This window comes from Scleropages formosus, chromosome 8, assembly GCF_900964775.1.
Source record: "Scleropages formosus chromosome 8, fSclFor1.1, whole genome shotgun sequence".
Classification (NCBI taxonomy): Eukaryota; Metazoa; Chordata; class Actinopteri; order Osteoglossiformes; family Osteoglossidae; genus Scleropages; species Scleropages formosus.
Window position 1 is genome coordinate 23,079,983 of NC_041813.1, and position 54,400 is coordinate 23,134,382.

General features: G+C 42.0%; 3 protein-coding genes across 4 annotated transcripts; 2 read left to right on the top strand and 1 right to left on the bottom strand.

Annotated features, from left to right (window-relative positions):
* Positions 1-845: 845 nt before the first annotated feature.
* Positions 846-22,437, bottom strand: ccdc50a (coiled-coil domain containing 50a). Of its 2 annotated transcripts, XM_018757402.2 has the most exons (12): positions 22,019-22,437; positions 13,208-13,270; positions 10,002-10,131; positions 9,437-9,527; positions 8,919-9,021; positions 4,887-6,161; positions 4,370-4,494; positions 3,778-3,822; positions 3,375-3,476; positions 3,192-3,268; positions 2,321-2,427; positions 846-1,509 (listed from the first exon to the last, which is right to left on the bottom strand). In XM_018757402.2, the coding sequence occupies exons 1-12, from the start codon at positions 22,065-22,067 to the stop codon at positions 1,490-1,492; spliced, it is 2,187 nt and encodes a 728-aa protein (XP_018612918.2). In that variant the 5' UTR covers positions 22,068-22,437; the 3' UTR covers positions 846-1,489. The 2 variants fall into 2 exon arrangements, with proteins under 2 accessions (XP_018612918.2, XP_018612919.2); XM_018757403.2 differs by lacking the exon at positions 4,887-6,161.
* Positions 22,438-27,687: 5,250 nt separating this feature from the next.
* LOC108937410 (leucine-rich repeat-containing protein 15) lies at positions 27,688-30,369 on the top strand. The gene is made up of 2 exons (XM_018757350.1): positions 27,688-27,783; positions 28,450-30,369. The coding sequence occupies exon 2, from the start codon at positions 28,455-28,457 to the stop codon at positions 30,348-30,350; it is 1,896 nt and encodes a 631-aa protein (XP_018612866.1). The 5' UTR covers positions 27,688-27,783; positions 28,450-28,454; the 3' UTR covers positions 30,351-30,369.
* Positions 30,370-34,217: 3,848 nt separating this feature from the next.
* Positions 34,218-38,899, top strand: lrrc15 (leucine rich repeat containing 15). Its single transcript, XM_018757351.2, has 2 exons — positions 34,218-34,485; positions 36,802-38,899. Exon 2 carries the CDS (start codon positions 36,808-36,810, stop codon positions 38,527-38,529), a length of 1,722 nt encoding a protein of 573 aa, XP_018612867.1. The 5' UTR covers positions 34,218-34,485; positions 36,802-36,807; the 3' UTR covers positions 38,530-38,899.
* The last annotated feature ends 15,501 nt before the right edge of the window (positions 38,900-54,400 follow it).

Genomic DNA, 54,400 nt, shown 5'->3' on the forward strand with positions numbered 1-54,400 from the left:
CGCTCTCCCTTCTAAATTTCCTGGAGATACAAAGTGCCCCTGTGCGTTTTTGTTCACACAAGCTGAGCTGTTCCAAAATAATGGCCTACACTTAACATGATTAAAAGGCTACAGACAGATCCGTTTTTTAAATAAAATAAAATAAAAAAAAAAAAAAAAAACCCATAACTAACACTTTAAAATAAAAATATTTTCTTGCACTCTCATGTCATTGGTTTAGGTTCCATAGTTCAAACAGCACAAAGCAGCATTAAACCATCACTCTGAAAGTGGTGCATAACCGACAAAAAGTGGAAATTTTTTTTAAAAAAAAAACCAAACTTCTAAGGTTCACAAGAAAATAAAATAGTTTTACATTTTTCAATATGATGAAAACCTTCTTCTGACTTAGAGCTTAGTGAAACAAACCCGCAGCAGAGTCCGCACTAGGTACCCAAAAACACGATCAACTGTAGTTACTTCTTTTCTCATTGAAGAACCACAAATAAAACTGATCATTTCAGCCTACTAATACATCAAAGTCACACAAAGTGTAAGCATACAGGTCAGCAATAAAGAACTATAAACAAACATTAATGGGCGGACATCATATTTAATTTGCTTGGTTCACTGCCATCACGACACTAAGGCGATCAATCATAAAGAAAGACACTCACAGAGGGAAGCTGAACAGGTGTAGACTCGCACAACCCAGCGCGCTTGGACGGTGAGACCGTTTCCGAAACTTGCTCATCTGACCTCCAGAAGCACAACTCGTGCATAGAGACACAAAGCAGATTCCACTCACAACGCTTCACTCCAGCACAGTGGCACCTGCCTCACAGTATATATAATTAAAAAAAAAAAAAAAAAAAACCGAGGGTTCTGGGTTAATGCCCATCTACTGGGGTCTCCTCAACTCCTTCATTAACATCATCTTGAGTTAAAAACCAAGATTTTGAGACGCAACTACATCCTCTGCAGACACACAATGAATAAAAAGCAGTCATTCGAAACAGAGTGCACGATACAGAGCACAAGTAAGCCAGACCCCCTCGAGTCACGAAACGTGCGTTGCACAGCGGCAGGCTCAAAGACAACATCGGGATACATGCGAAAGGGCAACGCTTGGCATGACGACAGCAAGCATTCACCTTCAGTGATCCAACAAAACACAGCACTGAGACAAAATGAGACATCTTCAGGCAGCGTAAACATCTCTTCAGCTCAAGGGCACAGCTGAAAATAAAATTAAATTACAGTTCCCATATTTCTATGACTTATGAGTTCATATTAGGACTCCTTCATTTGTCATTTTTGGTGTCCAGCCCCAAAAAAACAGCCTTTATCCAATGGTTACTGTAATCCCCATGAAGACGAACTCTGCTGCACAGGCGAGTTACAAAGCATGTGGGGAAACTCCAGGTCTCAAAAATGTCAACAGCTACAGATGGTTTTAAAATTGGAAATAATGTAAAATGATGGATAAATGGCAGCAATGGATCCAAGATCACTGCCTGTTGTAGGAACCTAAAAAAGAGGAAACGAGTTTTTCAGGAGCAGTATTATTCAAATAACATGTGCACTCCCATCGCAACAGTTCCATTTGAAATACTAAAAATGTTACAGAAACAATTCTTTGATTTACCAAATTAAAATGTAAGGTTAGCAGGTGACATAGCAGAACTTTTCTTACATATAGCTTTCAGTTCCTTTCCGAGTTGTGAATTATAAATACGAATTCCACAAATGCAAATTACTGCACAAAAGCAACTCAAACTTAATTAAGGATTTTCAAATACATTTGCCAATTTATTTTCAATTAAACTTTTCCTTGATTTTCTACAAGTTCAATCTGTGGTAAATGCAACTTGTATTCATTTGGCCAGAATGGGAACACTGGACTTGCCTGACTACCAAACTCCAGCTCAGTCCCCTCCCACCACGGTCCGAAGATGTATTTCAGGTGAACTGGTTTGTCTTAAGAGCCTGTAGTTTGTGTACAATAAACAAAATTCCACAGAAACCTCTGGTCTCAATTGTGTTTGTAAGATGAGCACAGCAGTCACCAGTTCACCTGAACCACATTTTTGGACTGCCCGAAATAAGAGCACTGTGGAAGACCCAGAAAAACATGGGGATAACATGCAAACTCTACAAAGACTGAGCTGGATTTGCCCAAACAGTCCCGGCATTGTGAGGCAGCAGTGCTATCTGATGCACCGCCATGCTGCCATATTTTATTTAATTAAATTCAGATTGATGATCTTGCTTAAAGCATCCCATTACAAGCTGGAATATGTCATTATCTTGGCATAAAACTTTCATTTGATGAAATCACCTTTATATGTGGTTTCTGGGCCAGGGGAAGCGCGACTGGGATGGTGAGCAGCTGGATACAGATAGCTAGAGTCTACATTCTCGTAGTCATGACCGCGAGAGGGTGGCCTGAGAGAGTAAAAATACAAGAGGGAATGTGTGAGAGTGAAGAGAACAAAGTCTGCCCTAATTTCAAGGTGTTTTCTGAGACGTGTACACTGGTACAACTTGACAGCAACAGATGAGTCATTTTACTGAATATTTCCCACTTTATTCAGTTTTAATGGCATTTTCTCCACCCTTTTATATTACAAAATTTCTGTTTGATGCAGAATGCAGATAACCTGTATTTCCACTTGCCACCATTAGTTGGCAGCAAATCGCCATCAGATAAAACGGAAACATAATAAGGCTGCAGGACCTCCTTCATTCCATGCACTTCAAACTGTACTTACAGCTTCTATCTGGTATTCCTCAATTTGGTGATCAATAAAATGTGGAGGAACACTACATGCTACACAAGGACTCAAACAAGGCACAAAAACAGCTTTTGCCCCTCAACATCTTCATCAGCCTCTGAGTATAACCCCTATCACTTTTAAATGGACCCTGCAGTTGTGCTGGTTGGTCCAAAACTAACTGTCCATGTTACAATCAATTACCCTATTTACCATATTCTCCTCAAGTTCTGTCAATTCACCACTAAATACTGTGTACTGTCTGTAATGCCCGTTCTTCTTTTGTATTGAATGTGACTTGAATGAGCACCCACCATTTCAAATTTCTTGTATGCCTAACTGGCCAGTAAGGTGATTTATCTTTATCCTGCCTTCTACTTCAAGTGTCTTCTCACACTAAAAAGCGTTCACAGGTGGCAACAAGAGTCATGGTACCTCTCCGCCTTGTGGTTCCGGGGCTTCTGGTAGTACTCATCCCGTGACCTGGGCCTCACGACTTCTTCATACCCTGGCTGAAACAGCATAACACACAGACTGTTACCATGCAGCCTACCCTAAACCTCACAACAGTCTGACTGGCTAAAACAGCATAGAAAGTATAGGACAATTAACAGCCACCTTTCCATCTCCCTCGGGTCTTCTGTCCATGCAAGGCTTTTCTCGATCTCTAGACCTTTTGTAAACCCTCTTCTCTTCTTCCATCAACAAACGGGCAATTTCCTTCAAAACACACACACACAGACACGCAATATGAGCTGATTTCATAGCCCACACCTCCTTTGACTTATCACCTTTTTATTGACTTTAACCAGCAGTGGCTGGAAAAGTGCACACACCTACAAGGTTATGGACAACCCAAGTGTAGCTGCTTTACCAATGTGTACTTTGGGCAACATGGACTGTAAAACTGAGGTAGTGCAACTGAAAAGAAAAGCTATGATATACAAGAAATATTAGAGCTAAATAGCATGATGTATGCATAAGATATAGATAAACATATAAAATTCAAATCTCAACGTACCTCATCTTGGGCAACCTGGGCAGCTCGCTTATCCACCTGACTTGACTAAAATAACAAAAGTTATTTCCCCTTTGTATTTTTGACGCAATGTATGAAAATTTTCTATAAAACATTATGACATGGTTCATCTGACATTCATAACAACAGTACTAGGCATATTCAGAACACTGCACTTGTGACATTCCTCTGACTTGAACAAGAGGTAACCCCCACAATGACCTCTGACGGGAAGTGTCGAGCAGCCAAACCTCACCTGTAACTTAATAGTGCACAGGATGATAAAGTACAGTAGAGTTATTTACTCATTTAGCTGATGCTCTTCTCCACGTGACATACGGTCATTTACCCATTTATAGAATTTTTACTGCACCAATGGAAGCAAGTACCTGTATGTCAAAGCTCCTACAACCGGGGGGGAGTTATAATTTCAAAAATCACTATCCAGAATAACTTTTGAAAATATGACTAATATTATGAAAATTTTGTATGAATACAAGGTTTTGACATGATACTGCAAAAGACAAAAATCTCAACATAAATCTGAACTAAAGTACAGCAGGTAGCAAGACGAACCAGCAAATGATTTGCTTACCTTGAGCTCCTCTTCCTGGAGCTTCCTGGCCACCTCTAGGTCCTTCAGCTCTTGCTCTCGAAGATCCATTCGACTGACCCCTTGGGTGGCTTCCCTCATGCCATATTCACCTCGTACCTTCCTGCCTAAGGAGAGCACCCACAGACAGCCTAAAGTAAACTGAAGTTCTACAGAGTCTGAAGACACCGAGCATGAGAAGCACCACCTTCAGCAACCCCTCACCCAAGTCAGAACAGAAGCAGCGCACGTGCAAAGTTCTTTCTTTATTTTTCTGACAAAATCACACTTGAGAGCTTTGAAAGCATTGGAAGATGCAAGGACCATGTTGATTTTCTCAGTTTCAAGTACAATGTTTTCAAACAACAGAGAAAAAGGAGCAGAAGAACCCACACAAGGACCATGGAAAGAGGGTAAGGAGAAGTCGTCTTAAATGGAGCATGAAGATATCCTGGGCCAGACCCACCACCAACAGCAGCACCAGCAGCAGATACAGGTACACACATGGCCCAGGCTATACCTGGCTCCCTGGGGGAGTGGGGTGGGGGAGAGTCCTCACGAGTGTGTGAACGTGCTCTAGCAAACTCCTCATGACGGTCCCGGTGCCCCCTTCTTTCCCTTCTCCTTTGAGTTTTGGGGCTGAGCTCTTCCAACATCTCATCATCCCACGAGTGTATCCTTGGTCTGTCTGTCCAGCGGTCCTCATCTGTAGGCATGTCCGCCAGCGAGACGTGGCTCGTGCTGGGCACTGCCCTGTCAGTGCCTCTGTTGTGTCCATCCTTGTGTCTTTCCCGGTCTTTAAGCCTTTCTCCACTGTTCCCTCGGTTTCTGTGTCTGTCTCTCGCAGCATCCCTCTCAATGCTGTGGTGTGTTTCTCCATGTCTCTCCCCATCTTTTTCCCTCTCAGTATTTAAACTATAGTCGCGCTCTCTGTCTTTCTTGTTCGTTGCTCTGTCTTTTTCCCTATCCCTTTCCACATTGTAGTCTCTTTCTCTGTTTCTTTCCACATTATAATCCCTTTCTGTGTGTTTTTCCTTGTTCTTCTCCCTTCCTACAATACAGTCTCTTTCTTTATATCTTTCCCTGTCCATCCCCACATTGTGGACCCTGTTTTTGTGCCTTTCTCTGTCCATCTCCACATTATAGTCCCTTTCTTTGCGTCTTTCCCTGTCTTTTGTTCTCTCAATGCTACAGTCTGTTTCTTTGGGTCTCTCTCCACCATTCTGCTTATTATAATTTCTTTCTCTCTGTCTCTCCCTGTCCTTATCCCATTCTGTCCTCATGTTATAGTCTCTTTCCCAGTCCAAGTTATGACCTCTATCTCGTCCACCTTCTCTCTCCCGGTACCTAACCCCATTTGCCTCCCGCTTCCTCTCCTTTTCTCTCTCCCTGCTGACTTGCCTTTCCTTCCTTCGCACCACCATCTCCACGTCTCCGGAACCCTGGGTCCCCCCCAGGTCCCCGCTTACTGCGCACAAGTCCGAGTGAGCCCCCGCAGCCTCTGCTGGCCAGTCCTGAGTGCGGTGCAGTTTATCCCTCCTCTGGCATGAAGGCTCATGCGGGGGGTAAGTGCTCCGGTTGGAGTCTATGGGGAAGCATTCGGAGAAATTGTCCCTCTTGTGTTTTGAATTTTTCTGTTCATAGCATTCACTCTGCTGGCCTTCAGGCAAATCGTACTTGTGGCGTTTGTCCCGGCTACCCTCCGAGGGAGAGTGGCAAGGTCGTTCATTCTGATCGTACTCTGCAGGTTCGCACTCAGGGTAGCGGCCCTTGTTGCGGTCTCGAGGTCGGGAGGCTGGGAAGGGGGTGGGTAGGTCAGATGGGAAGGTGGAGCAGGACAATGAGTAGAAAAGCATGCAAGCTGGGTTAGTAAACATCATGCCTAGACACTATCAACACAATATTATCACTTAGAGTTGATAATTTGTATGGAAACACCAAGACAAGGCAACAAGCATTGTATTTCAGAGGTCAGTTCCTCAGTTTTGTCATTCTCAGTTAATTTTTATGCTATGCAGCTCACTGTTGCAATACCAAGCCAAAGATACTACAAAAAAGGAAATAAATATTAAAATCTTCACTCATCTACTCACACGAGACAATTTTACTTTACCATAATAGTATTGTAGTAGGAAATTAACTGAATACGTCTAAGTAAATGCACCATGATTCCTTGTCATTTCAGTAAGTTGCTGCGAATGCAGAGAAAAAGGCCTTTTGAAAGCTGATATAAAAAAAAGTGACCTTTTGATTTCCTGGTAAATGGGGAGCAAGCAGGTGCTTGAAATTGAGGAAGGAAGCTTTCACCACACAGAGCTCCGACTGACTACGGTACCTCCTCAGCCATCTCGGCTCATGATGCAACACTTCAATGCTAACTTTTTTTGGTATGCTGGTCTCCTGAATAAGGGGGAAGGCATTTTCACATCCTTTTTTTTTTTTTTTTTTTTTAAATTAAAATCACTTGGGACTCATTCAAAAACTACAGCTCTGTACCCATGACCAGGGTAGGCATTTGACTAGGTGGAGCAAACATTGTAGAAAACGCAAGGCATGGCATAGGGGGATAGTCCTACGGTTCAGTGACAAGACTGCAGCAATAATATGGGTAGAAACCTTGTCTCAAAGTTTTAATTAAAAAATAGTTTACCGGTTTTTGATGTGCTTTGTGTCCTACAACACCTGTGCTGCTTGAGGCAGGTTTGCGGAAGGCACGCTGTATGCAGATCTAAGCAATACGTTTAAGTGGTGCATGTCAATCATTATAGAACTCTGGGAGCATTATAATCAAAAGAAAGGAAAGGAACTACATCTTAGGTTAGGAATAGGCTAACTATCCTCTTAGGTTATTAAAGAAAAACAGACAAGATGTTTATGGTGTTTCAATCTGTAGCATCTGTGTATAGGCACTACAAATGCAATATAGGCGGTACTCAGTTTATGACAAGGCTCTTAATCTTAAGAAAGGCTCGTAATTTTAAGCCAAAAACCCCCTCATTTAATGAACCATAAGGATATAAACAATTAACATACACGAAGGCTATATTATATAAAAGGACTAATCATTAATTTCACACAATCATGTTAAAATACTACTAAGAGCATAATATAGACACAGTATTTTTTTTCCCACTTTGATTTACAAATCTATTGTCTCCTGTTTTTTGTTTTTAGCACGGACAGAACATTCACTTTTTCTGCTCACTGGCTATTTTAACGCAAAGAGAACAACAAAGAAGAAGTTGCATAAAGCAAATGCAGGTTCTGTTAGACACCCAAATGCAACATGTTACTGTACAGCAGATGAAGCGGTCACCATTAGACATTGTGAACAAACGTGGGAAGGTGCACGAACAGACTATCGTGGCCATAAGAAGCAAACTTTTGATACCAGAGGGACAAATAAGAATTACTGCATAACTTCAAGCGAAAATAAGACGTAAGAAAAATCAGTCACGCAGACACAAAATAGGTGAAGAACAGAACTGCAAGAATGAGGGGAGGTGTCTGGGATAGGATCAACCACAAAGATGTCGTGAGCCTTGTACAGGACTCTGAAAGGCCATTTCCTCTTTATAATTATCCAACAGAAGGATCCCAGGGTGTAGAGTTCATGACAATCAAGAATATTAGAGCTTCAGTCATACAAGGGATTTATTATTGTTTTGCTTTGGGAGACCTGACACAGGACAAAAGCACGTGTCTCCCTCATTGTCTCATGAACTTTTTACACAGAGTTCCCCAAATGAATGAGGTTAGAAAGAATCCATACCTCAACCAAACTGACCACTTTTCAGTATTAGGCACTGGGCAGTAATAAACAAGCTAGATGGAGTCAGACACGGTAACGCCACCACCTGCTCTACTTTAATTCCACATACTTATTATAAAAAAAAAAAAAAAAAAACACAGCATGACACAGAGGTGTGAACTTGCCAAGATTCAGCCAGAATTAACTAGAAGGTAAACAAGACATGCAAGCCTCAAAGCTTCACTGCCTTCGTATCATGCTGTAATTGTTCAAGACAGCCAAGCACTTCCCCCTTCCCCCGAACTGTCTCCATGTCAGCAAACACTAAAACATAAATAAAAGCACAGTGAATTCAGAGAAAGCCTGTTAAATGTGTAGTCTTTGGTGTTAAAAATACCAGATAAAAATATCTGGACCTTTAACAACTCAAAAACTTTAAAAAAAAGTCAAAAAGGCAGTGCTGCTCACAGTAATGTAATACTCATATATGCAAACCTTTTCCCAGTGACAGAACTTTGTACCATGAGTGAGAGTGGTGATTTGCAACTTCAATGAGACAAAAAAAAAAAAAAAAAAAAAAAAAACTTCTCAAACTTCAAAAAGTCTCCCAAGTTGAAGGTTAGCAAAACCCTCAGGTTAACTTGGCCTCATCTGTAACGTGGCCCAATGTACAACACGGCACTCAAACCTCAATGCAACCAGATTAACAGATCTTGCCAGCACATTGTGCTGAAGTGCTGATCAGAACAATGCCCCTCACAGCACTGAAGCATTACGCTCCCACCGCAAGTGCTCACCCACCTCCTTTCTCCTCATAATAGTCCTCCTCATAGTGGGCCTCCAGCTGCTTCTGTCGTCGCCTTTCTTCCTTCATCTCCTTCTCCTGCAGCATGCGAGCAATAGCCTACAACAGGAAGTGAGAGGCACACAAAACATGCTTTCAGAACACTCCCTAGTAACTATATTGCACAGGACTTTGGGGTACATAAACGTCAGGCAGAATTTGGCAAACGTTTTCTAATGTCAAGAAAGTCCACCCCCACAGAAACAGGACACAGACAAAGTTTCCTTTGCAGAGATCTGATCAGTTTCCTGTAAATATCCTTAGGTCACACTTTCACCGAAATTTTAAGGATTTAATTGGATTTAATTTTAAAGAAAAAAAGAGACATGACAAAGTACAGGAATTCTGACACCGACAATATGAGGCAAAGAGGGGAGCTGTCATGCATTCAGGTGACTCTCGGAGCAGGAAACACTTCTGTGTAGGAGTTGTACAACAGGTGAATCAGCCACGAAAAAATTGTGCTGACGCTCACCTCGTCTTTCTCCTCCTGCTGCCTCTGCTGTTCAGCCTGCCTGACCAGCTGCTCTTGAATCTCTTGGGCGATCTCATTGTCGCTGCGCTCTCTGGGGGGTGCAGAGCACAGGGAAAACATTACGTAATTACTCAAAACTTCAGCAAACACTGCACGCATTCTAACTCAAACACACACCAACACAGCGTCAGTCATGGCTAAGCATCGTTTCTCACAAATTTAACTTCCACTTATATTTCAAATGGAATGGCTGCAAGAGACAGCAAATATCTGACAAAAACATGTGGGCTGGTTATTAACTAGACACAATAGCGAAGTAACTGCCCATTTCCAATTAATAATGTTGACATTTTTTTTTTAACTTTTCCAGTATATAACTGATGGGGAAAATTTACAATAACTAATGTTAGAGATGCACAGCTACAGGATTCAGCCAGGAATGCATTAACCATTGCTTTAGCCACTGATGCTAGGCCCAACGACAACGCGGAGGAGGAAATAGAACCGAAACCATAGCTCTCGGCGATCGACGCCTAAGCAAACCGCTCAAGAGTAGATGGCCTACATGTCTTTGTGTTGTCTCTGAATGTGGGCCTTGGCACGGAGGTCTTCCTCCTCCTGCAGCCTCTTGGCAACCTGCAGATCCTGTTGGACCAAGCGGCTCTTGTGAATGTTGGATGCCAAGTGGTTTTCAACTGTGAGCAGACAAAACAAAAGAATGAATTAACATAGCAAATACAGTTTCAGTCTTCCTCAGTTCAGCAGCAATTCAAGTGTTAATGTAAAAATTAAGTATTTTTAATTACGATGTTGAGTGTTGGATGCACTGCCCTACGGTCATTCCCACATCAATACAACAGAGCACTGTAACAATTGGACAATTAAAAAATCATTTTCGCAATAAGAGCGTCTGATTCCATAAGAATCACATTTCTACGTTGTAACAAAATTCCACAATGTACACTATAACCAGACTGAGGACTCATCCTCAACCTGGAAATTCACAGAGTCTGACGAAAACAAAGAACAGCAGAAGGTGGCTTTAAACAAAGGAAAAGGTTCTTTTATCAATCTGGACCCCGACTGCACAAAGGATGTCACACAGCTGTGCTGTTTCTTTTCTTCTCAATGTAGACTTTGCTGGTCCAAAATTAGTTTTTCCCCCTTTTATTTTTTAAAAGTTGCTGGGCTTCATCACTGTTAGTTTGGGCTCAACTCCAGGTCCACCCACTTGCTTTATTCTACCGGAAGCTTACTGACAAGCCTTAAACACTAGGGACAACATACCCGCAATTTCCCATTTCTGCCCCATCATTCGTCATAAGAATAAAAATAAGCAAGTCATTTCATATGTTTAAAAATAAGGAAGTGCTGGTTTAAATTAAAATGTGACTGAATTGTTAAGCCTGAAACAGACTGGATGCATTTCTATTACATTGAACATAAAACATTAGGTCATACAACCAGAATGAAATGACTACATCCATAAAGGTTATGGGAACCCTAAACATAATAGCCATCTGTCCATGAAGCCATCTGTTACCAAACTGACGAAACGGCTGCTGAGCCTAGAGTCGACAATGACTTTGTGTGTCAGTGACCTCTGACCCTAGAGCCTCTATTAAAGTCTAAATCTGTTGCTGTGCCACTTTTGCTCGACTTCCTCCTTCACACGCACAGTGGCGACACTTCACACTTAGACAGCCCAGCACAAACAATGAAATACAGGACACTCCCGTATCATGATGTGCATTATTTTAAGTGTTCGCAGCATTAACATCAGGGCAGGTTTTGAGTTTTGGTCATGTGCAAATTTTTATTTAATTGGCAGATAAGCTGCCAGTAACATTTGCAATAGATCTATTCTGGGTAGCCAGTATTGTCAGCATCAAAACTGTTTATGATTTTAGAAGAGCTGGCAGATCACATAGTCCAAGTTTCAGAGATGCAAGACAGAATTTAGGATGAAGAGACCAGCAGCAGATTTGTAATATGCAAAACCTAAAACAAACAAAAAGCTACTAATGGTACATCATAATTTCCTTCATGTGGAACATATTTGAATATCACCACTTTATAATTTTGGTCATGTAACTAATGAAGCCAACAACATCTAAATTAGGAAAATGCCGCTTACAGAAATACATGCAGCAGTATTAAAATGACCTGATTAGTTTTTTGGTATTGTGACACTGTGAAGAAAAACCTGATAAAACAACAAAATCTAGTCTCCATTAATACAGTGTATCTAACACAAAATTACCAGTCCCCAGATAAGCAACATTTTAATACAGATATATTAAGGTACACAAACCTTCTATTTAGTCCTTTTAAACTTTTACATTGTAACCTAGTTTTACATGTATAGCAACTGACAACCAGCATTATGTGGTTTCTTTTAACCTCCATCTCCATCTATGCAACTCAAAATGATTGCAGCGTATGAGGATGAAAACACCAATATGATATTTTTACAGTACATCTACACCTGACTAAATGTGAAGCCACAGAAGACAGACAGACATGATCCATCAAGATTTGTATCATACATCTGCCTCGACTACAGACCTTACATACTGCGTCCATGTGAGCATTGAGGGGTTTTAAACCTTGGTTTCACAATGTAACATCAAATATTAGAATGCATTAAGGAGGCTACTTGTACCATGTTAAAATTCAGTTAACTGAATAAGTAATAAGATCCCTTACATAGAGGGCTTCAGATGAAAGTCTGGTGTGCAACAGTACTGGGATTTCAAAGTATCGCACCATATGGACCCAACTGTGCGCGTGCGCGCATGTGCAATGAACGCCTATGCGTGCGCACACAGGCACTCCCAGTGTCACTTAATAACTAAGCAATCCCAGCTAAGCGGATTCTTCTGCCAGACTCCTGCCTTCCGCCTCTTTCAAGGGAGAGGTGTTGAGCCGCAGCAGGATGAGTTTAACACGTCCCAGAGCTGCAGATGCTGCGAAATCAAAATCAGCAGTATAAACACATAGATGGACAAAGCAGTTCTGCAGTTTGCATCTTGCCCCCGAGAGCCTGCTCTGGTACCCCAGCCATGTCCATCATGACCCCTGACAACATTCACAATCCACCTCTTTATAAGCAAAAGGCAGCATTGCTTTGACTCATAGAACACTGTAATACCCCATAACCCCTGGCACCATTGCGCAGACAGCCTTTCTAACCATGTCCCACATACTTTGAACAAAAAAAAAAAAAAAAAAAAAACCAATAAGCAAAAATGCAGAACTGCTGCACTCATAAATGACCACTTGAATTAAAAAAAAAAAAAAAAAAAAAAAAAAAACCAAGTAATTAAAAAAAGGACAGTCCAGAAAAAAATGAACCGAAAAAATACTATTCTAGTGTTTGAGAGGATTTAAAATACAGACCTGCATACTGCATTAAAAATATAAAATTAAGTCAATAAAGTAAAACCAAAATAGGTCCTTCGCCACAGAACCATGAATTTAATACCATAGAAAAGGTAAGAAAACATCGAACAAGTGGAAGCAGCTGAAGCTCATCGCTTAACGTACAGAAATAATGCCAATGGACTATGCAGCTGTGTGCGGGTCTCCCCACCGGGTGCATCCGATGCGCTCGGGCTCTCATTCACGTGCACGAGGAGAACCCAGGGATGCTGGGTGACAATACAGATCCCTGACATACTCGCTCAGAGCCAAATGTGGTAAGAAAAGTGAGCCTTTGGTGGTGAAGTGAAACACAGAGACATGTCCGGAGTGGGGACAGACACCTACTTTCCTGCTCCTGGAGACTGTAGGCCAGTGTGTGGTCCTCCAGCACCGCAAAGTCCCGACACACTGCGAACAGAAGAACAAGGTGATGGCGATGTCAGATCAGCTCCAAAAACGTTCAAACTGCACAAAAAACATTATTTAATCTGTTGCGGTAAACGAACTGCAAGATGACCTCTTGAAGTCAGATCAGAAAGAAGATCTTTGAATCCACAGCAAAAAGTACCATTAACAAATTAGCATGTCAGCAAGATGACAGTCATAAACTTTATCAAAAAGACACCATGAAAAATACTTTCCTTCTACAAAAGCCAATTTTATCTGTGATATCATGTTTTTAAAACACAGCTTTGTGAAAACCTCAAATGTATCTACGTCGTTGACAAATGGGTTTTCCAGATAATGCCCAATTTACAAAAGATGGCAGAGGGATAATTTAGACGTGACTGTAAAATGTATTTTTATGTCCCTAGGCTGCTGTAGAGCTACAGTAAACTATAACACCCATATAGCTGTATTTCTGTGCTTATACAGGCCTGTAGCAGGGGTGAGATTAAACCTGAATTCCAGTTCAGCTTGACATATTTTGAAGTAAATACGTATTAAGAAAACAATCATTGAGGTATCTCAGGTATTTTTCTGATAAGCATGTCTTTCTGTGGCTGTTCTCTCACGACAGCCCAAACCCAAATACAGTTACAAGAACTGAATGGCGGCAACTGCCAGGAAAACATTTCACAGAAGACAAAAAATTTAAAATAAAAAAAAAAAAAAAGCCAGATAACTAAAAAACCAAGTAGTTCATGGGCAAGAGTGTTAAAACTAACACTTACGTCTGAAACAGCCGCAAGCAGCATAACGCACCAAACAATCCAATAGACGCTCGCACGTATTTTTTCAATAAAATTACATTTGTGTCAATGCTGGCTCCTTACGCTGAAACCCAACATTGAAACCCAACGCTGAAACCCAACATGACTTCTCAGTTTCTGGATGACCGTGCCCTTCCCAATTACAAATGTCTCCGAGATAGACCGTTCCAGTTACGAGAATTTGACTTTACGAGGAGCGTCAAGTAATACCGCTGCTTCGTTTTACAAGGCGTTTGCGCAGGACCAAATCTGGATTTAATACCACCCGACATCCAAGCGACGCAAGACACGTATTCATTTAGCCGATGCTTTTCTCTAAAGCAAATTACAATTATGTGCCTGTATTTAGCTACCTTTACTTATAGAGACATTGTGCTAAAGAGATTCTCCACGCCTGGAATATGATGAGGAAGAAAGTGCGCAATACAAACAGAAGGCTTGTACCATGTGTTGAAGGGGACCACACTATAAAAGGCTGGGCCATCAAGTGGCTGCTTGTGGTCAAATGGCACATTCTTTGCAGGCATCTGCAAAGCAAAAAAAACTGGATGCTCCACCAAGACAATAAATAAGATCATGACCTTTGAGGGTTCAGTAACGCAGCGTGTGTCCCACAGTGCGGCGCTTCCGGTGAAAAAAAACATTTCAGAAATAATGCAGCCTTTTTTGAGGAACCCTTCTGCGTATGTGCGCGAGAGAGAGCGTGCGTGCGTGCCTGCGCACAGATAAAGCAGCGAACAGCATTTCATGGTAACAATGGTTCACAGAACATGACAATCTGACATTATCCAGTGACAGAAGAATTCAATCAAAGACGGGCCAGTGACTCATTTCAAACCGTCTCTACTCGACACCACCACAGAAGCATGGATTACCGGTTAAGACGTTATTTGAGCGATTCCATTAGATGAGTTGGTCACTGGAGTTATGGCCACCTCCTTTTTGAAGTGTGCGTTCGGCGTTTTCTTAGCGACTTGTACAACTGGTACACACAATGAGAGGATTTCCCACACGACCCCAAACACAAATGTAATTATCGGTCCGCTTTCAAAACACCGGGGATCAAGGTAGGACTAGTCTTACGTTACTCCAAGACGCTCGCGATCCAGTAAACCAGAGCAGTACTTTACCACGTGTTTTCAGGCCTGGTTTTCGAGGAGCACCGAGTTCGCTGCTGCCACCTCTTCCTCCAGCTCAGCCTTTCCCTTTCTATCAGCTGAGTCAATGAAGGACGCAAGCAAAACCACGGCAAACTAAACAGGTTATCAAACATTTACGTTTATTTGCAACTGGCAGCGTTTAGCTACTTATGATGATTTACTCATTTATACAGCTTGGTAGTTTTTACTGTATCAACTCATGCTAAGTACCTTACTGAGGGGTAGTACAACAGGAGGTGGGATTCAAACCCGGGTCCTTTGAGCGCAAGGCATCAGGTCTAACTGCTGGTCTCGCCAATCCAGTTTCACATTCGCCGATGACTATGGTTCCACATCAACCTGCATAACTACAGTAAAAGTGAATAAATTTGGACTGCACCATATTGAGACTGCTCAATAACAGAGCTGAAACGCTACAATATTAAGTGCGCAACTTCTTAGCTTTTAATTGAAATAAATGATTTTGCTCATATTTCTCATGCAACATTTCCAGTTTATCCAGACTAAAAAACACAATTCAACATTTGAATGTCATGATGCCCTCGATCAACAGCTCTATCAAAAATTGATGACTGATAAATTGGGTGCATGAGGGTACCGGAGCAGAGTCTCACCTTGAGTTTGGACCTACAAACTGTTTGCAGGTCCAAACCCAAGGAGAAATTCTGCTCCAGTAACCTCATGCACCCAAATCCTTTGTGTAAACTTAAGTTTTGTTGAACAGAGGCACGTAAAAGAGCCTCTGCCGACTTGGCTCACCACCTTCTGACTTAAGAACACCTTAAACATGTTCTCACTGGTTTGCTGCACGAACACCTGATGATGCATTCCAGAGACTGCCAGAGTTGGTTACAAGTGGCCGGCAGCAAGTATCGACCCGAGCCGCGAAGCGTACCTTTCTGTACTTTTTCGACTTTACTCTGGTATAAACCCAAGTTCCAAGACAACAGAGAAGTAAAGAGACACAAAGAATACAGTCCTCAAGCTCATAATGGAAAAAGTGAAGAGCTTCAGACGGAGAAGTGCGACTATTTCCCCCCCCAGCATCCCAAGTTATGACTCCAACACAGGAGGCAAAACAGATCACAGCAGCAGAAGGACAATGTGATGAGCAGATGGGGAAAACAGGCCTGGATGAGTCATTTAATCCCTCGAACGGAGGTGGCAACACTTGGTCTGGCTCTGCTGGGCACCCACAGGTCATGTGTTCAAGGGCTCTCCGTGATGCCCTTAAAACCACACAAACATTGTTTTCCTGGCCCAAAACTAATATCATTATTGATATGTGGCAGGTTACCATCCAACGCTGAGGCCTGTCACATTACGCAGCACAAAAAAAAACAATTTAAGAAAACAACTATTAAGCAAAACAAACAAAGCCACGTCACTAAGGCAACAAAGGAGTAATGTTTGGACCTCAATTCCATTAACATGCCATGCAATGAGTATCACACGTATAATAATAGTACTTCATCGTCAGTATTCAGTCTATTTGAAACCCATGTTACCACTGCACACTCTTACCCGCAAAATACATTTATCAGTGATTTTAAGAGGAACAACATTTTTTCCCCCCAAGAGGATTTCTAAACCGCTGTTCCCAACCTTGGATGTATCGAGCGTATTTCACTAAATTCCCATAATCTCCCAAGCAGAAGGGCAGAATTTCACACTGCACTGAACTTGCTTACACATCCAGTTCCAGGACTGTATTCTGGGCAAACATATTCATAGTGTGAATGCAGCTTGCATTGCATTTTTAATACACAATACGGCACTGGCTCAAAAGTGCAGATAAACTGTTTAAAACCCTTCTGTTTGAGCAAAGTCCATCCAAACTGTGAGGGTTTTATTCACAGCAAGCTGCTGCTGGTGATATTTCGGATGATGCACAACACAGTGCAGAACAAGGTCCATTACATTCCTTTATGCATTGTCTATAAACACTTGTCTTGTGCAGAGCTCTGGTGGTCCAGAGGCTGTCCCAGAAACATGGGCTGACAGGCTAGGAAGTGTACGTTGTGGATGGGGCACGCCAAACACATGTCTTTGGAGTTTCAGGGGAAATCCAACTCCTCCAACTCATTCTATCACCATTCCACTCGGCTGAGGAAACAAATCTGTTATCTAAATGACCTAATTTGTTAAAAACGCCTGCTACGCATTGGGTGCTCACAAAGAGAACTCCGCTACATGTCATCTCCAATACTAACATTGGTTGACACTCAAAAACTCTGTCTTTACAAAATAACTGAAAGCACTGTCCTTTTCCACTATAAAAGTAAAGAATACTGAAAGGCCACAAGGCCAGACAATAATCCCCTCTAATAGGAGTACTTAAAGAAATTAAAGTTACTGGGGATTACAGGGGAATTTGTGGTGTATGTGGGCAGTGGGTAATTTCCACTCAACGAACACAAAAACACAAGTCGCGTGTGCGCGCCTCACAAAGAGATCAACGAAAGTCAAGCATACAAAAAGACCGGCTGTCTACACGCGTAATTACGTAAAGGTGAACAGGACCACACTGGACATGTCCCACCCTCTACAGCTTAACCGGGGTGGTCAACGGGGGGGGGGGGCACGGTATCACCACGGCAACGTGGTTATGACACAGCGACAGGTGGAATAACAGTTAGCGAAGTGGACCTGTGACGATAAGGTTGGCAGCTGCAGGTGCAGAAATATATAGAGGTACAAATTAAACATGATCGTGCGCAAACATACTGACATGTACTCATACACTCAAGATATACTATGTCTCCTGCAAAACAAAGCCATGGGCAACACTCAGCAAAGCAAATTCAAGACCTGTTTCAAGTTATCATATAGCACCCTACAGTTCCACATCCTCTAAAGGAACGAAGACATCAGCCGTACACGGCATTCTGAAAATAACATAAGAGCAAAAAGTGAAATGCTTGCTGTAAAAGCAGTTACAGTTCCAAAAACACAGCAAATCAATGTACACAATCAATTCCTAATTTCATTTGACCATGGGGGTGACGCAGGTTTTATGCTGTCATATTTATAATAAAAAAAAAAAAGTTTGGAAATCAGAAATCAAATTTTAATAAGATCGTGTTTGATTCTCCATAAAGGCAAACAACCTCCTGTAACATGATCAAACTGAGGCGTATTTCAGTTACTCAACTAGTTACTCATTTACTAACAACCTTCACAAAATCACCCATAACCAGTCTGTGTACAATATAAACTAGGTTTTAACAGTTTTTTTTTTTTTTTTTTTAAAAACTGATAAAGAAACTCACACTTCCTGTGCAAGACAACAAAAAATAAACCCCTTTCACCGATATTGGTATATGCTTCTAACGACAGAAGGACAAAGAATCGGCGTTGGGGCAGCGGCGCGTCCATCCCTCTAGCTACGTTCAACAGTAATACCAACCTCCCACATTTCTCACACTCCACATGGTGCCACAATGGGAGTAGCTACTCTCTCAATACTAACTCACCCTGCCTTGTTGTTTTGTACAGGTACCGCATGTACTCTACGTATACGGTAAAATTAGACTATTCAAATTCAGTGCCGAAGTCAAGGGCGCAACAGCCTTCACGTTAAGGAAAACAAAACGGTCTGAGATAGTCGAGGTCCTTAACCGACATGCCACTGAGCTGCTCCTCTCTTTCAACCAAAACTGCTGAAACTTTGCCGTTCATTTCCATTCATTTGTGCTCAACATGTGTGGAACGGACAGAAGGTCACACAAGTAGAAACCACACGCCGAGTCTCAACTGAACCAGGAGAAAGAAACAGGTTAAACACTTGAAAAGCTTGCAGAGAGACAAAAGAAACAGACCTTAAAATCAGTATGAATTGCCAATTACTTTTTTGCAGGAAGAAGTTACATTTTATACAGAGAAAAACTATACAAGTTTGAGTGTTTGTTTTATGTCCTCAGAAGTATGAGGAGGCAACGCCCACCTGTTTCGACCAAAGACCAACGGATGACATTTAGCTCATTAGCTGAACCGCAACCAGATATAGGCAATCTGGTTTCCAGCGACTTTCTCGAACCACTCGTCCTATAAAAAGGCCGCGGGAGACAGAAGGTTAGACAGGGACTGGGGAGCTGCTCTGTCCGCTGGCAGATCCGGCGTTTTCATCCCACAGGAAGCTCAGCCGTGCAATTCAGTCAGACCTCCTGCATTATGCATTTCCTGCAAGTAAGTGCTTAATAAAGGGCAAAAAATGTCCAGTCAAACTGTCAACATCACTTGAGTTTCATATATTAGTACTTAACACACAAAATGCAGTTTTTCTAATAAATAATAATTAAGCATAGCTCAATCTCAATGTTACAGTATTCATTTAGCTGACACTTTCCTCTAAAGCGACTTACCATGTTAAGGTTCCAATTATTTACCCATTTAGATAACCGGGTAATGTTAAAATGGTATTCACAAAAGGAGAGCAGAGCAGCCTAACTGAAAATACAGAAACACAAATGCGGATGGAAATGAACAGAAGGCCCGGATTCGGACCTTCAGAAGCTCCTTAACCATCATTATAAGATTACAACTAGGTGACAGCTCAATAACCCCCCCCCAACCACAAAGAGCACTGCTACTATGCAACAACATTCCTCACTTTCAAGTGTTCCAAACATTTTTTTCTGCTCCGATGCATTTGGAAAGATAATTCTGTTTTATTCCAAAAACTGTGAAGCCATACTTAAGGTCATTAACCTAAATGCATTTAGTCCTGCCAATATTCAAGGCTTTTCCCTGTTGCACAATTTTTAATTAATAAACCACGCACATTTTTATAGATGGTTAGGCCTATTTACTTTGTAAGTACTTGCATTGTTTGTTGTGGAGCCCTTTATTTATTTACTTTTTTTAAAATCAAAAAACATGACTTCCCTGCCCAAAAAGTGTCACTTGTCACATGACACATATTGGGGTTAATACTTTAATTTGTCAAAAAACTCCAGAACATCACGTTCTCAAAACCTACACATGCTAATCAGCTTGCATTTCAGTTACTGGATTATTTAACATTGTGAGTATTTCACTAAGCCAACATTTATCTGGCGTTAATAGCATTTACTGAACAGAGGATGTTGGTCAAAAAACGCACCCCGCTGTACAGATGCCAATTCTCACTGTTTATTCACCAACGTCAAGTAAGGAGGAATGTGAAACACTGCCAAATCCCACGTCACGGCCACATAAACAACAAGTACCTTTAGCACTTTTATGAGCTGGAGTAATACAGGCTAAGTACCATACTCACGGATATTACACTGGGAGCGGGGATTCGAAACCAGATCCTTCGGAGTCTAAGGCGAGGGCTCCGTTCACCACAACACCAATCCCGTTATTCTCCACGTGGAGCATTACCCACACAGATGTGACTGGTCTAATAATGAAGGTAGGTAATCTTATTGTACTGAACCTTACAGTTTCATCTGAATATAAAATGTTTAAATAGAAAATGCTTCTAATCAGCCTTCACACCGTGACAATAACCTTCAAAAAAACCTTTCCTACATTACACTAAGTGGGTAGTGTATTGTTTAGGGTCACCACCGTACTTTCTTAAGGTCCCATGTTTGATCAACGCCCTATGCTGAAATGATGCAGTAAGAACACCTGCGGTATAAATGGGAAAATCATGTGGGTTTGCGGGTAAAGCCCGCAATCCAACAGAGCATGCCATCTTGGGTAAAAACATCAACAAGAAGAGTAAGCGCTCACCCGATCCCACCTCCAAACCACACATTCCTGGCCTTGAGCTGCACATTTCAGGACCAGTGCAGGTATCTGTACTATAAAAACGCGTTCAACCCAGCAGGCGCACGAATCTGCCCCCCCCCCCCCAAACGTGAAAGCACCACAATCTGTCCCATGTTCTGTACCAACCCACAGTAGCAGGGGTCTCAATCAGTAGCCTCCCCAATGCAGTTAGACAAGTATCAACAACTGTATCAGAAATACATATTCAACTGGTAAGTACCTGCCTGTTTTTGTAATCATATTAGGCATATTTCTGTAATATCAGTACTGCGCTGACTGTTGGCTGCAATCCCAAACTGTCATCAAGTGGCTGCTGTCTTGAACCCTCACCAGCAGCACTGCTTTGGCTCATATGCACCTATTGTGACCTAACCAGACATGGAAATAACACTGGAGAAGAATGAGAACAACAACAACAACAACAACAACAACATGACAATGAATTATTAGTATTCTCCAGCGTTGCCATGGTTAGACCTTCACTCAGCTTCCTGCTTGGTGCAAAATGTGACGTGTTGCGAAATATAGACAAATAAAAACAGCATGCCATACGTACGGAGCCAAATGAATGAAGTAGTAGAAGAAGAAGCGCATGTCGATTCTGACACACACACACACACACACACACACAGAGCTGTTGTTGGGGCTGCGGAGGGAACGAGAAACGAAGCACGTGCGCGAAGGTTCCACGAGCCTCCCGTGAGCGGCCAGAGCAGCAGCAGCGGAGCCGGACACGCGTGGAAAAGGTCCACGACGTTCGCTGCGCGGTGAAGAAAAAAAAAAAAACAGCAGAAACCGTTCGAGTTGTGCGGAGCCGCACGCACACGATTGACGACGGAAGGAGAGTCTTAGAGAAGTAAGACGCAGAAAAATAAGAATAGACCGCCAGCCAGGTCTCACACACGGCTCGGCTGGTGGCAGGAGGGACTGCGACACTCTGTGAATATATTACGTATGTGTGTAATGTATGTATACAGTGTGTCAATACACACAGGCACACATAAGATAAACACTCTCACCTTCCTTCACGCCCGGCAGGCTGTTCTTGTCGATGCCCAAATCTGCCATGTCGTTGGTGGTTGCGCTTCCACGGCGATTCCGCGAGAGCTCACGCGCCACGGCGCTCGGCTGCGTCCGTCTCCCGACCCGTCACGAGACAACCGTTTAGCACCTACGAGTGTTTCTGTTTGTTCTTATTGTAAGTGTGGTCAACTTGAAGTGGACAAGGCGGCGCCGGTTAATATCGGATTTCTGCGCTGCTCGCGTCCTCCGCCCTCTATGCAGATATGGACTCGATGCGATAGAACAATAAGGAAAACGCGTTTTGGAAAGGAGGCTACGGCAAGCGCGCAGGACCAAACGAGTTCGCGAACAGCGCAGATAATGCTCTATCGTATCGTAAAGTGTTAAGCTGCTTAGAATGATTTAGCCATGTATACTACAGCAGGATAACAGAGGGCGGCTCTAAGCACATTATTATTTATCACGATGGGCTGGTGGTGTCCCATCCAGCGTGTACCTTCCCCAGCCTTGCGCCCAATTTTGAATTATTCCCGAAATTATAGGCTCTGGTCCGGAGCCCCAGAACCCCGAGGACAAACGTTTGAAACGGTTAACGAAAATGGAAGGAATTCTTATTGTTGTTGTTGTTGTTATCTGACACCATTGTTCAGAATAAACTTTAGCAGTTATTTATCCATACCTCCAGGGTTCTCTTACTGTACAGTGTAGAAAAAGGGTAAGTGGCTTAAGTTAAGGCATTCATTCAAGTTTACTACGGCAGAGCGATTCGAACCAACAACCTTCGACTGTACAACGACAATGTTAACCTCATCGCGTTGCACTTAAAAACATTATGCACACAACAGCCGGCTGGTTCCTTACATGACTTTACAGTACAGTATCCAGAAAATGTGTATGCCAGGAAATATGACGCACGCCTTTAGCAAATATGTTCAATCTGATGAGCTCATCCAATCACAACCATTCATACTGTCGTCATATTGTTCGGACTCCCCCTTGTGACTTCGTGAAGAATTACATCTTACTGTGCCTGGTAGAGAAACACTGACACCTACAGACCAGTAGCCCTCATCAACACATTATTATTATAATAATTAGTAGTAGTAGTGTATTTACTTATTTAAATTACCCATTTCCCCAAAACAATTTACAGTGTTTTTCCCATTTATACAACATGGTAATCTTCATAAATTTAGGGTAAGAGGTGGGATTAAAACTTGCAACCTCTGAGTACTGAAGAGGCAGCTTTAACCAATATGCTACCAGGCATTAATATTACTATTTTTATTACCTGGGCTGGCACGACAATGCTGTGGTGACTCAGCTATTAGGTTGCGGCTTCCAGGTTACTTTCCAATACGTCCAGCCTGTAAAGAGGGTTCGAGGATATGTGTCAAGGTGGAAGCAACTGGGTTGCATCTAAGCATAATCCTGATTTTTATTTTCCAGTGAAGGTACTGCAGTTTGAAATTTTAACTTTAAGTTTTTTTATTTTATTTCATTGTATTTATTTTTTGGGACAATAAATTAGATGATAAAACACTTACAAATCCAGCCTGTTCATTAACACTTGCATCAAGCTAAAGCATGCCAGCAATTATGTTGTGTTTTATGACATTAGCACAGTGAATCGCTTCCAGATGTGCTCTACTGCATGTGTTTTGGTTTAGGCAGTGAAAACAACACATTCTTCACATAACATGCAAAGCTCACACAGATAACGCTTCTTGAGCATATAGACACAAACAAGCTGCTATCAGATTACATTTTTATAACAACTTTATGTTCAATAGCTTTATTTTTCATCCTTTTCCTTTTTCCATTCATTCTGAGTGTTGAACAAAAGCAGTATTTTACAAATATGATGTATTAGGAATTCAGCTTCAGGGCCTCTACTTGTACTTGAACCATAAACTTTTCAGTAAAAGACATTTTCCAGCCAATATGGGACCATATGGGACATTTTGTAGTCAGTATGAAAGCTGCATTGTCATTGTCCACAAGAAATGCAACCTTTTTACTGCATTACCTGTTGAAGAACAACAGTTAGTGTGGTAAACTTTAAACAATACTGTAGAGTGAGGTAGAAAATAGTAAAAACAATTCCTAGAAAATCTTATCTGTGCATTCATGTTACACTGTATTTGTCTCTGTGCAGCAGTGATCACTGAAGGCTATGACCAAATAAATCTCACAGCCCACACAGTGGGACAGCTGGTAGTGTAGTGCTGAGAGCTGCTGCCTTTTGGACCCAAAGGTCACAGGTTTGAATCTCACCTCTGGCTATAGTACCCCTGAGCAAGGTACTTATTCCCAATTGTTCCAGTAAAATTACCCAGCTGTGAAAATGGGTAAATAATTGTAAGTTACTTTGGAGAAAAGCATCAGCTAAATGAGTAAATGTAATGTGATTTTACCTTTTCTGATAATTCCAGGTCCGTAACTTGTCAGACTGTTTTGACTCCAGTTAAGGCTATAAAACATTCTGAATGAATACACTGGCATGTTTGTTTTCATTTGCTCACCAGCAGCCATGTACTACATCGATGTCAAAGGGCATCACAGTGATTAGGGATCAAGGCAGTCAGTTTGAACTCCGAAGGTCTATGGTTTGAATTCCGGCTCCGACTGCAGCACCGATGAGCAACATGTTTACCCTGAATTTCTCCAGTTAGACTACCCTCAGTTAAATGGGATATAACTTAAGTACATTTACTCATTTAGCATCTTACAACTATTTACCCATGTATACAGCTGGCTCATTTTTACTGGAGTAATTGGGGGAAAGCGCAAGAACACTAGGTGGGATTCAAGCCTGCAACCAGTGGATTTGAGGGCCGCTACACTATCTGCTGCCCCATCATTAAGTATAATGAAATCACTTAAATTAGACATTTGCTATACAAACCTTGGACTAAAGAATAACTATGATAAGTTTAGCCTGTTTCTGAAACTATAATATACTCTTAAAGATACACACACTTTCAGAACCGCTTGTCCCATACAGGGTGGCGGGGAACCGGAGCCTACCCGGCAACACAGGGCGTAAGGCCGGAGGAGGAGGAGGGGACACACCCAGGACGGGACGCCAGTCCGCCGCAAGGCAACCCAAGTAGGACTCGAACCCCAGACCCACTGGAGAGCAGGACCTGGTCCAACCCACTGCGCCACCGCGCCCCCCGCTCTTAAAGACAGACTGTTTTAAAAATATTGTTTTTAAGTATTTAGTTATGGTGTCTCCACTATGGTGAAAATTGTTGAGCATATTTGTCCAGGTCTAGTCATTGGTTCAAACACATTTACTTGGTGGATGGAACATTGTCTTCAAGTTCCTCATGAAAACACTATCAGTGCAGCAGCTTGGTGCTTCCGGCCCCATGCGCTCACTCGCTGGCTGTTCCTAGACAATAGCTGCTCATCAGATAGTGATTTATCTCTACCATGCAGGCGCAGAAACGAGAGGGAGGGAGCGGCGGAGTCTCCAAAACGCAGCACAAAGACAGAGATGCAAGGCTGGACACCGCGGTATGGATGGCACGGTGTCACTGGACCCACAAGTGAGTGACCAGCAAGGGTCGGCTGACACATCCTGTCATCAGGACTCTTCCTCATGTGGCACCAGGGGAGCTGGAGAGGGCTAATGAGGCTCACAGTGCCCCACATATCCGCATTACATCCAACCTTATAAACAAAGCCAACCTCATTTTAAAAAATAATTGAAATATTTCCAGCCTTATAAGCAAACACATCCAACATAGTCTGTAATTACTGTGACTTCTTATGTCTTTTAAATATAATAAATTGTGTAAGCCAACCACAATAAAAGCTTAAAACTTGCTCTATTTTATTTAATTTTCAGTTTAATAAATTTGAAAAAATGTATTAAATGAATAAATGTAAATGTACATGTACGAAAATGAACATATGTACTGTACATGTAAAAAAGTTTATTCCGATTGCGAATGTGTTTCATTTTCCAAGTTCCAGTCACAGACATTTGCACTTACAAACCTGACCCTTTTCTCCAAAGCGACTCAGAATGTTCAGCTACTTAAACTGATTTAGCCATTTTTTCTACTGGACTGGAATTATGCAAAGGCTTATTTCACTCGATGTCAAAAATGAATGAGTAATAAGCTTGGGTGCTAGAATCCCCAAAATAGCGAGCAAGTTAGAAAAACGTTGGGAGAACACACTGAAGCTTCATGAAATAATACTTTAATTTGTACAGTACGGATATATTTCGACAAGATGCTTTCCTCAGGATACATGTCCATGTCATAAGGAGCGACACAAATACCAGAGAGTACGGAGGTTATGACATCACTGGAATAGCAGTTGAGCGCAGTGCTGAAATAGTAACTACCACAAGAGTACACCAAATAATATGAGGCTAATAAGTACAAATACTGAGCAATTCAGGGTAGGGACTTCACTGAAGGGTACTGCAGCAGGAGGTGGGATTCAAACCTGCAAACTCCTGAAGCCACTATCTATGTAGGAAGTACTTTCTTTTTTTAAGAGCCCCAAAAAAAATATCCTGGACAGGAATCCATTTGGCCAGTCCACCACTTGTAGTATCATCTTGATTCACTTTCATGGGATTTCCTACAAGACTTAAAATAAACATGTTTACATTCCAGTGCTACGCGTGTCATCTCTGAAGCTGTCGTATACTGAGACTGTCTGAGGACATTCTGTGACCTTAACGACCGGATAAAACAATGTTCTCTTGTCCAAAATATGTGATTACATGTCCACGCTGAGATACCACCCACACGCTTTTTAAAAGCAACACAAACAGGAAGTGAATTTAGACAAGTCAGTCATTACTCACTCATCAGTGGTTCTTTGGAATCTACATTAAGGTCAGTGGGCTTTTTAAATATCATTCATTTAAAAGAAATTTTAAATTTTAATAACATTAAATTAGTAATAAATAAGAGATAATAAGCAGGTACTTTACATTATTTTCTATTACTACCTTGCAGGCAATAATCCAGTTAACGCGAATGTCCGTTACCCCGAAATAATAAATTCCTCATGTTCAAAACAAATTACAACAAATCCTTTGGTACTACTGAAAATATAATAAGAAAAGTAATAATAATAATAACAGTGTTCTGACTGGCACACAATAACTCGTTAGGTAAAGTGTTTTCTGTGCATTTGTGGTTCTACATACCTGTATTTAAAAAGTGTGGAATATATTGGTATATGTAATGGATGGTGCTGTGAGTTCAAAATTAGGTTCTTACACAGTAAACCGGACAACTTAAATTCGACCAGTTTTAATAAAATTAAAGATGTAATGTTTTCAGTTAAATTATTTCATTTGTACAAATGAAATATGAGAAGAGTACAGTGTTTATATTTACTTCTAAAGTGGTTGCACATATGCTTGCTGTCTAATATTTCTTAAAAATTGTACTAGGTTTAATATTGTCAGATAAACTGAAGAATTGTGTGACTTTTGTTAAATCCATAACTGCAGTACAAACTCATATATTACAGAAATTCACACACACACTTCCTGAACCGCTTGTCCCATACAGGGAACCAGTGCCTAACCCGGCAACACAGGGCGTAAGGCCAGAGGGGGAGGGGACACACCCAGGACGGGACGCCAGTCCGTCGCAAGGCACCCCAAGCGGGACTCGAACCCCAGACCCACTGGAGAGCAGGACCCGGTCCAACCCACTGCGCCACCGCACCCCCCATTTACAGAAATTCAGTTCTCAGAAAAAAGATCAAGATCCAGGTGGGCAGTCTGTGCAACAAATTTGCAGATATTTTTATGATTTTGACTTTGATGTTTTTTACGCTTTTAAATAGAACTGCAACATTTTCAGTTCAGTATGTTTACTAAAATAGTTTGTATGCCTGATAATTTGTTTGGGTGACATCTTTGTCCAAGGCATCTCACTGGGAAACAAAGTAGACATCCAGTTCTATATCATTAGAGAATATATAATACTTTGCACATTGTCAGACACTTTTCTGGTGTAACGAGCAAGGTGTACCCTGTTAGGTGGTCTAACACACACCTTCTTTCAAGCTCATGCCCTACAATATAGTCTTGCTGATGTCAAACACACTGAGTAAAAACAACCAACCAGCGCCAACCACCACTTGTCCCAAGCGAGGTTGCGGCGAGCTGAAGCCTTACCCGGAAACACAGGGCGCAAAGCCAAAGGGGGAGGGGATACACCCTGGACGGGACGCCAGTCCAGTGCAAGGCACCCCAAGCAGGACTCGAACCCCAAACCCGCCACACAGCAAGCGCTGACCAAACCCGCTGCACCACCACACCCCTCTTGGAGTAAAAACACCATCATAAACAGCTTACAGTTAAAGAATCTTGAATGCATTCATATTGTAATATTTTCCATTTTTTGTACCTATGTATTTTTTCTTCTCCACACAGGGGTCATGTGGTGTCTGATCTTCCTCCTGCTGGAACTGCAGCTCCACCATGGTGATAGCTGCCCTTCCAGCTGTGTCTGCAACACCGAAGGGGCAGTCAACTGTAAGGGCATGATAACAGATGTGCCTTCCCCTATGCCTCTCAACACCTACCTCCTACAGCTCCAAGATACCCAGATTCAAAAACTGAGTGAGACAAGTCTCCTCGGCCTGCCTTTCATGCTTCGCTTCAGCTTGAGTCATAGTCCATTACGAGTTGTCCACCCGAAGGCTTTCGATTCCGTCTCGCAGCTTCGCTCCGTGAAGTTAACGGGGAATGAACTTTCTAACCTCTCAAACAGACTTTTTAGTAACTTAACCAGTCTTCAACAACTGTTTCTAGACAAAAACAGGCTGAATTCAGTAGAGTCAGACTGGTTTGAGGTCCTCCTTGACCTCACCCAGCTGGATCTCAGTAAAAATTTAATCGCTCAGCTGGATGAAGATGTCTTTCGGAAACTCACTAAATTACGCTTGCTGAACTTAGCCACCAACCTTCTACGAAAGCTGCCGGAGACCTTGTTCAGCTCTTTAACCGCACTCCAGTATCTCTATCTCTATGAGAACCATCTAGAGTTTCTCCATGCTGGAACTTTCCACAGTCTTGTCAACCTTCTGGAACTCAAACTTTTCAACAACAGAATAAGCTGTATTCCACCTCAATTGTTTTGGCCTTTATCCAGTCTGAAGATACTCTCTTTGTCTTCCAACAAACTCAACATCCTTCCAAGAGAAACCTTCTACTTCATGCCTAAAATTGTCAAACTCAGTCTTTTCAAAAACCCTCTGTATTTCTTACCTGATCACCTCAGTGGGCATATGCCAGAGCTTGAGGAGTTCTACCTATATTCCACTAATCTGAACAGTGTTCCCGATGACCTGTTTGCCAACATGACAGAACTGACAAAGCTCTCACTTAATTTTAATCCAAAACTTCGTCATCTGCCCAAGACTATCTTTTGTTGTCTTCCTAAACTCCAAAGGCTGTCTTTACAGTCCAATGACCTGGAGTTTTTGCATCCTGAGCTGTTTTCCAGTCTGATCAGTCTGAGTACCTTAATTCTACATTCCAACAGGCTTCACCACCTCTCAACTGATATTTTTCAAGGCCTTCCAAACCTTTCAACTATTGAACTGCACGATAACCATTTTGAAAGTCTTCCAAGCAAGGCTCTTTCTAATGTGGTTGCACTGAGGCATATCTCCCTGAAAGACAACCCATGGAACTGTAATTGCAGCATTCTTGACGTCGCATATTGGATAAGGCAAAACTGGAATGTGATCAGTGATTTTGAACATGTTGTGTGTCACATGCCCTCTTACTTAGTGAACAGGTCACTTGGCTCAATGACCACCGAGTTACTTCAGTGCAGAATTACAGTGACTGAAAGCCTTATGAGGACCCCAACCCCTGAAGGGACAATTTTACCCTCAAAACAAAGACCCTCCACCTTGGCTGTGTCTTATCGAGCAACAGCCATAGTTCCCGTTACGTATCTGACGACAAGATCAGCAGCTCCACCAACATCTCCCACCCCCACCATTCCCCTTACGACTACCAAGAACTTCCCACCGCAAAGGAGTCCCATAAGGGTCCCTTATAGCTTTAACAAGACAGTTGTTTTAGAGACCAAGCCTGACATTGTTCATAACAATCGCATCAGTGGTTGGGTTTACCTCTGGACAGCCCCACCCAGCGGCACCTCTGGCACATTCTTGATAGCCTTTCATGTTTTCTTGATGACCACAGGTATTGCTTTGATTGCTGCAAGTTTCTATACACTATACAGACTGAAAGGGGCAACAGGACATTTAACAACATGCAGCAGACCTGAGAGCATTTCCAAGAAGAGAAACAAATAAGCTACAAGCAAGAAATGTTTAAAAAAAGAAAATTTTTTGTACCTCTTTGCAACAATTTGGTCATTTTAAACATGTATATGTCTCAAATTTGTATGTTTTGTGTGCAGAGCTCCATGTTCATTTTGTACATTTCCAATTTTTTCATCAAACTGTTCAAAAAAGTCCATCTTATCATTATCTATATAAACGGTTCACATTGCCAACAAGAATGAATAAAAAAACCACAATGAAAGGGACATGTAGAATTTTTCACTGGAATTTCAGGTGATAGATTTTGGTTTGATTTTGATATTTATACAGGAAAACAACTGCTACATTTAAAAATTGTTTCAAAGTGTAAAGAAATGCAAATATAGTTTTGAGCAGCTCATGTCATCAAATGAATGAAATTTACACATCATTACATTCACGTTATAAATAACACATAATTCTGGCATTCTTTCTCATGTTTTGTAGTTTTAAACTGAGGGAAAAAATGTAACAATGGTGTTGAAAGTGAGTTTGCACTTTACTGAGTCATTTCCTGAAAATGGGATCAACAGTTCCAGTCAAGGGTGTGAATCCTACAAGTTTCACAGCAGACTCACTTCATTTTGCCTCTCAGTAATTTCCAAGGGAAACATGGATAAAACTGATTTAATCACATCCAGTGGTGTCAGTGTCACACTAATCTCAAATATTCAATAAAACCCAGGTTTTTTTTCTCCTTCTCAGAGCATGTTAGAAAATGAAATGCACATGATATTGCTCAAAATGGAAAAAAAAAGCAAAGTGAAAGTTACTATGTATTTTTGTACACATATAAAATTATTACAATAATAACTGTTCAATTCACATTATTAGTATTAGCAACCTATGTATATAAAATATATATATATTTATTTATTTTTAATTTTCCTGTGTTCCAGTTTATGAGTGGATAATAACAGAAATGGCAGAACAGAGCAGCTATCGTTCCCAGGAGCAAAACACACAAACCAGACACTATGAAGAACTAAGAACTAGATGAAAAAGGTCAGTAGTGTTTTTTGGGTCAATGAAGTGACCAAAACACCAGCACATTAACTATACACATTAGTCCTCTTTGGGAGTCATTTCTGAGAAGAGCCAACACACATGAATATTGCCAGATGCCACATGATAGACCCCGAGAGCATCAGAAAGAAGATTTTGTGGTTGTATGAGACTGAAGTTAAGGTCTTCGGCTTAAAGGTACTATATCTGTCCAACGATCTAGGTCAGAGCGTCCCTGCCGTCAAGCGTGCTGGTGACAGCACAATGTAATGCTTGTTTCCCAGCAGGAGGGACTGTGAAGCTTGTGGCCATCAAGACCAAGCTAACTGGGGCCAAATACAGGCAAATTCTCCAAGTGAGCCTGTTTCAGTGAGCAAGACAGGGGGGAAGATATCTCCATTTAAGGTGAAAAATCTTATTCCAGCAGGACAAAAGCTACAAATGAAAAAGAAAACGAGAAAGTATCATGGAGAGGTGAAGCGAAAGACCAGATTTGGACCTCATTGAAAATCTGTGGAATGGTCTATTTTTGACGTTCATGGCTAAATTTTGTGGTAAACTTAGAGCCTTTGTACATTCACCTCTTTTCATATTTTTACCAGTCACGCTGCAGCCAAATCATTTTGAATACATGGTTAGAAACAGCCAATGTACGACACGTTATCTTTATATAGAATACAGCATATATTCATATTTATCATAAATGGTAGCACAGTATTTTTATTAGTAGTGTTTTATGACTATCTGATGCTGTTTAATTACGACATATGTATAAAGTATTGACTTGTATCATTTGTTTGAAGAAAATGTTGAATAAAAATATTTCTGCGTTATGAATCTGTTGAATTTACATTCTTGTTGACAAGAAAAAAAAATAATTTGTGGAATGAAGTTGTAACAACAGAACATTTAAAAACGTCAACATTTTTAATAAATTCCAAAGATACTGTGTTTAAATATATAAACAAACATATGGAGAAGATGAACTAGAGGAGATCAACAAATGCAGTTATAAACAATGTTCCACCTAGTTAACCATATTAATATGTCTTTCCATAAAGACCGAAAAAGGAAACGAAGCTGCTTGAGACTGGACGGACTACATTCATAATTTAATCACTTTTTCCATGAGGGTTTCGGTGAGCACAACATCCAAAAATGGCACAGATCTTGCCACTGACCACGGACCTCTGGCAGCTCATGTTAACTGGAGAAACAAAACAGAGCAGGATATTCAATTTCTGTTAATGGCTTAGTTTCTTAATGAAGAATTCAGAGCAAAGTTTCTCATTTAAGGTAGTATCACAGGTAGCATGGTAATCCCATCTTCACTGGTATACTTAACTGCTGTCAAAACAGAAGACAACAGATTCCCAGATTCACATGATAAACACACATAACAGGACTAAATCTGGTCATACATGGTCTTCTGCCATCCACCCCATACTGGTTTTATACTTTCCACTGGCTTACATAGTTATGCATCGCTTTCACTTAAATTATTATTTCATGACCACAATCTCTCCCCAAGAGTAAACTGAGTTCTCTTGCTTATTTTAATGTAATTGCTCATATACACTCAGTTAATATGTACACTCTATGAGGAAGAACAGATAAGATTATTGAAAAGGAATACTGAATTATGCTGAAAGCTTTGCATTAAAACCAACATTATTATCTATTAGAAAATAAATTAAATGCCCTCCTGGATATCATCTAGATCCCAGAAATGAAGTGTGTCAACGAGATGTCCTTACACAAAAACACTGTATGGAAAATTTCCAGCTGAATCAAAGTGAAGTAGTAATTCAAATGGACCCACTGCACACTTTCTAGCATGATCATTTCAGTCTCCGTTTGCCATGTTTCTTCACAAGTCACATATTCTAAATGCTGACTCGATATAGGCGCTTGGGCCCAGAAATGTATGTAAACTGTCATAATCACGCCCGCATCACAACCAGCAGCACCTGACTCCAATTCAGCACCTGACCGCACTCGGGGCAATCAGCTATAAAAACCATCCCCAGCTCCTTCCCAGTTGCGGAATCTCTTTTAGACAACTGTCTCTTCTGAGATCATGGCTCTTCCACAGTGCCCTATCTGCTCTCTCCTGTCTACCTCCCTCCTTGTTCCCTTGCCCGTCTCCCTTTTCCTGTCTACTACGGCATGGACAACGTCCTCGGACTCTCCCCACGTACAACATCCGTGCCTCGGATTCACCGCAACTGTCCCTGACTACGAGTACTGCCTTGTCCCAAGAACCTTAGCAACAAACGATCCCGCGGTTGGGTCCACACCCAGATCCCTGGTCTGCACGGAGTGAAATAAATATACAGGAGTTATACTACTGTGGAAAGATAGTGATGGACAAATGTAAACTCCAATGTGAACTCCAACAAAAATACACCACAAATTCTGTGTGCAACAAATCACTGCTACATTCCTAGTGGTGGATTTCACTGTACATGTTAAGCATCCACCACTTACTAGCATGCGTGTATAAATAAGCCGAGACTCGGCTTCAACTGGCCATGATCTATCCCATTAAAAGACAGTTTGGGGGGAATGTAACAGTAAATGCTTAGCAAAATAGCACTGGAAATACTGACAAAGACATGGTGCTTCCTCAGAGATCATTCTTGTGTGGATCCTCCCCTTCAGAGCTGTGGCCACCACATATCTCCCCAAGTTCCGAAGCAGGCACTCCCTTCATCCGCAAGTCATTCGCTAAAGCTACAGAGCGTCCAATGTTCCCTGCCCCCACACCCATTGACGTACATGCTTCTGCTCAATGAGGCTGTATGGGAAGCTCCTGCAGCCTTGGAAAGCCCACCATTAGCAAACAGTGCCTCCCTCTCCCAGACCACGCCGTCTCCCCTTTGGCCAAGACGTACTTAAGGCTGGGGTTAGTTCTGCATGGCACTCAGTACAAACGAAGCATGAGCAAAGGCTAGTGAAGATCAGAGGGAATACTGATGAGGACTACGATGGTAAACAGCAGAATCTGAGAAACCTCGTCCTTTGGCATTTTGATAAACTGGGAACTTTGCTCTAGAACCAGTGAACAAGGAACAAGGGCTTGGGAAACTACCTGGCTGTGAGCTCTCCAAACGACAGGGTAAGCTGCAGACAACATATTTGAAATTAAGTACAGCTGTTCAACAATTTCGTCCTTAGGAAGCCACCGCTATTTAGGACATGAAGTCAGAATCTGCATTCTGTGGTTAAAAGGGTGTTTCATAGGGAAAAGAGCACGATTAAAGGCTGCACTGTTGGAGGGATTTTCACAAAACATTCTGCTCTCATACAAATGGCATTTTTTTGTGTCCTTTTTACCAGTCCTCGGTTACTTATAGTAAACTTAAATGTAACCTTACTAGACATGTATCTTCATTAGGCTATTCTTACCAGCAGGAAAAAAATGCCATCATTAAAAAAGAAATACTGAAAATAGTAATGATAATAATATAATAATAATGATGATAAAAGAATAAAAGATAGGGAAGTATGTGCTGGATAATTACTTTGGTAAAATTGTGGTGAGACTGGAAAGGCAGGACTGAGAAAGATTACACACACACACACACACACACATTTTCAGAACCGCTCATCCCATACGGGGAACCAGAGCCTACCCGGCAACACAGGGCGTAAGGCCGGAGGGGGAAGGGGACACACCCAGGACGGGACGCCAGTCCGCCGCAAAGCACCCCAAGCGGGACTCGAACCCCAGACCCACCGGAGAGCAGGACTGTGGTCCAACCCACTGCGCCACCGCACCCCCCGAGAAAGATTATATGAGTGGAAATATTTTTAAAAGGAGCCTCTGAAAGTTTGCTTTAACTGAACTCAATGGTCACAAAGCTCATAATAAAAAAAGAGTAAGTACACTAATCTGACAGGTGACAATAAACCCCAGGTATTGTCATATGACACCAGTTGTCTGTCTGTCTTTGTGATTTAATAAAAATAATTGAGCTCTAGACTTACATATCACTATATGGCATAATGTAACAAGAAGTGAAAAATCGGGTTCAAGTTGAAGCGCATTTTAAAATGTATGGCAAAATTTGGGTTGACAAATTGAGGAGAACTGGTGATGTTACATCTCCCTTTGTGGAAATGCACAGACTGCAGAAAACTACCATGTTTCTGCCAAGGAGGTGATATCAAAGCAGTAAAGGCACACCTGAATTGTGATACCCGGCCACCAGTCAAGCACATAACAGACAACAATATCTAGGAATTTTCTAATAGCAGAAAATGCACCCATGGGCAACTTCAGTTTTTCATTCAGCTTTCGTATTTAATTCAACTCTCAGTCAAAAATCTGGTATAGATGCGTAACAAATTGTACGTTAACACACACACACATTTTCTGAACCGCTCGTCCCATATGGGGTCACGGGGAACCGGAGCCAACCCGGCAACTCAGGGCGTAAGGCCGGAGAGGGAGGGGACACACCCAAGATGGGACGCCAGTCTGCCGCAAGGCACCCCAAGCAGGACTCGAACCCCAGGCCCACCCGAGAGGAGAACCCGGTCCAACCCACTGCGCCACTGTGCCACCTGTTGTAGGTTAATATTTTTTGACAATTATTTTCTAAATTCAACAAATGTGTGCCAAGGGACAAATTTCAAGGTGTGAAAAAGAACCCAAATACTTTTGCTGCAAGGCAGGTTAATTTGCCATTTGTTTTTAATTGAGGGTCACAATCTAATGAAAGAACAAAGCTGCTAATGGGCTTGTAGAGGAATTTTATAGAGGCCTGCTGGCTCAAATGCAGGGAACGCACACGCGCTGCTGGCCTGCTGCGCCTTCCTGTTTTGGATAATGGAGTAGGGTTGTGAGGGTGGAACACAGCTGTAGAAACACCTTACTGCGCAAGCCCTGTGAGTCACCTTCCACAGTTTAGAAAATAGTGCGTCTACATTGCTGTCACTGCATCCTTGAAAATCTACTTTCACCTCACTGACTCATGTAGACCGGCGGAAAAAAAAAAAAACGTAGCAGAGTGCAAATAAAAATAATAACAATAATAAAACAACAATAAAAATAACAAAATCAATAATAAATAAAATAATAAAATAAGAATAAACAACTGGGAGTTATGAGGGAGCATTTTAAACAACAACAGCTTTCACTTACAAAAGAAATGTTACTTTCTGGATGAAATAAGACACTTGAGCATTTAGTTAATAATAAATCCCGGCTCTGCAGAATTTAAATGTTACCAAGTAATTGTTCAGTTCAATTTCAATTTATTTTTATAGAGCACTCTTCTCACACAGTGACACAGAGTGCTGATCAAAAACCTGTCAAAACCAAATCATAAAATGTATTTACAAGGTTGGACACACAGCTTTTACTCATTTAATGAAGTTCATTAGGTGCTGAATGAAATAAAATGCCTCTCTTCAACATTCTCTCCAGAGTTCCATGGATCTGATACTCTTCGTCTCCACAATCCTCAGCTGCTGCGCTGTGAAAACTGCTCTTGGGAGCTGCCCCGATGGATGCCAGTGCAGAGAAAACAAAATTGTTTGCTCTGGTCAAATCTCAGAGTTCCCAGCCACACTGCCACCAACCACCACCACACTTTATTTGTCCAGCACAAACATCTTGCTGCTGAAGCCCAGCGATTTTGATGACATCTTTGAGACTCTGTCCACATTCATCATCAAGGATACAGAAATGACTCGCGTTTTGCCTGGAACATTCAACCGCACTCATAACCTGGTGACCCTGGCAATTGTGGGAACCAGACTGCAAGTTCTACATCCAGAACTATTCCAGAACCTGGGAGCTCTGGAATCCCTGACTTTGAGCAACAACAAAATTCAAGACATCAGCTCCACCTTGTTCTCCACTCTTACGAGCCTCAAGACACTTGACCTGAGCAGAAATCTCCTCACCTCAGTTCCAGAAGGATTGTTCAACAAACTGACCAACCTGCAAAGTCTCTCGCTGGCTAGAAACAGCATCACTTATGTCTCAAAGGATTTATTTTGCAAACAAAAGGCATTGAGATTCATCAGACTCAATCACAACAGGATCCGAAAGATCCCAGCTGGTTCTTTTGATAACCTGGTGAACCTTGAGGAGCTCTCATTACAGGAAAATCAAGTGGAACATCTTCCAAACTACCTGTTCTCCAACCTGCACAAACTAAAGAAGCTGTATCTCTCCCACAACCGTTTAACCTCACTTCCCAAAGGCATCTTCCAGAACCTTCCTATGCTAATGCACATATCTCTCTTTCAGAATCAGCTCCAGCACCTCTCTCCTGGGGTTTTCGGTCCCATGCCACTCCAGGAACTCTGGCTCTATGACAACAAACTGACCCACTTAGAGGAAAATGTGTTCAGCAACCTCACGCATCTGCGACTCCTGGTTCTAAGCCGGAACCAAATCTCCTCTGTGTCCAGGGGCGTGTTCAGCGGCCTGACAGAGCTGGAAGAGGTGTCTGTGCACACCAACCATCTGGCCGAAATTGAAGAGGGCATCTTCAATGGGCTACCAAAACTGCTGCATATCTCACTGGAGCACAATAAAATCCAGTCTCTTCCTGGGAAATTGTTCCACAACCTGTCTACCTTCAGAGAGCTTGACCTTCACAACAACTCCCTGGAAAGCTTGTCACAAGAGGTTCTGGACAGCCTTCAGACAGCTGAGGTGGTGAACCTCACCCAGAACCCTTGGAGGTGTGACTTGAACATCTTGCCCCTCAGAGAGTGGTTGAGGCTCTACCCTTCCAAGGTGGTGAATGCCTCAACCATGTTATGCCTGTCCCCTCCAGTCCTGCACAACATCAGCATTGTTGACTTGACTGACGAGGACTTAAACCTGTTAACCAGCACAACTCTTAGTCCAACTAGTGCCATAATCAACTCCACCACCATGAGCAAAACTCCTAATTCAACACCTCACAGGAGCTACACCAGTCCTACTTCGAGCGATGGAACTCCAACAGAGAAAGGGGACACTGACAGGGGTCATGGGGTGGGGAACACCCTGCCCTGGGACATGCTAATCAGCCTCATCGCACTGCTCTGCACAGCTGTCATCGTCAGCATCATCGTTGGCTACATCTGCAGGAGAAGAAACAGACGTTTCAGCCAAGACCTGAACCGACCAGTCAAAAAAAATTCTCCTATCTAGACCACTGTGACACTTTCTCCTACACCTGAACAGGAGCTGTGAACATGAACTAGAGTAAAAACAATAACTTTTCACCAAATACTTTTCACGCCTTGTCCCACATTAGCTCCTCTCTCCTAATGAGTAACTTCTGCAGAACTGCAGCAGTCGGATGGGTCAGTGCTGTGCTACAATGCAGTTGTTACTTCACTCCTGAAAATAACTAATGCTTGCTTCAAAATGTTAAATAACATTATAACCACATGCTACATTATTCAGTTTTGGTAATTCACATTTTTATACTTGAAACTAATTTCCCTAACATTACACACATAGTCTGAAACCACTTGTCCCAAGCGGGGTTGCAGCAAACCAGAGCCTAACCTGACAACACAGGGCGCAAAGCCAGAGGGGGAAAGGACACACCCCAGATGGGATACCAGTCCATTACAAGGCACTCCAAGCAGGACTCGAACCCCAGACCCACCAAAGAGCAGGCCGCGGCTAAACCCAGGGCGCCACCATGTACACCCTCCCTAACCTTAACAGGGTAAAAATAAAGTCATTTCCCACTATCTCTCTTGTTCAGCACCATTTCTATACAGATTTTTGGCTCCTATAAATAAAATACATCTGTAGACCGCTGATATTTTGTCACGTTAGGCAATGCTGTATTTCAGGAAATACTTACAATAGACATGTATGGTTAATTCCATGCTTAGCTAACATATTACCAGTCTTCCATCTAGTGGCCACAGGAAGTGGCACAGACACAAGCTTTGAATATATCACGTAACAGAAGTGCGCTGCTCCCTCAGCTTCTGAAAACAACTGGAACCAGAAATCTGTTTGTAACTTGAATTGTTCGTAAATCCATTGATGTAACTCACTGTTACAATCAATAAAAGTTTAATTGCAAAGACATCCCACAATTTTTTCACAGATTATGTTCTGAAAAACTGCAGAGGAAGCTATGATGAATTGAAATTGATTCATTCAATTCATTTTTATAGAGCACTCTTCTCACACAGGGACACAGAGCACTAGAAAAAGAACATAAGACAAACAAATAGATAGTTGACTACATATAAAATTTTGACACTATCCAGGCAGTTATTATATATAGTAATATTATTATTGGCAAGGAAGAAAAAACCTAGGTGGGTCCAAGTGCCAGTGGCTGCCCTCCCCTCCTGGGCATTCCATCATGGTAGGCAGTAATCAGCTTCAGTCAGCATGGGATGCTGGTATCACTGCTTGCCAACCTCCTTAGGTTTTATCATAGGGAAACAATGCTCAGCAAGAAAAATTGTTGGTAACTGATGACTAAATGAGATTATACAGTTTTAGACAAACGGGAAAAAAAGCACAATGTACAAGAGTCTGGGACTTAAGTCTTAAGCCTGGATTTAAAGGCTGAGACAGATGGGGCATTCCTGACAATAACAGGCAGAATATTCCAAAGTTTAGGCACTCTGCACCTAAAGGCGCGCCCTCCCACTGAGATCTTATTGATCACAGGTACTTCAAAGTAACTCGCATCCAATGAACAAAGACATTGTTTTGGAATATAAGAATCAATAATCTCACAAAGCTAAGCCAGAGCAATGCCATTTACTGCCTCATAGGTCAGAAGTAAGATTTTATAATCAACTCTAAACATAACCAGAAGCCAATGCAGCGATTTAAGCACTGGTGCTATATGGTCATAACAATTCTTGCAGCAGGATTCAGTATCAACTGTAGCCTGCATACAGTCTGGTAAGGACAACCCGATGATAAAAGCATTAAAAAAGTCAAAGTACTTGCTGACGGATTCATCACATAATCATAAGCAGTATTTGTCAGAATCTGGCTAATTTCAATTCTCTTTATTATTGCAGAATCAATGAAACAGTAATAACAGATGTCCCTTCATTTTACAGTTCGGTACTGCCCTATACAGTTAAGGATCGTACACTTTTACAACCATGGCACTTTTGGACCATAGACATTAATGTTCACTTTAGGTCCCACTTTCATCAATCTGTCATCAATTTTCTGTACCTTTAGGCAAGGAAAGTAAAAATACAATTAATTGTAAAATAAGTATACAAATGTATGTTGCATCATTTAAACTTTAAGATACAGAGTATTCTGTATATTCTGTATAACAACATTGAGAATAAAGGGAAGAAATTATTACACGTTATTTTAAAATATCATGGCACAACAGTAGTACTGGGTTTGGGCAGTGACCAAATGTGACATGATATGGGGTGCACTTATGGAGGGTTTTATTCAAAACATATATCAAATTGTACAACAAACACAAAACAGGATCTTTTGCCCGAAACTGCATCCACAGTAGTTGGGCTCCCAGATAAGTCTATCTGGATATCTGAACACACCGCAGAACCCGCTGGTGGACACTGCTCATGAGGAAAGTGGTTCAGAAGGCCTTCTGGGTAATGTCTTTAAGGGGATCGATCTGAGAGGTACACGCAGGCAGTGCGGTGAAGCCACAGAGAGACGCTCAGGCGGCACCACAGTGGTTCTACCAACCATTGGCAGCCTGGGCTGGTAGTGTGGAAGAGATTAACACTTGTCTCCTGGACAGAAAAACTGCTCAAGCAAGTTATGCTTTGTTGCCATGCAGAGGTCACTGAAGATAAATGAGTTCAGGTTTGCTTAACACTTAAATGTTCCTCTTTCCATACAGTTGCTTTCTAAGGTAGTGTCATAACAGGGAAACAGGGGCCACATTTTCCAGAGATATGTGCTTTCAGAAACTTAGACTGCCAAGAACAGGACCACCCAACATTTCCTGAAGTTGTTTTTCACATGTTGTGAAAGACAGTGTGGTAAAAGGGATTTTTTGGAGAACTCTGCACTGCCATCTCTCTCTCTCTTTTGCTGCATCTTAACAAATATGTTGAATAAAAGTAAACTCTTCATTAACTGTTTCTATGACCAAAAAAATTACCAATAAAAAGTGGTAGAACAATATGAGGTATAACAGTCTGTTACTATGGACTCAGAGTGGATAACTATTTCCTTTTCTCTACAATAGCTGCCATCATATTGAGATAAATTTGGCATTAAGGCCACAATATCGGCATGTATGTAATAAGTACATGTGCTGTACAATATTAGCAAAAGTGTAATAAACAGATGAGCTATGAAGATCTTGCAAAGAGCAAACCTTCACTTATCTCTAAGGGCAGACGGTTCACTGGGAACGCCTCTAAAACACACACACAGACGCTGAAGAAAATTAAGTCTGCTCCTGCAGGGGGATAGATAAAGATGTCCATCATTTAACCGTTTACTGCTTTTGAGGGTGCAGCTGTGACTGTCATCGGTCTGCTAAAAGAGTCCAGTAAGACAAATTTCTTCTCATTTTCAAATGAACTACTGTGTCTATTTTTATTTATAAAGTCTCAGCAGTGTCAACAGCGTAAGCCATGAGTGAGAAAATGCTTTAACAGTATAGGTGCTAGGAGGGTGCGGTGGCGTTGTGCCGCAGCGCATTTAGCCTGTGCCTGCTCTCTGGTGGGTCTGGGGTTTGAGTCCCGCTTGGGGTGCCTTGTGACAGACTGGTGTCCCATGCTGAGTGCGTCCCGTCCCCCTCCAGCCTTGTGCCGTGTTGCCGAGTTAGGCTCCGGATTGCCGCGACGCTGCTTGGGACAAGTGGTTTCAGTCAGTGTGTGTGTGTACGCGTGCTCAGTCTTGAAATATTAAATGTATTCATTTAGCTGATGCTTTTTTCCAAAGCAACTTACAATGTTGATCTACCTACAGTCAGTTACCCATTTATACAGCTGGGCAGTTTTACTAGAGCTATTTAGGGTAAGTAACTTGCTCAAGGGTACTACAGGTGGAAGTGGGAACTGAACCTGCAACCTTTGAGTCCAAAGGCAGCAGCTCTAACCACTGCACTACCAGCTGTCAAATATATTAATATTATATTACAAAAAAAATAGTATACACTATTATATGATAGCATATTACAAACAGTTCGAATAATATTAAAATAATAGACAACAAATAAATAAAATGGGATAGGCCTACTGGGCCAAATTTAAGAGCCTTTTGCAAACAAACTTTTTCCTGACAACAATAAAACACAAAACGTTTCCTTTTTATAAGCCTAAGCCCAGTCACAAAGCCCAGGCACAGTGAGGTACTTGCTACACACTGCTCTACCTTGCATCAATACATCCAGTTAATGATTCCATACTTGAACAAGTCTGATTGTTTCAACCTGAAAGGTTTACAGTTTTCTCCAAACACTGGATGTTTAGGTTAGTAAAACACAAATTGCCATTTCTATTTTTATTGCTACAATCCATATACTTAACCGAAATTACAGTAATAAAACCTTTGAATAATATTACTATAATAAAATTTGAATGAAGACAGGACAAAACACGGCAATAAGCTGACTGGACAAGAATAAATGACCGCCAGTGAAATCCACAAAGGACAGCAAACAGTAAGTAATGTAAATGTAAACAGTAAGGAGGTTTTGCTCTTTATTCGTTGCAGTTGTGGTGAGGAGACAATTCATCTTATGGAGTAAAATTTTAAAAATAAGCAAAATTCAGACATTGCAAAATGAAGGTTACAGAAACATAAACTACTTCAAACCACTGTGAAAAGTACAATTTCTACAGAACTCTGGCTCCTGTGTTCCCACATGGGTCAGCAGAGCTAGTACTAACATTACGAAGCCTTGCTGTGATCCCCAGCGGAGGAAGATCACGTGGGGTGAAAAATATTGACTATTATGATTGTACATGATTTAAATCACATATTTTAGACAGATACACTCATCTCAGGATTACAATGTGGTGTGAAAACTACAAGTAACAGGACCCTGGTTGAAATTGTAGGTGTGTTTCTTAACCACAGCCTGTCAACTAGTGCAGATGTGACAATGTGTATTTAATAACTACAATATTAATCTTTTTCAGGTAAACACACACACACACACATCTTCAGAACCGCTTGTCCCATACGGGGGGTCACGGGGAACCGGAGCCTACCCGGCAACACAGGGCGTAAGGCCGGAGAGGGAAGGGGACACACCCAGGACGGGACGCCAGTCCGCCGCAAGGCACCCCAAGCGGGATTTGAACCCCAGACCCACTGGAGGGCAGGACTGTGGTCCAACCCACTGCGCCACCGCACCCCCCTTTTTCAGGTAAACATGTTTCTGGAAATGTATGGATTTTTCCTGCTTACATTTTTTGAGATTGAAGTTACTGCAAGTCAACCTAACCCTACAGAGATGGCGTTAAATCGGAGAGTCTATGACAAGAACACAACAAAGATCCCAGACAGCCTGCAAACTGGGTTTACAGAATTTTTTTTCCTGCAAAGTAAGATCTTAACCATTCCCTCGGGGGCCTTCACCAGCAACCCTCAGCTGGAGAAGGTGGAATTCCTCTTGACGCCTACCACCTCCATAGAACCTGGCGCTTTTGAAGGTCTAGATAACCTGAAGATTATAGAAATTTCAGGAACACCACTGACATCATTACCAGCTGGAGTTTTTCAGAAACTCCAAAATTTGGACAAGCTTATTTTGAAAGGCAACAAAATTCAATTTATTGAGAAAGGATTTTCAGATGATCTCAGAAATCTGACACAACTCCAGCTGCACATGAATGAAATCACCTCAATTAATGAAGAAGCATTTGACCATCTTGAAAACCTGGAGGAAATTCATTTGGCTAAGAATAACCTCACTTCTCTCTCCACAAAGACGTTTGAAAATCTGAAAAAACTGCGATATTTTAGAGCTTACGAAAACCAGATCGATACCATTCCTGATGGGTTTTTCAACAATATGCCAAATCTGATAGAAATTGCTTTACAAGGCAACAAAATCAGAGCGATACCCCCCAATTTGTTCGCCAACAAACCGAAGCTGATGAAATTATATTTGGAGAAGAATATATTGACTGAACTGCCTCCCGGAATCTTTGCAGATCTTCCTTCATTGAAAGCATTAACGCTTCAGGAGAACCAGCTCGTATCCCTGCCACCGATGCTCTTTGAAGGGGCGTCTAAGCTAACTGATCTAAATCTTAAAAAAAACAATCTAACTGCCCTTCCAAAGGGTGTCTTCAGCCCGCTTGGAAAAGTGAAGAAAGTCGACCTGTCTGAAAATCATTTTGTGTCTTTGTCCAGTGAGTTTTTTGAAGGTCTTGAGAAGATAGAAGAGCTAAACCTGCAAAACAATTTATTGGAATCAGTGGAACCAATAAACTTTGAAAAACTTGTAGCGCTGAAAACTCTGAAGTTAGCAGGTAATAACCTGAAGAACCTTCCTAGAGATGTTTTAGACACTCTGCCACACCTTGGTAAGGTATATTTGAAAGGCAACCCTTGGAACTGTGACTGCAACTTCATACCTTTCTTCACATGGATGAAATCACATCCCAAAAAAGTGATGGACCCTGTCACATGTGAATATCCCCAAAGTTTGAAAGGACAAAACATTATGTCCTTGACTGAAGATGAGCTGGTTTGTCCAACATCCGCACTAACCACTTTGCCTCCCACAACCACCACTACCACTCAGCAAACATCGACAGTGCTTACTACTACTACTACTACTACTACTACTACTACTATTACTACAAAGATGACCACAAAACTTACCACAATACTGCCAACCACATTACTGACCACAGAACAAACTACCACTTTGCCAACCACATTACTGACCACAGAACAAACTACTACTCTGCCAACCACATTAATGACTACGAAACAAACTACCACCCTGCCAACCACATTACTGACCACAGAACAAACTACCACTTTGCCAACCACATTACTGACCACAGAACAAACTACCACTTTGCCAACCACATTACTGACCACAGAACAAACTACCACCCTGCCAACCACATTACTGACCACAGAACAAACTACCACTTTGCCAACCACATTACTGACCACAGAACAAACTACCACTTTGCCAACCACATTACTGACCACAGAACAAACTACCACCCTGCCAACCACATTACTGACCACAGAACAAACTACCACTTTGCCAACCACATTACTGACCACAGAACAAACTACTACTCTGCCAACCACATTAATGACGACGAAACAAACTACCACCCTGCCAACCACATTACTGACCACAGAACAAATTACCACATTGCCAACCACATTACTGACCACAGAACAAACTACTACCCTGCCAACCACATTAATGACTACAAAACAAACTACCACCCTGCCAACCACAATATTGACATCTTTGCCTACTACCTGCCCCACCACTGCTTTGGTCACCACTACATCTATGGCCACAAGTACACAAAAAGATACCACAACTCTGCCAACATCCACCCTGCTGATGACCACTTCACCAGCAACAACAACAACAATTCCTCCCACATCCCTAACCACTGCCCTCCCTACCACAGTGATACGAACAACCAGTATTTCCTCTACTGCTTTGACCACTTCCACCACTACAGAAGTTAAAGCACTGCAGCCAATAACCTTTCCCTGTATGGGGACACCTTACACTAACCAGAGCTCCTACACTATGAAAAGCAGGAGAACTGTCTCTGAATGCAAAGCACAGTTCATATCTTACACCGTTTTGCTCATTGTGGAGATCATTTTTACAGTAATCTTGGCCAAATTCACTTACTCACTCTACTGTTCCCTTCTGCACCGAGAGAGACTGTATAACAGTGTGGATCTGACTCACTTTTCCTACAGGAAGGAAATCATTTTGCAAGACATCCAAGAAACTGAAATTTTGTGACACATATTGCATTGCAGCAAAAGGCAGAGCTATTCGGTAACAACGATTAACCCAACAGGCTGACAGGTTGAAATCTGTACAAGGGATTTCTAATGATGGTGGCAGCGAGTAACACTGCTTTCTCACGGCGCCTGGGTGGTGCGAGAGAACGTGGGTTCGACCCCCGCTCAGTCTGTGCAGAGTTTGCATGTTCTCCCCATCTGTGTGGGTTTTCTTCCACAGTCCAAAGACATGCTGTTCAGGTTCCCCCATAGCGTGTGAGTGACAGAGAGAGTGCGTTACACTGATGTATGGATAAGTGACCCATTGTAAGTAGTGTATCTAGCAGTGTAAGTCACCTTGGTGAATAAGGTGTGTGGGCTGATAATACTACATAGAGCTCACGGGAAGTCGCTTTGGAGAAAAGTGCCTGATAAAATAAATAAATGTAATGAAGACAGAGAATATGCACTGGATCAGTAACACTGGCTCATTTAATATAAATGTTGGGAAATGGCAATAAGGGTCTAACCCATAATATATGGATCGGTATTTATTTTTTATTCCTAAGGACTACTTAACAAAACAGAAGATTCTTCAGTAGGTTTACTTTAAGACAGTCTCCAGAGTATAATGTATATTTTTAACTTGTTTTATTCTATTTTGGATAAAGTATTTTGTCTCCACATAGGCATACAACTTCCACAGTGTCAGACTCGATAGAATCCTAGAGAAGATAGACCACCACTCTTATTTACCCTGTCATGCACGAGACCCTTCTGTATCCCTTACTCACTCTTAGTTACATTTATTCATTTAGCTTATGCACAGTAATTTTGATGAAGTGAGCCCTCCAGCAGACTGAAAGCCCATAAAGAAGGGACATCAAGAATCTACTCATGTACATAACCAGTATAATACTTCTGACTAATGAATTATATGAACTTGCGCATCTTCAATTTTGTAATAAAATAATTTTTTATTAAGCAAGATAACAATTTTTCAGTTTTAGTGGCTAAATTTGAGTACCTCTAGACAATTGCTTAGGTTTAGCAAATTAAAAACTGAGCTGTTCCTATATTGCTTTTTTTTTTTTTTTACTGTGAAATAACAAGGTGTGGAAATGCAGGTCACTTTTGCCGAACAATAAGCAGAAATTTTAGAAAACGGATAAGTGAAGAAAACTGTATTACAACTAAATCATCTGAAAAATGACTATATCTTTGAAAATTTGTAACTCAAATGTTCATAGCATGAGGAACCAGTTTGCAATGTTCTTTATCTCACCAGAAGATGGCGCTATCCTACAGCAACACATCAGGTGGGTGAGCACAACTCAACTTTGAAATACCTAAAGAGGCTTTTTTCAAGAGAGAGCAATGAGTACTTGCATTTATTCTAAGTTAAATCTCTGCAGGCCCATGCATTATGAATGCGTGTCGCACAAGATAAGAGGTTTTAAGGAATAAGCTCTACTAAATTTGTTTATTAGAAACAGTGATCTATGATGTAAAATTGAAAAAAGTGAAGAAGTGAACTGTAGAGAGTCAGCTGATAATATTTCTTGACTTTTTTCATCAATGTGTCTAGAGATCCCCCCTTTATCAACCACAGCACCCAGCACAAACCATACAGCTGTACTACACTACATCTGGAAAGGAGAGCTGGGCCATGTCACATCCTATGGATGATGGCATACTGAGCATGATAAACGCAGTAACTTTTACCACCACACTAAGAACTAGAGGAAATACACCCCTTGGAACTTTTAAATGAACTATTTGTGAAAAAAGTTGCAATATATATCACGAGGCTGCTACAGATAGCATGCTTGTCAAAATCAAAGTGACCCATTGAACATCACAGGTGTGCAAACCCTGAAAAACTACTCAAACCACATTAAAAAAAATCAGCTGTTTCCTCACTTAAAAAGAGAAATTTTTAGTCAGTTTCATATGTTTTCTTTCTTTTCAAACAGTTTCGCTACTTATTCATTTACCAAATATGCAAAAAGTAGCACATTCAAATGAGAGCGGTCATGAAACAAATCAAAACCTGCACAAGTGCAAAAACACGGTTCCACAACAATTCTTTTACTTGAGCGAATTCAATGCTGGCTAAGCATCACCAAGGCCATGTATGTAGGTGTTTCTGAAAAAACTGGGGGAACTTTAAAGAGAAAAGTCCACGGATAGAAGTGCTCCCATAGACGACGTCAACCGCAGCACATTGGGGCCGAGTCTGTTGCTATGCTTGGATGGGGAGAGTATGCAGGTGGAAGGGGGGCTGTGCTCTTCACAGCTGTTCCACACATTAAACAAAGCCACAGAGGTCAGCTCTATGCTTGATGACACTGATGGCAGCCAAGCTCACATATGAGGACATGCAGGGAGCATGAAGGAGAGCGCACCCAAAGCTGCTAGGCTGCAATGTATATACTGATTATCTGAACATATGGAACTGAAAATAGTTATTCCGGTATTTGAGAAACGCATCTGGTTTCGCTAACAGCCACAAGCTTTGATTTTAGTATTTTTAATAATAGCTTCACATAGTGACAATATGCCTTAAACCTCTTTGGAGATTCAAATTGTATATTGAATTATGTAAGACAGACCTGAAAATATAAAAACAAATTGTCACTGTGACACAGGGGGTTTGTCCGAGGGGTTTTTGCCCTAGGGGGTTTTGTCTGGACCCCGACTGTCACAGCATTACACTTGATAATACCATTTTGGTGATGGATTTTTCTTCTTTTGAAGAATTTACATATGTGTGTTCCATGACATGTTGCACACATGTAATAAATCAGCTATTACATACCTCACAAGCACATACTTCGTTTCTCAGCAACAGAGGAACCCAGGGAGCTTACATTTTATGTCTTTGGAAACACGCTCCTTTTGTGCAATTTTAAGTCTAAATTTTGGTAAAAGCTTGTGTGTCTTCTGTGAAGTGAGAGGAATTTTTTACAAACTTTTGGGTCAGTTTGACAACACTCTTCTGTTATACAAATGTAAAACTACCAACAAAAAGTTTTTTTGTGGGATCACATATCAAATACATGAATCAGTATGTAAGGAGCATGCTACTGCAAGAAAGGACACAATTATAACAATGTCTTCCGCAGTCATGTGAACAAAGATCGCTATATCTTGCCTGGTTACAGGTACACATCCTACACACAGGATTGGCTGTCAATCACTGAGGTCCTTTTGCTCCTTTATGGCCCAGGATTACTATACTATCCTATGCGGCTGGCAGTACGACAAACACTCAGTGCAAGAGTGATTATTCTCTACACGCACTGTATAATCAGTCTGCTTCCAGACATACTGTTAAAAGCAATGAAGGGAGCCAAGTACAATAGATAACCACAGTCAACTCTATTTGGGAGAAAATGTTAGGAAATACTAGAAAACAGAATTAAAAAAATGTGTAGCAGCTTTGAGTCTGTTAGGATAGAGCACTATGTAAGAATAAATTGTATTATAATTATATTGTAGTAAATCCTGTGGTGAACATCAGGGGTGAGTGATCAACCTGAAAAACCTGCGGCCTAATTAGCCAATTAGCAGCTCTAATCACTGCTCTCCTGAAGAGAGGTTAAGTGGAACCTCTGTAGAGCAGCGTCACCCATCTGGGGTCCTAATCGAGTTATCCTATCTACAAATCTCACATCGGGGGCCCATGCTGACACTTTGCAGAAAGGATGGAATAAGATGACAAATTTCCAGCAGCAGGATGTTGAAGTTTGCCCATAAAAGCTATATGAAAAGTACTGGTCGCACTCGCCTGACCTTTCGGTCAAAAGTGCACTCACACTGAGCGCTAGCAATGCTTTCTTCCCCTCTTCGGTCAAGGGACAAGAGAGATGGGGAAGTGGGGGGTCACGTCGCGGGGGTACACAATGGGTAGGAGGCACAATGTTGTGGTTCATATCACACAGAAGACAGGGCATGTGGTGCGGAAACCCTGCAGTTGTGAGTTGACAATGATTGGAGGAGCCTGCAAGCACCGAGATGGTCAACGTAGCGCCTAGCACATGCTGCTATGGATTCAGAGAGACCATAAAGGTCCATATCACTGATTCTCCATCTTTCTTAGGGTTAGTGGTTATCGATGGGAGTGAGTGAGTATTTCAACAGTTCAGGGTGTTCCAGGCAAAGGTACAGAAGCTTGTATGTTCTAATTCCAAGAGGGAACAGTGTGCACATGAAATCACTGAGGAAGTTTATTCAGCTTTGCTTTGAATCTACCGTAACTGTAAATTTAATTTCTTTGATTCATGCCAACAGATAAGGGCATAATATGAGTTATGCCTTTTACAATGTGAGACTGCAAAATAAATATCTGAGAGCATTTCAGAGTTTGAGAAGCTGATTTATGTATATTGTGCTGAACAGATGAGCGTCACAAAATACAAGCCGTCAGACGCTTCTGTTTTTGTGTTCTCAGCGATAAGAAATGCATGTTTTTGCCTACTTTGCTGATGGTGCCTGTATGCATGCAACTGATTTCTTGGAGGCATGGAGGTGTGAAATAGGGGTTTTCAAACAGGAGGTAGGAAAGGGTACTGAAAAGGTCAGTTCGTAATGCCTTGAGCCTTTTTTTTTTTTAATCAGACTCTGCATAATACTTACCCCCATCAACGATGGCGAAGTCCTGATTTTATCAGTTTTGTTTTGAACAACAACACAGCCAAAGAACCAGAATAGGCTCTGGATTATCCTCAGAGTTTAAAAAAAAAAGAAAAAAAAAAAACTATAAAAAATAGACAGTTTTAACCAGTAAGGCTACTAGACAACTGTGGATGTTGAATGAACAAGGAGCAGTTCAGAAAATGAAATGAAATGAAAAAATGAATGAAGGAAAAGTCAGGGGGTGCAGTGGCGCAGATGGTTGGACCGGGTCCTGTTCTCTGGTGAGTCTAGGGTTCGATTCCCGCTTGGGGTGCCCTGTAGCGGACTGGCATCCCGTCCTGGGTGTGTCCCCTATGCCCTGAGTTGCCAGGTAGGCTCTGGTTCCCTGGGACAAGTGGTTCAGGAAGTGTGTGTGTGTGTGTGTGTGTGTGTGTGTGTGTGTGTGTGTGTGTGTGTGTGTGTGTGTGTGAAAAGTTTTCTGCTTTGTTAAAATTTCAAATTTTTTAAACTGCTGGCAAAAATCCAGATGGAAATCCGGGAGATGGGTTCGAAACCCACCTCCTGCTGTAGTGCCCTCGATCCAAATACCTTCCCTGTATTGATATAGTGAAAATGACGAAGATGTACAAAAGGTTTAATCACTGTAAGTACCCTAACACTGAAAGTTCCTCTGGAGAAAAGCACTGGCTAAATAAATAAACATACATGTAAAAATAACTTTCCTCGTGTGGATTGCTCCTTTAGGAGGGGTGCGGTGGCGCAGTGGGTTGGACCACAGTCCTGCTCTCCGGTGGGTCTGGGGTTCGAGTCCCGCTTGGGGTGCCTTGCGGCGGACTGGCGTCCTGTCCTGGGTGTGTCCCCTCCCCCTCTGGCCTTGCGCCCTGTGTTGCCGGGTAGGCTCTGGTTCCCCGTGACCCCGTAAGGGACAAGCGGTTCTGAAAATGTGTGTGTGTGTGTGTGTGTGTGTGTGTGTGTGTGTGTGTGTGTGTGTGTGTGTGATTGCTCCTTTATTTGAGGCACTGCGTGAAGTAACGCAGGTATGGGAGTCTGACCTGTGACCTTCAATGGAAGACGACCACAGACTGACAGGCAGAACAATGAAGGCCGGAGCAGCGCTGACCCAACCTGCCACGGCTGCCCGCTGCTCCTTACAATGGGGTCCAATCCCTGGGCCAGGCCTTAAGAAAAGGCCCCCTGGGAATGAGTGGCCATCCAGGGCTCTTTCAGTGCACACCCGGGCAGGAGCCCAGCTCTGCTTGGTGCCCGCAAAAAGAAAGGAAGCCAGGCCATAAAGAAGTTACAAGCGAAGCATAATAGGCTTTAGAATCCATCTTAACCCACTGGAAATAGCGTCAACATCTGTGGTGCTCTGTGCCGTCGGGAAAAAGCGAAGCAGGGCAAAAGAAACAGTTGGACGCAGGCCTTTCAGTGGCAGACTTGACTAAAAAGGCTACAGTTTTGGTCGTTTATTGGGAGGACTATGTAGAGACCGCCCTGGCTCTTCACAAGGGCAGCTGAACCGTACCATGGCGCACCTCGTGGGGGGGTGGGGGATAGGCTACAAGTAACTCCTTCTTCTGCGGCTCTTTGCGGGAGAGATTGTTGGGCCAAGTGTCATGACTGAGGATCCATCGGAATCCCTGAAGACAGGAGGCAGAGAGAGATCAGGGAGTTTAAGCGGTTGGGAGTGTCACTCTCAGAGCCAGGATCTGCATCCAGGGGGAAGCGCCAAGCTCGGTGTGTGGAATCCTGGGAAGGCCCTCGGAAAGGTGGACATTCATAAAGCTTTGAAGCAGGGTTACGAATAAAGCCCTACTGTTTTATGTAATTTGTTCATATGTGAATCTAGAGCTAGGGCTTAAGGAGAGAAATAGACTAAGTACAACCACTACTTGTTATTTACATTATTCCTTTAGTTGACACTTTTCCCCAAAGCAACTTCCACTGTTGATCTACTTACAATTATTTACCCATTTACACAGCAAGGGATTTTTTTCTCTCATGCAATTTAGGGTTAGTACCTTACTCAAGGGTACTAAAGATGGAGGTGGTAATTGAACCTGCAATCTTTAGGTTCAAAAGCAGCAGTTCTAACCACTACACTATCAACTGCACCCACTTGACACCATCTCTATGCTTCTGTGGCCCAGTTCTTCCCTAAAGTCAAACAAAAGGATGGATAGACAGAAACGCATAAATAAGTAAATGGTTCATTTACAAATGGAGAGATTAATGTATGCAAAAGATACTGGAAGGTACAATGAGATATTGAATTATAAAATAATTAATTTCCTGGATATATTCTGAGTGTTTGTTACTGAAATGTATTAGATTTTTCTTTTTTACCATGTTCATCAGTCTGGAAAAAGACAGACCTTTCACCGATAAAACAGTGTCAGTTTCCCAGTTTTTGGGTTCCTCACTGTGGCCATGTGTAGTTGTGAAACGCTACTCCCATCCCTAAACTTCACCAACTCCTTCACGGTGATGCTGGAGGTCTGAGAGCAGCTAATCTGGACACTCTGAACATAGTGGAACCCTCAGACACCTGCTTAATTAATCACAACTGAATAATGCAAATATTTGATAGGCTGACACCCGACGGGCAATACAGGCGCGCGCAGCTCTGATCCAGCGCTCATTCAGCCCCTTTTTGTCCCACGCTTCTACTTCAGTGGAGTTAAAAAGGTTAAACACTCTTGCGGACATCAAAGTTGGAAGCTCTCATGAGAGATGGAGGGTGCGCTGATCACTTTGGAGGAGCACAGTGGTTTCAGGGTCCGCACTCACCTCTTTGTGCTGGCTCCGGGTCCCAGGAGGGAGAGGGATGTGCTCGGCAGGGTGCTGCATCCTGCTGCTGTGGGAGAGGGGCTGGGGGAGCCGCGGCTCAGGAAAATGTCTGCATTGTTGAGCGGTAGCTTACAGCCCTCAGCCATTAATGTGGTGGGCAGCTTTGCGTGCCAATGAACCAAACGTTAATGTTCATTACGAGACCCCAAGAGGGAGAGACGAGACCATCTTTGTTCAGGACCAAATGAGGCCGAGATTGGGGGTGGCTGACCTGAAGCAAATGTTGAGTGGGAGAGGAGGAGAGTTCTCCAAAATGATAATCTCCAGAATTATTACCCCCGGGCCTCTTTATTTCAACCACCCCATTGGGGGATAACAAGGGGACTAAGCTCCTTATCGCCGAATTACAATTATTTGAGAAGAATCGCAACCCTTGGGCAGAGAGGACCTGTTCTACAAGTGTTCCCCCGCTTTTGTGAGCAACACTACACATGAAGTGCTTTTAATACGCATATAATCAATGTTTCATTGCGCATCAACTGCTTTTCATTAAGGAGTTACTCGGAGGTTTTATTGCATTCCTGTATAGAAGTGGGGAAAATACTAATCCCTTTTCTGCATAGTGCACACATCCATTCAGCTGCACAAAGCATTCTGGGTACACCGCCCGTTAAATGGACACCAAAGTGCT

Excerpts from the sequence above, each read along its gene's own strand:
- lrrc15 (XM_018757351.2), top strand. The coding sequence starts at position 36,808 with ATGGATCTGATACTCTTCGTCTCCACAATCCTCAGCTGCTGCGCTGTG.
- ccdc50a (XM_018757402.2), bottom strand. The coding sequence starts at position 22,067 with ATGGCAGATTTGGGCATCGACAAGAACAGCCTGCCGGGCGTGAAGGAA. Across the intron at positions 10,132-13,207 it reads CAGTCTCCAGGAGCAGGAAA|TTGAAAACCACTTGGCATCC; the intron begins GTAGGTGTCTGT and ends GTCTGCTCACAG. Across the intron at positions 4,495-4,886 it reads CCACTCCCCCAGGGAGCCAG|GCAGGAAGGTACGAGGTGAA; the intron begins GTATAGCCTGGG and ends TGCTCTCCTTAG.
- LOC108937410 (XM_018757350.1), top strand. The coding sequence starts at position 28,455 with ATGTGGTGTCTGATCTTCCTCCTGCTGGAACTGCAGCTCCACCATGGT.